A 60,948-nucleotide genomic window follows, 5' to 3' on the forward strand; every position below is an offset into this window, starting at 1 on the left:
CCATTGTAGATGCTGATGGCTGTGGGCAGGAAGGATCTCCTGTTGCATTGTGTCTTACAGCAGATCTGAAGAAGCCTCTGACTAAAGACTTTGTTGTATGACAGTCTCATAAAGAGGGTGCTCTGGGTTTTCCATAAATCCTGTTTTGTACAATGATCTGCAGAGGTTCTAGAGGAGTCCTCAGAACAGAGCCAGCCTTCTTTGTCAGTTTGTTGAGCTTTTTTAAGTTCCTGGCTTTAATGCTGCTACCTCAGCGGATGATGAAAAAAGAGATCACACTCTCCACAACAGACTTATATTTATAAGTAGCATCTTGCTGCAGACATTGAATGAGCTAAGTGTCATAGTCTGTCCCACATACATGAATACTCTCAGGAGGCAGAGAAAGGTTTAAATATTTATTAAAAACAATGATGATGATGATAATGAAGCAGATCTCGGTGCAGGCAGGGTTCCCTGGGAATACTGAGAGCCACGTCACTGATGAGGAGAGGAGAGGTGAGCAGGAGAAAAATAACAGAGAAATATGGTCAAGGAATAGAGGAGGCTTAATGGTTGAGGTGGATGAATGAGAGGGATTCAATTCAATTCAGTTTTATTTATATAGCACCAATTCACAACACATGTCTCAAGGCACTTCACAACAGTCAGGTACAGGGGTTGGACAATGAAACTGAAACACCTGGTTTTAGACCAAAATAATTTATTAGTATGATGTAGGGCCTCCTTTTGCGGCCAATACAGCGTCAATTCGTCTTGGGAATGACATATACAAGTCCTGCACAGTGGTCAGAGGGATTTTAAGCCATTCTTCTTGCAGGATAGTGGCCAGGTCACTACGTGATACTGGTGGAGGAAAACGTTTCCTGACTCGCTCCTCCAAAACACCCCAAAGTGGCTCAATAATATTTAGATCTGGTGACTGTGCAGGCCATGGGAGATGTTCAACTTCACTTTCATGTTCATCAAACCAATCTTTCACCAGTCTTGCTGTGTGTATTGGTGCATTGTCATCCTGATACACGGCACCGCCTTCAGGATACAATGTTTGAACCATTGGATGCACATGGTCCTCAAGAATGGTTCGGTAGTCCTTGGCAGTGACGCGCCCATCTAGCACAAGTATTGGGCCAAGGGAATGCCATGATATGGCAGCCCAAACCATCACTGATCCACCCCCATGCTTCACTCTGGGCATGCAACAGTCTGGGTGGTACGCTTCTTTGGGGCTTCTTCACACCGTAACTCTCCCGGATGTGGGGAAAACAGTAAAGGTGGACTCATCAGAGAACAATACATGTTTCACATTGTCCACAGCCCAAGATTTGCGCTCCTTGCACCATTGAAACCAACGTTTGGCATTGGCATGAGTAACCAAAGGTTTGGCTATAGCAGCCCGGCCGTGTATATTGACCCTGTGGAGCTCCTGACGGACAGTTCTGGTGGAAACAGGAGAGTTGAGGTGCACATTTAATTCTGCCGTGATTTGGGCAGCCGTGGTTTTATGTTTTTTGGATACAATCTGGGTTAGCACCCGAACATCCCTTTCAGACAGCTTCCTCTTGCGTCCACAGTTAATCCTGTTGGATGTGGTTCGTCCTTCTTGGTGGTATGCTGACATTACCCTGGATACCGTGGCTCTTGATACATCACAAAGACTTGCTGTCTTGGTCACAGATGCGCCAGCAAGACGTGCACCAACAATTTGTCCTCTTTTGAACTCTGGTATGTCACCATAATGTTGTGTGCATTTCAATATTTTGAGCAAAACTGTGCTCTTACCCTGCTAATTGAACCTTCACACTCTGCTCTTACTGGTGCAATGTGCAATCAATGAAGACTGGCTACCAGGCTGGTCCAATTTAGCCATGAAACCTCCCACACTAAAATGACAGGTGTTTCAGTTTCATTGTCCAACCCCTGTACATACATTCCAATTAGTCCTAACCATTGAACAGTGCAGTCAGAGTTAGTTATTTCTTGAAGTTGGATAAAACGTTTTTCTATCTAAGGAAACCCAGCAGATTGCATCCAGTCAGAGACTTGCAGCATTCACTCCTCCTGGATGAGCATGTAGAGACAGTGGACAGTCACTGGCGTTGACTTTGCAGCAATCCCTCATACTGAGCATGCATGTAGCGACAGCGGAGAGGAAAAACTCCCTTTTAACAGAAAGAAACCTCCAGCAGAACCAGGCTCAGTGTGAGCGGCCATCTGCCACGACCGACTGGATGTTTGAGAGAACTGAGCAGAGACACACAAGGAATACAGAAGCACTGATCCAGGAGTACTTTCTATGGGAAGGAAAAGTAAATGTTAATGGATATAGCTCCTTTAGTCGTTTCACCTAAAAAGAAAGAACAGATAAACTTTGAGCCAGTTTTCAAGGTTAGAGTCTGAAAGAGAGCACTTAGAGTTAGTTACAGTAAAGCTCAGTCAATTTCCATGTCTAGGAGAGAGAAAGGGTTAAGCACTAAAAGACAGGGCCATGTGGATCATCGGTAGAGGGTGAGCATTAAGTTGTTGCCAGCAGAAGCTCGGACGATTCCCCTCTCCAGAAAGGTGTCACAGGCAGACAGGTGTAGCTTCTAGGAAGAGAAAAGAGAGAACATAGAGTTAAAAACTGAAATAACAGCAAATAATGCAAAATTGGAGAGTAGTGTGAGAATGTAGCAAAGAGGGTGAAAGTGGTCATTATGTCCTCCAGCAACCCAAGCCTATAGCAGCATAACTACAGAGATAGTTTCAGATCAGATTATTTAAACAGAGCTGATTTACAACAATGTCGTCTCAAGGAACCCCACAAAGGGTCCCACTGATGGTCATTGTTATACTGAAAACCACAAGGATTGGGATACCTCCCTCTGTCAGACTGACATTGGAAAAGAGAAGGGGTCATACAGGTAGCAGAAATGGAGGGTGTGTTTGCACCTCAACCATAACTGAGCCGGTTTAGGCTAAACCTGACTCCCCTTACTCCATCCAACAGGGAGGGAAGAAGACGGAGGTAAAAAATAAGGAAGATAACTCAGGATAAACTAAGCCACTCTAACTATAAGCTTTATCAAAAAGGAAAGTTTTAAGCCTAGCCTTAAAAGTAGACAGGGTGTCTGCCTCACGGACTAAAACTGGGAGCTGGTTCCACAGGAGAGGAGCCTGATAACTAAAGGATCTGCCTCCCATTCTACTTCTAGAGACTCTAGGAACCACCAGTAAACCTGCAGTCTGAGAACAAAGTGCTCTGTTAGGAATATATGGACCAATCAGATCTCTGATGTATGATGGAGCTAGATCATTAAGGGCTTTATATGTGAGGAGGAGAATTTCAAATTCTATTCTAAATTTAACAGGGAGCCAATGAAGGGAAGCTATAATAGGAGAAATATGATCTCTCTTTTTAATTTTCATCAGAACTCTTGCTGCAGCATTTTTAATCAGCTGAAGGCTTTTAACTGCATTTTGTGAACATCCTGGGGAAGAGGTCCAAGTGGTGCTTTTAGATGGTGGAAGGAAGGCAGTGAAGTAACAAGGAGCAGAAGAGTGTCTGAGGTCAGACAGGTTGCACGTATGAGGAGGATAATAAAGAGCTTTGAGGTTGCCAGCCATGGAATGATGACCAGAGAAATATCAATTATAGTAGATGATCCAGGAGATCTAAGAGAAGGAACTTGGCCTCAGCTTGAAGGGTTCCTTTTGAATGAGGAAAAAGCAACATGACAATCTTAGTATGGGACACAACACAATGACCACTAAGAAGACTCAGAGGGTTTAGATTACCACTTCGGTTAACACTCAAGCGTCAAAGGAGTGGCTGCCTGCTCCTCATATTCCCCAGCTGATGGCTTGATAATGATCAGATGTGCAGATGCACACCTGCTGCAATCCACCCTCCAAAAGTCAAGCAGCTCCAGTGGAGAACCTAAAAACTCCACAGAAAAACAGCTTCACAGTTGCATCTCAACTCCAGTGTTAACCAGGGCCCCGTTTCAGGAAGCAGGATTAACAAGCTCTGGGTAGAAAGCACTAAACTGAGTAGACCTACTCCATTCTATCATACCCAGGGTTTTCGGTTTCAGAACAGCTCAGATGATATTTTCTCTTTTCCTGAACAATCTCTGTAAACCTGAGTAATATCTGCCAGTGAAATTTGATGTGGAATGTCATGTATAAAACAATCCACTAGTAGGCTGCAAGAATGAAGTGAAATCACTGATAAGTTGGTCAGGAAAATAACCTCTCTCTGAACGTCAGCAAAACTAAGGAGATGATGGTGTACTTTAGGAGACAGCGTGGGGGCCAGCAATCCCTCATCTATATTAATAATGCTGAGGTGGAGCAGGTCAGCAGCTTCATGTTCCTCAGGGTTCACATCACTGAGGACTTATTCTGGACAGTTATGCAAACACTAGTCAAGAAAGTCCGATGGTGACTACTTGGTGAGAAGGCTGATGAAGTTCAGAATGAACACCAGCATTCTCACAAACTTCTACAGGTGCTACAGGTACAGGAGAGCCGACTGTATCACAGTGTGGTAGGGGAACTGCACCCATCAGAGACGGAAAGCACTACAGAGGGTGGTGCCAACGGCAGAGGTCACACAGCATCGTCAATGACCACCCAGCAAAAAGACTTTTCCGTCTGCTACCGTCTAGCAGGCAGTACAGGTCCCTGCCAGCAAAAAAACTTAAAAGACAGTTATTATCCACAAGCTGTCAGACTACTGAACACTGGACAATAATACTGCACCAAACCACATTTGTGACACTTTAGTACCTTATTGCTGTTGCACAATGTGTACTTTTTTTTTATTGCACACATTAGTACTTTTGTTTTTTTAGTGAGCTGAACAGTTCTTCTTATCCCAAGCATTTCATTGTATTGTTGACTGTGTGTTAACCAGCATATGACAAAAAAAAAACAATACTTAATTAACCAATACTATGCCTGCTACCTCCTGTCATACTGGTTTTGTTTATGACTCTGGTGGAAGCAACAAGTATGGACAAGGTGGATAGTTGAATTGGGTTTATTAAACAGACAAACAAGTAGAGTTTCAAGGTGGGTCCCACACAGGCCTCCAGGAAAAGCACAGAGGAGAGAGTGGGGTTAACATTGGCAACCAGAGGAATGTTATAGTATGACAATGTTTTGAATATTGCTTGGTTTCTTATTGTTGCTGGCGAGAGGAAATGAGCTGGAGGAGGTGATGCGATCATCTAAGGAGAAGCGTGTTGCCACTGGAGAGCGTGGAAGGGCGGACAGGCAGGTGAATGAGAGAACATCCGAGAGAAATCCAGCAGCAGACAAAAGGAGGGCAACGGGAGAGCCAGCAGCCGGTACACTAAGGCACATCCCAGGGAGTTACTTCTGGAGTCCAGAGGGGGAAGTGCGAGGAGAACAGCACTGGTGGTGTAGGGGTTAAGTGAACAACCAAGTGCAGAGGCTATAGTCTTCGATGTGGCTGTCCCGGGTTCAAGTCCCAGACCTGTGCTGAATGTCTCCACCTCTCTTTGCCCTCTTTCCTGTCTACCTCCTATTGAAGAAAATGGAAAAAAGGGCCTCTAGTGCTGCAAAAAAGAAAACAGTCATGAGCAATGTGCTAGAGAGGGTAGGTCAGATTACCCAACTGGTGAGCAAAAACAATCATCAGCTTTTGTTCTTTGATTTTATTGGTGCATATTGCCACCTACTGCACCAGAGTGTGTAATCTTAAAGAGTATACTTCAGGTTACATTCTAAAAATATATATTTAAAATATGGACTAAACCTGTATCTTTTAGAAATGCAAATAACACTTTCAGTATAATGCACATCATGCATTATAGTGCTCTAATAATCATATTTGCTACATCTCAAAATAATATGTTCTACATCTTCAGGGACACCACAGACATCACATTAATTAGATACACACTTATCCATTCAATAAAGAGCTGATTTTAATCCAATATGCCCCAACTTTAACCATGATAAAATTAGATCCTCTCTTCAGCACTTTCCTTTCAAGACTTTCACCTTAATTAATTCCTGTATTCTTTAATAATGTCTTCCTTCAGTATTGGTGTCCAACCTCTCTTGCCATATATCCCTCACTACTGCTCTCATTAATGATTTGGCCTCACCTATTCCAAACGGAACATTCATTACTTCATCATTTTTAAATTTCAATGCTCTCTTTGTAATTTCATCTGGCTTTTCATTTCCCTCCACACCAACATGTGCAGGAACCCAGGAGAATTGTGCAACAGTTCCGGCTCTTTGTATTCTTAATAGTAATGTAAATATTTCCCATCAACAAATCATTCGTGCTGTTTCTTTTGAAATCAAGCTATTTAATGCTGCTGTAGAGTCTGAACAAATGACTGCCCTATCAGGTTTGACCCCCTCCAGCCATTGTAACCCTATGATTTTAGCAAATAATTCAGCTGTAAATACAGACAGTTTATTATTAAGTCTTTTACATAAGTCTACATTAAACTCTGGTATAAATACCTCTGAACCCACATGTCCATTCCCTGGATAATCAATACAGCACAGACCAAAGGTTTGGACACACCTTCTTATTCAAAGAGTTTTCTTTATTTTCATGACTATGAATATTGTAGCTTCACACTGAAGGCATCAAAACTATGAATTAACACATGTGGAATTATATACTGAACAAAAAAGTGTGAAACAACTGAAAATATGTCTTATATTCTAGGTTCTTCAAAGTAGATGGGTGGTCTGTGGTTCTCTTCCTGATATTTTGGCTAATTTGTAATGAAGTTATTTAAAATACACCCACATGTGTTCCTCTATTCAACTTAAATGTTGTGATCAGAAGCTTACAAAACCGTTTATATGCAGAGTAGTCTTGGTGTATGGAAACTTCAGAATTTAATGAACTTCAATTCTCTGAAAGAAATCTCAAACAAAATCATTTAGGTATTCCTAGTTGATCTAAAACTGGAAAAGTTTAGTTGGTTTCAAAATGAATGAAAAATCGTATGTTTTTACAGAGTTGCATGTAATGTTTCAATTGTAGGAGGATTGCTTCTTACCACAATTATAAGATGATTGTCTTATAATGCAATGTTTTTATAAAATGTATTTTTATCTTTAAAATATCTGCATTTTTGTTACCGTAAAGCATTTATGACTCGGATTTTTTACATTTTCCTGCAGCAACTTTTTTTTTTTTTTTTTTTTTTTTACAGAGATAACGAAGTTTCTTTATGTTGTTTTGAAGTTCTTCAGCGGAAACAGCATTGTTTATTTCCGGTGTTCAGAGGGCGGCTGTGAAACAAAGAACCTTGTGTGTATTCTGATTCCGGAAGCCGTTCCAGCAGCCCTTTAACCGCTTCTTGTTCACCGCGGCGCTGGGATTGAAACACGGTTGGTTCTCCTAGGACACATTTTACAGACTAAATCTTTAGTTTTCGCATAATTGCGCAACCAGATCCAGACGGGAACTGCTGCATTCCTGGAAAACTTAACATAAAATGAATTGATCTACAAATATTTAGGCTGTTGTGGCCTAAATATTAAACATATAGGTCTCCAAGCCACATATATTAAACACATATGTGGTTTTCCATGTGATGTTCGTAAGTCACGATTGACTTTAGGTTAGTTTCAGTATAACGCAGCTGAGTTACTTCCTAGGTACGGAACCCGCGAGGGGACAAGGGGGATTTTTTTTCTTTTCTTTTGCGTCCCCACGCAATAGTCTGCGTTATCTCGCAATACTTTGTGGGATAGTTTCCAAACCAGATAACTGCAAAAATGGAACAGACACTAGACCCGTTTTTGAGATTTATTGAGTTTTATTTTGAAATCGGCCTTAAATAAAATGATCTTACAGCAGACCTAAAGACAGTTACTATCCACATGCTGTCAAACTACTGAACTCTAGACAATAATACTGCACGAAACCACATCTGGGACACTTTATTTGCTTATTGCTGCTGCATGATGTGTACTTTTTTTGCACGCCATTAGTGCTTTTGTTTTTATCGTGATTTGAACGATTCTTCTTATCTTAAGCATTTAATCGCATTGAGTGCATGTTAACCTGCATATGATAATTCAAAAATACTTTATTAATCCCAAAGGGAAATGAAATGTTGTTGTAGCTCATATAATCCAGGTTTCTTCAAAGAGTCGTTGTAGATGCTGATGGCTGTGGGCAGGAAGGATCTCCTGTAGCTCCGTCTTCCAGCAGATCTGAAGAAGCCTCTGACTAAAGACACTCTGTTGTTGTAGGACAGTCTCATGAAGAGGATGCTCAGGGTTCTCCATAATGTTCTTCATTTTATGAAGAATCCTTCTTTGCACAATGATCTCCAGAGGTTCCAGAGGAGTCTCCAGAACAGAACCAGCCTTTTTTATCAGCTTGTTGAGCTTTTTTAAGTCCCTGGTTCTGATGCTGCTTCCCCAGCAGATGATGGCAGAAGAGATCACACTTTCCACAACAGACTTATAGAAGATATGCAGCATCTTGCTGCAAACACCAAAGGACCTAAGCTTCCTGAAGAAGTACAGTCTGCTCTGTCCCTTCTTGTAGATGGCTTCACAGTTGCATCTCCACTCTAGTCTGTTGTCCAGGTGAACACCGAGGTATTTATACTCCTCCACCACCTCCACTTCTTCTCCCATGATAGAAATAGTTTTTGACTTATTCCTGTTTCTCTTAAAATCTACAATCATCTCCTTTGTTTTAGTCACGTTCAAAATGAGATGATTGTTTCCACACCATGCCACAAAGCGGTCCACCACCTTCCTGTACTCAGCTTCTTGTCCATCTCTGATCCACCCCACGACTGCAGAATCATCTGAGTATTTCTGCAGATGACAGGAGTCTGTCTTGTACTGGAGGTCTGAGTGGTACAGAGTGAAAAGGAATGGTGAGAGTACAGTCCCCTGTGGTGCTCCTGTGCTGCTGACTACCTGGTTAGACTCACAACCCTTCAGTCTCACAAACTGTGGTCTGTTTGTCAGGTAGTCTTTGGTCCAGGAGATTGTTGAGGCCTCCACCTGAGTCTTCTGGAGTTTCTGACAAAGCAAATCAGGTTGGATTGTATTAAATGCACTGGATAAATCAAAGAACATGATCCTCACAGTGCTGCTGCCTTTGTCCAGATGACAGTGGGTTTGTTGAAGCAGGTGTATGATGGTATCTTCAACTCCAACTCCACAGCGATAAACAAACTGAAGGAGGTCCTGATGGTTTACTGTTTGCTTATTCAGGTGGGCCAACAGGAGTCTCTCTAGGACTTTCATGATGTGAGATGTCAGGGCAACAGGTCTATAGTCATTGAGGACTGATGGGTGAGTTTTATTTGGTACTGGAACAAGACAGGAGGTCTTCCACAACACCGGAACCTTCTTCTGGGCCAAGCTAAGGTTGAAGAGGTGCTGCAGAATCCCACAGAGCTGCTCTGCACAGGCCTTCAGGACTCTAGGGCTGACATGATCTGGACCTGCAGCCTTATTCTGATTCAGTCTCTCCAGTTGCATCTTCACTTGACTTCTTGAGACACACAGGTGGAAGGGGGAAGCAAAGGAAGCATCAGCATCTTCTGATATGGTTGAAGGCAAACATGTAGAAGCAGAAGGGTCTAGGGCTGAGGTGGAAGATAAAAAATGTGAGGTGTTACTGGACAGCTGTGGGTCCTGTGGGTCAAAGGAAGGTGGAATGTCTGTTTGGCTGTGAGCAGGAGAGGAGGATGCTGAGATTGTTTCTGAACTGAACCTATGGAAGAATGTGTTCAGTTCATTGGCTCTGTCCAGACATCCATCGCTCTGATCGTCCTTCTGCTTGAAACCTGTGATCTTCTTCATCCCTGTCCACACATCTCTGATATTGTTTTTCTGGAGCTTGCTTTCCAGCTTCTTCTTGTACATCTCCTTGCTGTCTCTTATCTTGACTTTAAGTTGCTTCTGTAAACTCCTCAATAATTCTCTGTCTCCCTCTCTGAAGGCTCTTTTTTTCTTGTTAAGCAGGTCCTTCAGGTCACTGGTGATCCAAGGTTTGTTATTGGGGAAGCATCTCACGGTTCTGGTGGGGATGATGTTATCCACACAGAAGTTTATATAGTCGGTTACACACTCAGTCATGGCATTTATGTCCTCTCCATGTGTCTGGCACAGTGCGTCCCAGTCTGTAGCCTCAAAGCAACCTTGCAGAGCTTCTTCAGCTTCCTGTGACCATTTTCTCACAGTCCTCTTTATTACAGGTTGTCTCTGAACAAGGAGCTTATATTTTGAGCAGAGAAAAACAAGATTGTGATCTGATTTGCCTAGAGGAGGTCTTGCTGTAGAGATGTATGAGTCCTTGACATTTGCATAAAACAAATCTAATGTTTTGTTTTCTCTGGTAGAGCAGCTGACAAATTGTTGAAACGTTGGAAGTGTAGCAGAGAGTGAAGCATGGTTAAAATCACCAGAAATTGCCACAAAAGCATTTAGGTTTTGTGTCTGTAGCTTAGCAAGAACTGAGTTGATGGCATCACATGCAGTGTCAGCAACAGCGGAAGGTGGAATGTAAACTGTTGCCAAAATAACACTGGTGAACTCTCTGGGTAAATAATATGAATGAAAACTTACTGCTAACAGTTCAATATCTGGACTGCAGAGATGACACTTCACAGTAACATGTCCTGGATTACACCATCTGTTGTTCACAAGTACTGCCAGTCCACCTCCTTTACATTTGCCACTCCTGTTTAAATCTCTGTCTGCACGTATGGTTAAAAAGCCCGGCAGAGAGACGCTGGAGTCTGGGATATGATTCTGCAGCCATGTCTCAGTAAAACACATAATACTGCATGCCCGATACTCTGGCTGGGTCCTTTGTAGGGCTTAGAGTTCATTCAACTTGTTTCCCAATGATCTCACATTGCCCATCATAATCGACGGAAGAGATGGTTTGAACTTCCTCCTTCTCTCTCTCCTCTTAGCTCCTGCTCTGCATCCACGGCGTCTCCTTTTCAACTCATCAGGGATTTGGGGTTGTAGTTGAAGTATTATTTGAGCTTTTGAGATTTTAATCAGCTGCTCCCGGTTGTAAGAAACAACCCCGTTGCCATGGCAATGCATCATAACAAATGTTCAAAAATAGAAAGTATTAGGAAAAATCCTACAAGCATCCGACAAAGGAGAGGACAGTTGTCCAAAAAAAAAAATCAACTGTATCCACCACAAGAGGAAGAGTTCCCAAAAAAGAAATCAGAATCAAAAGTAACAGAGCTACTCCAACCTGCTGCCACCTTGAGCGGCGCAATTCTAGAATGAGAAATAAACCATATCAATGCCATATCAGTGCTGTTTGTTTTGTGAGCAGTTTGTCATATGTGCTGCTTTTCCAAAATGCACACTTTCTCAAGGTGATGAACAATTTTTGCCAGCGAACGAAGTATTGCATGGGGACGCAAAAGAAAAAAAAATTCCCTCATGTCCCCTTGCGGCCACCGTACCTAGGGGGCATACGGCACTGTATGATAAAATACTTTAACCATACCCAGACCCTCTGTAAAGAGGGGTTACTTGCAGTATGCAACAATGCCCAATCTGAGGACAGGTTAAATTGATTTTTTTTTTAGTTCTCAGCAGGCGGTTTTAAAAAGTGCTCTAAGATGTGGAGCATTCAGCGCGTGGCACGTTGCCACCTGCGCGTGGGGAGCTCTAATAAATACTAATGGCTGTTGACCATATGTTTAATGCTCACAGTCAGTTAGCAGCCTCTGGTTATCACCTCTGTGACTCCACTTAGCATAATTGCCTTTTAAAGTTTAAATGCAACCAAATGCTCAGTGGGGCTGTTGAAGTTGTTTTGTTGCAGAGCTGCCTGGTGTTTTTTTCATTAATTTGTCCCTTACTGCAGGATGGGTCGTGCTAGCCTTGGACCCAAGCAGACAGGCTAAATGGTTTATAATAAGGAAGAGATTTTCAATAATCCACATTTCTCTGAGGATTCTGTTTTTGATCTGAGATGAATACAGCTGAGTGGTAATTCAAATAAGACCGAGTATAATCAAGAGGTTTTCATACTTAAAGTTGAATTATCTGCTTTGATTACTGTGGAGATTCACCTCTTTAATAATCAGCCGGTGGAAAAAGATCAAACTGACCCAGAAAATATTTTTTGGTAGAACATATGATGCATCTAGTCATCATCTGCAATGATTGTGGGATTTTATTGATTTATTGAACCATTGAGCCGTTGGATTGATCACACTACCAACACCTGTAGTGACACATTAGATTCTAATCCCAAACCTATTTGATCAACACAGGTTCAACGTTATACATCCGGACTCAAAGAAAGACATTAATTTCCTCTTAATATTTGGTTAAATGTGCCTGAGCATGTTGCAGAGAAACCACTCACTTTTCATATTCACCAGGAAGCTTCTGGCATCTTTCAAGCTGGATATTTGAACCCTTACCAGAAATTGTAGAGTTTTTTTTAATACGTTTCTTTCCTGGCTTCTAGGTATATTCCATAAATGTTCAGCAGAGTTGATGTCAGAGATGCTAATCTACTCCACAACTAGTTTGTTCAAGTTTCACTCATCTAAACCCAAACTGTTACCTAAACTCAAACTAATAGTGATACATCTAAAATTATTCAACCCCCCTCTGCAAATTACATTTTTTGGTAAAATTCTAAATTACTCAGCTGTTTGCAATAAACAAATTGCACAATAGCACTTTAAACAGTTCATGTAACTAATATTCCAAGAAATTCAACACTAAACTGTATTTTCTGTGCAAATCACCCATCTGAATTGAATTGGAGGTTTGGTTTGATTATGAATAATAATATTAATTGTGCCAAAGGTGGAGCTGCGATTTCAAGCCATGTTTTTTAGGCAGCGGAGAAAGATTGCTTCACCATCTTTTGTCAGAAAATCTTTGGCTTAGATTCTTTCCTGAAGGAGATCAGACAGAAAGGTTCAGGCAGCGAGTTTTAATTGGCATACAGTCACTGGATATACAAATAGCAGACCATACGTTACTTTGGAACCAAGGTTTCTTCAAACATGCAATATTTTACTTGCCCAGTGAGATCAAGATGTTCACACAGTGTCCTCTCCAATGCAGCCTGTGAACTCTGCTCTTCTCATGTTTCCTGCAATGAGCCCTCCTTCCTGGGAGCTATCATGACAATGGGTTAAAACTGTGCATTCTGCGATTCAGTTTTTACCTGTGTCCTTTGTCCTCTGTGTGTAGTTCAGTCCATTTTGTTCAACCTGGGGCTGGCCCCAACTGTGCGTAAGAGCACACTTTGCAAATCAGCTGAGGTCTCATTCACCAGTCAAAGGCTTCATTAGATGCATCAGGTGTGCCTTAGACGAAACTTCTCAAATATTGAGCCTGGTAATGGTAGCATTTCATTTCATGTTAGAAATATGGCTAAGTAAAGTTTCCAAGAAGTTCAGTGAGGAGATCATTGGATTTAGAAAACAAGCAAAGAAAGATAAAAAGATAAAGAAAGCAAAGACCCTGATTGTTCCTACAGACCCAGCTGGAAGCATAGTTTAAAAGTTAAAGAAACAGTGGCCATACCACCTAGTGACAGTCAGTGATAGCTTCCTCTTTCTGCATGGGCAATGAAAGGTTCCAGCATATCTCACAAAGTGTATCTCATACGGCTTTGCGGAAACTGTCCTGGAAAATACTAAGTGACAGACATAAACTGTATTGAAAATCTCTGCTGGCATCTAAAAAGCTGACTGGAGCGCATTAAGCCAAGAATATTATTAAACTGGAGGCTTTTGGCCATGAGGAGTGTGCTAAGATTCCCCAGGAACGCTGCCACAAGCTGATGTCTGGATATATATCAAGTTTCAGCTGTTTATAACAGCCAATGGATTCTCTACTAAATATTAAAGAGACTACAGTAGACAATAAAAGTGGCATTTGTGTTGAATATTTTTGAAAATATAATTAGTGTTGAGTTATTTTATTTTTTTGTTTGTTTAATTAGTTTATTGCAAACAGCTGCTAGTTAATAAGCTTTACCAGTATACCTTATCTGCAATTTGGGTGGATTTATTTGGGGTGGAACTTTAGTTCCTGCAGAACTCCAGCCTTTCTTTCATGATTTTTTTGGACAGAAGTGGCTTCTTTGCTGCCCTTTTGTCACAAAGCCTTTGTGCAAAAGTCATGATCTCACCAGATGCACTCAAACCTCCATGCTGCCGAAGTTGATCAAGCTCTTAAATTGTGGCAACACAATTCTAATGCACCTTCCTTAACAAGAAGCAATCCTGGGTCCAGGCGGACCTTCTTTAAAGTCCTCAAGCCTTATGCACTGCAGCTGAACATCTTATACCCCTGTTCCATTAGTACCTACTCTACTCAGGTCAGCTCTACAAGGTTTGGTTGGTTACCCGTTAAAGTTGAGTACCAATTCAATGTGGGATGGATCATCAATAGCAAAGTGGCACCACAGTCCAAAAAAGTACCGTGATGTGATTTGTAGTGACACAAACATAACAACCACCTTGACTGGGGGCAGCAAAACAAACATTCTGGATAGAGTACAGGAGAAAGATGGAAGCTATGGAGCGGCATCAAACTGAAGGGTACAAGCCAGAGGATGTGTTAGGTTAGGGTAATGTTAGCTTGCTATAGCGGTCAATACATAATAAGCCAAGTGTACAATGATCTAAAGGTTGAAGATAATAGTTATTCTAATATGTTGTGTTTAGTGACTGGTTTCACGTAACCGTTACTAATGGAAAAGCCTAAAAGGCCAGTAGAGCCGTGCCGAACCATGCTGAGTAGGGACTAGTGGAAAATGGGCATTAGTTTATGGAGCAGAAAACTTTTGTTTAATAATTTTAGCAACAGTTTCTGGCATGTGAGGTGATTTTAAGTCAGTTTATTTATATAGCAGCAATTCACAACACATGTCGTCTCAAGGCACTTCACAAAGTCAGGTACATACATTTCAATGAATCCTAATCATTGAACAGTTCAGTCTGTCACAATTTTACTGTGCTTATAATGCAGGCCCGCTCTTGTTTTAGAGGTCTTACACAGTTTGCAGTGAGTTGATCTGCAAACTGTCAGTTGGTCTTTTTGGAAATTGTCATAATGTTCTGTCTCTGCAGGCACTGAGGATGACGATCCTGAACCTGTCCTTTGCCGCATGTGGGTTTTTGGGGATCTACCACTTAGGTGCTGTAGGGGCCTTCCTTCGCCATGGAGAAAAGCTGCTGGGCTCCCTGAGGGCATGTGCAGGGGCTTCAGCCGGAGCACTGGCGGCTGCTGTGATGATCACGGCTCCAGATAAGCTGGAGGTCGGGCAAGTGCAGTCAGGAGTCCTCTGGATTCCTTGAAACATTTCTTTTAAAAAAAGAATGGAAACGTTTGTTAGATGTGTGATTAAAACCACAGTGACTGCTACACAAACTGATGTAAAATAAAACTACTCAACCCAGTGACCCATGCACACTGTACTGTATGACATGATTTCAGACAGTGATAACATGTGATACAGTACGTTTAAAGTATCTGTTTCCCTCCTTCAGCACTGCACAGAGTTCACCTACAGGTTTGCTGAAAGTGTGAGACAACAGAGGTTTGGAGCCATTACACCAGGATACAACTTCATTCCCACTCTACGGTAATCCAAAGCATGTGCAAGACTTGAAAACTGATGCTCAGAGATGCCGCTCATTCAATCTGACTGAGCTTAAGCTGTTTTGTAAAGTGTAGTAGGTGAAAAATCAAACCCCAATACACATACAGCTACAGCGAAAGTTGTGTGCACAGTGTTGAATCAGAGGTGCTGAATGCATCTGCATTCTACACTTTTCAGATTTTTACATGCAAAATAAACTGAAAACCATACATCATTTCCTATGTATATAAAATCCCAATAACTGCTTCCCAATAAATATGTGAAATGTTTGAGGCCACTGCACAAAAATTTCAAAACGTCACAATATTTATAGGTGTCAGGTTCAACCATATTTTGCTCATATTGAGGAGGAAGAACTGGCCCTCTAGCACCCATTTCTTCATCTCCCTGCACCCAATACAGTGTGAAGAGAAGCTAAAACTGGGAAAATAACATCTACAGTACCTGAAATCTCAGGTCAAAAGCCAAATATGGATAAGTTTCTTTATTAAAATCGTAAAATGCAGAAAAACGCGACAGGTTGTGAACTTCCTTAGAGGATGTCAACAGGATCTCATAAACAGACAAATACTGAGAAATGTGTGTGGATTCTCTGCAGAGAAGGGCTTGAGGAGATTCTGCCCAGTGAAGCTCACAGTTTGGCAAATGACCGACTCTATGTCTCATTAACACACTCAAGAACTGGGAGGAACCACACTGTATCCAGGTTTACCTCCAGGGACGAGCTTATAAAGGTTAGTGTCCACCTCACAGACGTTTCCAGTTTACAACACTCTCAAATGTTTATCATTTTTTAGCTTTTTGTAGATTATATTGCATTGCCTGTTTAAGTTGCACTGAAAACTTTTTCTGTCTTGTGCATTAATGTCTGCAGGCTCTGCTTGCCAGCAGCTTTGTGCCTGTTTATTCTGGGCTCAAACCAGTGGAGTTTAATGGACAGGTAGTCCTGTGTGGGATTTGTTTGGGATCTTACTCTTAAGCTGGTGCTGTTCTGAGACACTGTTGTTTGATTAGAAATGGATTGATGGAGGGTTTACTGACAGCCTGCCCATACTCCCAGTGGGACGAACCATCACTGTGTCTCCCTTTGCTGGGCTGCAGGATGTGTGCCCTGCCCACAGGGGGCGCATCAACACTCAGCTCACTCTTGCCAACATGAACATTATGGTGAGTACATGACCTTAACGATATCTACGCTTGACACAAAGAGTAAGGAAACTTCTGTATGGTCCATTATTTTTTTGCTGTCATGATGCTTTATGGGATCTTCTACCAAAGGAAACCCTGTTTATTTCCCTTTAAAAGGAGAATGCATTGTAAGTTGAGCAGGAGAGTTTGTTGGTACCACCCATGAGGAAATCTGCCAACATCAAACAGCTTATTCTGCTTAGAGTTTGGAGTTTAGAGAAACAATGCATGTGGACAATTTAATGGTTTATTCAACTTAACAAACAGGGGCCTCAGTAATGTATGGAAGAACTGTGCAAAACTACAACAACCTGACACCTCGTCCTTATTGAAAGCGGAGGTGTCAGGTTGTTGTGCACTACTGAGGTCCCTGTTTGTAGATTAAATAAGTTGGAAATGTGACACCATTTAAAGGGAAATAAATATATCCATTGGAATAAAATTTATTGAAAAGAACCATTGTTACAAAAAAACTCAGCTATGCTTCTAAGTACAATAAAGGAATCTTATCCACCGTGTGGCACTACAGTGAGTGTTATTAATCCTTATTTAATATTTGGGTAGATTCTGCTGATCCCAGTGATTGTGGAAGGTCACAGAACGAGGACTGTGGTCCATTGAAACCGTGGGTTTGTGAAACATCTTCTATATTGTCATGCAGTCACAAAGTAACAACTGGTTGATATGTGCTGTTTGGTTAATCTGCTTTTGGCCTCTGTAAACTCATATTTATCATAAATATTTTAATTACATGACATGAAATTACACACTTGTGGACTAAGACCCTTTAGATTAAATATTCATTAATTTAGTATCCTCCTTAGCCAGTGTTTTGCTCTGGTCTTTGAGCGCGTCATATTTCCCAAGTGTGTTAGTTCAACAGTTGTCTTTCAGGTACATCACTTTGCAGAAGAACTTTGCTCCATACTTTGCTCTGTGTTTTGAGTCCAGAGAAGCTTAGATCTGTGGATGAGATCCAAATAGTTTCTGACTGTCTGCAGTGGAAGTAGCTGATCCGGTAACAATCTGCCAGCTCAAACTGTATCAGAGATGACATGTAGGTGCAGATCGGTGTTACTCTTTGGACCTCTCAGAACAGGCAGATTTTAGGCCCTACAGGGATTACGGGAGTACAGAAATGTCAGACCGTCCAATACTGAAGAACATTTACAGTTAAGCCCAAAATTATTCATATTCCTGGCATATTAAGATTTAAAAGTAATTATAATTAACCAAGACGTTTCTGATGTAAAATGAGACAAACAGTACAACAATATATCTATTTTCTTTTTACATTTGAACATAAAAAGAGATGTCACAAAATATTTCTACCCTTCTCATTAATCAATGATCAATTATTGATTGGAACTGACAGCACTGAAACTCATCCTTTAACTGCTGAGCAGCTTCTTGAATGCTTCCTCTGGTATTTGCATGATTTATCTTTGGTATTAAGTGTCCGATCTTTAAGGTTGGAACATTCAAGCCAGAACCCCAACAGGGCTGCTCCACTTCCAGTCAAAGAAACATGTTGGTCAAATTAGGTTATTTAAAACCCAAATCTATTGTAACGTCGTTGCTGTTCTAAATGCGTTTTGCAGGTATAGAGGCAGACTTCTAGGGGGTTGTCTTGTATTCTCTTTATCCTTCTTTCTCTCCACTATTCTTATCTCCTCACCCTTTCACCATTTTTGCCCCACCTTTCTCCCTTTCTTGCTTATTTTTTCCCATTAGTTACTGTCTCCATGTCCACTAACTGAAATATTTCAGGTCTTTTATTGTCTTAATACGGATAATTTTGGCATACAGCTCATGAAAACCCAAAATTCCTATCTCACAAAATTAGCATATCATTAAAAGGGTCTCTAAACGAGCTATGAACCTAATCATCTGAATCAACGAGTTAACTCTAAACACCTGCAAAAGTTTCCTGAGGCCTTTAAAACTCCCAGCCTGGTTCATCACTCAAAACCCCAATCATGGGTAAGACTGCTGACCTGACTGCTGTCCAGAAGGCCACTATTGACACCCTCAAGCAAGAGGGTAAGACACAGAAAGACATTTCTGAACGAATAGGCTGTTCCCAGAGTGCTGTATCAAGGCACCTCAGTGGGAAGTCTGTGGGAAGGAAAAAGTGTGGCAGAAAACGCTGCACAACGAGAAGAGGTGACCGGACCCTGAGGAAGATTGTGGAGAAGGGCCGATTCCAGACCTTGGGGGACCTGCGGAAGCAGTGGACTGAGTCTGGAGTAGAAACATCCAGAGCCACCGTGCACAGGCGTGTGCAGGAAATGGGCTACAGGTGCCGCATTCCCCAGGTCAAGCCACTTTTGAACCTTGAGCATCCTCTTCATGAGACTGTCCTGCAACAACAGTGTCTTCAGTCAGAGACTTCTTCAGATCTGCTGTAAGACGGAGCGCTACAGGAGATCCTTCCTGCCTACAGCCATCAGCATCTACAACGGCTCTTTGAAGAAACCTTCATAATATGAGCTACAACAACATTTAATTTCCCTTTGGGATTAGTAAAGTATTTTTGAATTGAATTGAATTGAATTGAATTGAAGGCATGCAGAAGAGCATCTCTGAACGCACAACACTTTGAACCTTGAGGTAGATGGGCTACAGCAGCAGAAGACCACACCGGGTGCCTCTCCTGTTAGCTAAGAACAGGAAAATGAGGCTACAATTCAAACAGGCTCACCAAAATGGACAATAGAAGATTGGAAAAACGTTGCCTGGTCTGATGAATCTTGAGTTCTGCTGCGACATTTGGATGTTAGGGTCATAATGTGGCATCAACCACATTAAAGCATGAATCCGTCCTGCCTTGTATCAACAGTTTAGGCTGGTGGTGGTGGTGTAATGGTGTGGGGGATATTTTCTTGGCACACTTTGGGCCCCTTAGTATCAACTGAGCATCATGTCAACGCCACAGTCTACCTGAGTATTGTTGCTGACCATGTCCATTCCTTTATGACCACAGTGTACCCATCTTCTGATGATTACTTCCAGCAGGATAACGCGCCATGTCATAAAGAACGAATCATCTCAGACTGGTTTCTTGAACATAATGACTTCACTGGACTCAAATGGCCTCCACAGTCAACACATCCCAATCCAAAAGAGCACCTTTGGGATGTAGTGGAACGGGAGATTCACATCCTGGATGCAGCTGACAAATCTGCAGCATCTGTGTGATGCTATCATGTCAATATGGACCAAACTCTCTGAGGAATGTTTCCAGTACCTTGTTGAATCTATGCCATGAAGGATTAAGGCAGTTCTGAAGGCAAAATGGGTTACCCAATAAAGTGGCCGGTGAGTGTGTGTGCCTGCACTGAACCTGCACAGTACGGAAAAGTCTAAATATTGAAATAGACCTCCCTTTTCTTATGTCCTCTATTTTGTTTTCCTTGTCTCCTTCCTTTGTGTCCTCATTTCCTTCTTCCCTTTCGATCTTTCTTTCATGCCATCTTTCCGTCTTTCTTTACTTGTCCTTTATTTTATATTTTAAAACAGATAAAAAATTTTGAAAGAGTGTGGAATTTTTACATGAAACATGTCAGAACCCTAAATTAGGTTGTAAAGGACTTAAATAAAGTTTATATACAGCTCCATTAGTTTGTAATGAGACATTTTATTTAATCTAATAATAGTTTATTTGTCTTCTATATTAACAGACTGCATTGTTTTGGAGGGATCTTTTCTCTTAAAAGAACACAAGCTTTAGAAAAAAACTATTTTAACATTTTTAAATGATCAAAACAACAAAAAATAGCATCTTAGCTGTTTTTTTTTTCAGTTTTGTTGATGTCTGGTACTGCCTTGCTCAAAGTCTTCTAAACTCTAATGCTGCTTACTATCCACAGTTTTCCATGGAGAACATCAAACGACTGAAGCAGGCTTTGTTCCCTCCATCCCCTGGCACCATGCATGCATTATGTGAGGAAGGCCACACAGATGCAGTGCAGTTCCTGAAGAGAGAGGACCTGATGAGCTGACAGTCACATCCCGGGATCAAAAGCCCCATCCCCCAGGATGAGGCAAAGAATCATTTACAGGAGAGTCCTGACTTCTTTAAGGTTCTTTTTTAGTGTAAATGAGGGAAAAACCTCATCTTCTGCTGACAGTAGCAGAACACCATGAAGTGCCCTCATGTTGACATGGACTTTTAATCAATTTTCCAGGGAGCCATTTACTTTCCCTAGCTTGTAGTGAGAGAAGGGTGAATGGATATCCTCGGTGCTGCATGGTGAATGTTGGAAGCTCCTTTAGGCCTTGAGTGTGTGGCTTTGAAGTGCCTGATGTTTCTGGAGGGTTATTTTTTTATTGTCTTCCAGCAGATGGACACGTGATCACATTCCTCAACTGATAATCAACTTAGAAAAGCTTGGTTCATTTATTATAATGATGAAATGATAATCAGATATACACTACCTTATGTAAAATGACTTTAGGTCACCTTGGTGACTGTTCTAGCCATTCTAACTCAAATAAAGAACTAGAGGAGTTCTCCATTTTATTGAGCTGTTTTTCTTCTAGTCATTTTAATTCTTATTACCTGATTCACTCAGTGATAAATATATTAAGTTATTGTAAAAATTGCACCAGATTCTGATGATTTTTTTCTGATACATTTTTATCTTCAATCAGCCTCTTCAAGTGGAACAGAGATGCCTCATTGTGCCTCAGTTTCTCAAAATACAGGTTCTTTTTACATTTAACCTTTATGTGGTGTTCGGGTCTGTGGGACCTATTTTCATTATTTACTGAAGGAAAAATGATACAATTAATGTAAATTAATTGTAAATTTGTTTCCACTCATATCATGATTTTAATTAATTTTCTTATGTTTTCAATAAAAGGTTACAAATGTGATCAAACAATGGTAAAGGGCAAATATTAACCACATATTTTCTTTATACTACTTGAAATTGGGATGAAGTAAGGATCTGTTGAGTATTTTTACATAAGTGTTTGATTGTGAGGCATTAAAAACCACAAAATGTAATGGGTCCACCAGACCCAGAAACATTGGCCTGTAAAAACAATATGAACACCACACAAGGGTTAATGTATTTGAGTTCTGTGTATAAAGCTGTTTATTTATAGTATTTATTGGAGTATTGTCACAGTATTGTTGTATTGTTACAAAGTCAAAATGTTTTAAAAGATTTAAAACACAAAGTAGACTGTTTATTTGATTAGAAAAATGATTTGCAAAAACATGTCTAACTGGAGGTGAAGATGGATCCTACCTTCTGTGACATCCTTGAGCAATATTTATGAAAGCAGCACCAAGTACCTGCTTACCACCAGCTTTCAGCAGGCGGTATTTTAATGCACAGAGTGCATAACAGTGTTTATAAATGTGAAGCCATTTGCTCTGGCTGCAATTTACATTGACACATTACATTGAAAATATGGCAGAGGTTTCCCCTAACTGGATGCATAATACTTAATTTAAATGTGGTTAGAACGCAATTAAGCTGTTTTAGAAGAACATTTACCTTTACGACTGTTTACAGAATTAGAAGTTGGGCCAAGCCCACATTTAGCACCCAAAGAAAGCTCTGTGACTCTGTGAGAATAGTATCACAATTTGGTTTGTGCTCTTGATCCTAAAAAATCTGTAATGTAATACATGAAAATGAAACCGATGGGGAAAAAAGCTTTTACTTCTGACGTATTTTGCAGATGTTAACATTGCTTATAGCTGAATCTGTTGATCTGATGCAAATAAACACGTCTGCAAAGATTTTTATTACGTACAGAACATCAATATGTAACAAGGGCTCCCCGCTATCATCACCCATGAACATAATCCTTCTCTACTGCCTAAATAGCTACTGAACATTCAGTAAAGTAAATTGTTTAGTCAGTCAATAGAACCATGTTAAGAGGTTCAAAACACAAAGCCCTGAAACCCCTTACTACCTGAATTATAATATACAAAAATATTTGTTTTGCTGTAAAACATGCTACAATAAGCAGAGATTACTCATTTCAGCATAGCACACACAACAGATATACATTCAGAGATTTAGTTTGCAAATTGGTGAAAAATAAGGTGTGTTTGAATTGGATTCCTGAACGGTTTTTTCCCTATAACATAATTTCCCAGGTCACCTTGGTCACCCTGTTTGGTGACCAAGGTGGTTTAACTGTGATGTTCCAAACTGGGGCACAGAGCAACTCTTCCTTCTGCGGGAGTGTTACTGCATTCTGGGCACAAAGATCTCCAACCACTGCATCCGCAGTGTCCAGAGGTGTCATTTATAAATGTGGCACAAGCACAAAACAGGATCTGAAATTGGCGTACATCACTTTCTCAAAGGTTGTGGTCTGTAAAAATTAAACTTGATGGAAGAACATGGGGTCCCTCATGCAAACTCTGAGCCATGCATACTTTTTGGAGACGGGAAACTGGCACGCAGATGGTGAGGATTGAAGTCACGCTGTCGAAAAATGTTGGAAGTGTTTTTAATTTATGTCTGTGCACTACATGTGTATTTTTAAGGCTGTGTCTCAGCAAAATTTCATTATGGTGACATAACGACAATAAAGACTCTTGAATCATGAATCCTTTCAGACATTCCACTCCATATCAAACTTTAATTATATATCGACTTTATCATACACATTCACAACCGCAGTGTTCTTAGATATCCTGAGTTTCCTAATTTGTTTTCTGTCTGCTATACTAGGCAAAGGGGAGTAGTAATCTTAATTCACAAAAACTATATTTGCTGTTAAAGTCTCGACAGGGACCCCTCCTTGAAACGCTACCTTAACGTGGTGGAGTGGTTTGAGTGCTCAAATGATCCTAGAGGCTATGTTGTCTGGGGCCTAAATGCCCCTGGTAGGGTCTCCCATGGCAAACAGGCTCTAGGTGACGGGTCAGACAAAGAGTGGTTCAAGAAAACCCTCATGAGGACCAAAATATCGAGGCACGTGACGTCGCCCGGTACGGCGGAGCCGGGGTCCCACCCTGGAGCCAGGCCTAGGGTCGGGACTCGTCGGAGAGCGGCTGGTGGCCGGGTTGCTCCTCGCGGGACCCGGCCGGGCCAAGCCCGAACGAGAGACGCAAGGCCATCCCCCAGTGGGCCCACCACCTGCAGGGGGAACTGTGAGGGACCGGTGCAAAGAGGATTGGGTGGCGGATGAAGGTGGAGACCTCAGCGGCCCGATCCCCGGATGCTTAGGCTGGCTCTAGGGACGTGGAATGTCACCTCGCTGGGGGGGGAGGAGCCTGAGCTTGTGCGGGAGGTCGAGAGATATCGACTAGAAATAGTCAGGCTCGCCTCTACGCACAGCGTGGGCTCTGGAACCCATCTCCTTGAGAGGGGTTGGACTCTCTTCTACTCTGGAGTGGCCCGCGGGGAGAGGCGGCGGGCTGGTGTGGGTTTGCTTGTTGCCCCCCAACTCAGCCGTCTCGTGTTGGGGTTTACCCCAGTGGATGAGAAGGTCGTATCCCTGCGCCTTCGGGTTGGGGAGAGGTCTCTGACTATCATTTCAGCCTACGGGCCGAGTGGTAGTGCAGAGTACCCGGCCTTGCGTCCCTGTCGGGGGTGCTGGATAGTGCCCCTCCCGGGGACTCCATTATTCTGCTGGGGGACTTCAACGCCCACGTGGGAAATGACAGTGACACCTGGAGAGGCGTGATCGGGAGGAATGGCCTCCCCGATCTGAATCCGAGTGGTGTTTTGTTATTGGACTTCTGTGCTAGTCACGGATTGTCCATAACGAACACCATGTTCAAACATAAGGGTGTCCATCAGTGCACTTGGCACCAGGACACCCTAGGCAGGAGGTCGATGATCGACTTTGTTGTCGTATCATCAGACCTTCGGCCGCATGTTTTGGACACTCGGGTGAAGAGAGGGGCTGAGCTGTCCACTGATCACCACCTGGTGGTGAGCTGGATCCGCTGGAGGAGGAGAAAGCCGGACAGACTTGGCAGGCCCAAGCGCATAGTGAGGGTCTGCTGGGAACGCCTGGCAGAGCCCTCGGCCAGGGATTTATTCAACTCCCACCTACGGGAGAGCTTCGACCAGATCCCGGAGGATGTTGGAGACATGGAGTCCGAGTGGACCATGTTCTCCGCATCTATTGTCGATGCTGCTGCTCGGGCCTGGGAAGAGTTCGGTGAGGCCATGGAGAAGGACTACCGGTTGGCCTCAAAGCGATTCTGGCAAACCGTCCGGCGCCTCAGGAGGGGGAAGCAGTGCTTTGCCAACACTGTTTGTAGTGGGGGCGGGAGACTGCTGACCTCGACTGAGGACATTATCAGGCGGTGGAAGGAGTACTTCGAGGATCTCCTCAATCCTGCCATCACGCATTCCGTGGTGGAAACAGAGGCTGGGGACTCGGGGTTGGACTCTTTCATCACCCAGGCTGAAGTCACTGAGGTGGTTAAAAAGCTCCGCGGTGGCAAGGCTTCGGGGGTGGATGAGATCCGCTGTGAGTACCTCAAGTCTCTGGATGTTGTAGGGCTGTCATGGTTGACACGCCTCTTCAACATTGCGTGGCGGTCGGAGACAGTGCCTCTGGACTGGCAGACTGGGGTGATCGTCCCCCTTCATAAGAAGGGGGACCGGAGGGTGTGTTCCAACTACAGGGGGATCACATTCCTCAGCCTCCCTGGTAAGGCCTACGCCAGGGTATTGGAGAGGAGAGTCCGACCGATAGTCGAACCTCGGCTTCAGGAGGAGCAGTGTGGTTTTCGTCCCGGCCGTGGAACACTGGACCAGCTCTATACCCTCTACAGGGTGCTCGAGGGTTCATGGGAGTTTGCCCAACCGGTTCACATGTGTTTTGTGGACCTGGAGAAGGCATTCGACTGTGTCCCTCGTGATGCCCTGTGGGGGGTACTCCAGGAGTATGGAATCGGGGGCCCTTTATTAGGGGCCATCCGGTCCCTGTACGAGCGGAGCGGGAGTTTGGTCCGCATTGCCGGCACTAAGTCGGACCTGTTCCCGGTGCATGTTGGACTCCGGCAGGGCTGCCCTTTGTCACCGGTCTTGTTCATTACTTTTATGGACAGGATTTCTAGACGCAGCCAAGGGCTGGAGGGGTCTGGTTTGGGGACCAGTGGATTTCGTCTCTTCTTTTTGCAGATGACGTGGTCCTGCTGGCCCCCTCTAGCCAAGACCTACAGCATGCGCTGTGGCGGTTCGCGGCCGAGTGTGAAGCGGCTGGGATGAGGATCAGCTCCTCCAAGTCCGAGGCCATGGTACTCGACCGGAAAAGGGTGGCTTGTTCTCTTCAGGTTGGAGGGGAGTTCCTGCCTCAAGTGGAGGAGTTTAAGTATCTCGGGGTCTTGTTCACGAGTGAGGGAAGAATGGAGCGGGAGATCGACAGACGGATCGGTGCGGCTGCCACAGTAATGGGGGCACTGTGCCGGTCCGTTGTGGTGAAGAGAGAGCTGAGCCAAAAAGCAAAGCTCTCAATTTACCGGTCAGTCTACGTTCCTACCCTCACCTATGGCCATGAACTTTGGGTCATGACCGAAAGAACGAGATCACGGATACAAGCGGCTGAAATGAGCTTCCTCCGTAGGGTGGCCGGGCACTCCCTTAGAGATAGGGTGAGGAGCTCGGCCATCCGGGAGAGGCTCGGAGTAGAGCCGCTGCTCCTTCCACATCGAGAGGAGCCAGTTGAGGTGGCTCGGGCATCTATACCGGATGCCTCCTGGACGCCTTCCTCGGGAGGTGTTCCAGGCACGTCCCACCGGGAGGAGGCCCAGGGGACGTCCCAGGACACGCTGGAGGGACTATGTCTCTCGGCTGGCCTGGGAACGCCTTGGGCTCCCCCTGGAGGAACTGGAGGAGGTGTGCTAGCATGTGCTAGCATGGGAAGGAGGAGATCAGAAAGAGCATTTATAATAGGTATTGTTACTTCTGTTAGGATTTTCAAATTATGATTTAGTAACCAGTAATCAGTTCATTATTATTTAATTACCAAAAGTCGCAGGAAAGAGTGAAAAAAGTCACTTTTTGCGTTATGTCGCGCCTGAAGCCTTTTAAACTGACTGACACCGTTGAGATGTTTGGAACTATTGAGAGCTACATGAACCACGTGACCGCCTATCGGCAAGTTCAAAGAGTATCGTAACTCTCTCTTTCTATGGCGCTGGGCTAAACTTATCCGACCCCTAACCCTTTGACCATCTTTATAGGAGGCAACTACATGGCGGCCATTTTGTGTTGAGTACTTAAATTGATGTACTGCTGTTCCAACAGCTAGACAACAGTGATTAAATTTAAAAGGCAATTTCATAGACTTTTGCTTATAGGCTGTTGGCACATCAGAACCTGGAACAAATTTATATCAGAACCAAACCCTAACTCCATCAGAACCAAGAGGAAATCTCTATCAGAACAAGTTAGGAACTTTCCACCAGAACCAGGTCCAAACACTGCCAGAACCAGGAAGAAACCTCTATCAGAACCAGGTCCAATATCCATCAGAAAGTGGAACAAATCTCCTTTAGGATCACACCCAAACTCCATCAGAACCAGAAACAAATCTCCATCAGAACATAGTTGCAATCTTCATCAGAACCATGTACAAATCTCCACCTGAACCAGGTCTAAAGTCTATCAGAACTACATGAAAACTATCAGAACTAGGAAGAAAACTCTACCAGAACCAGGTCCAAATCTCCTTCAGAACCAGGAGGAACCTTCTATCAGAAGCAAGTCCAAACTCCATCAGAACCAAGAGGAAGTCCCCATCAAAACCTGGTAGAAATATCCATCAGAACCAGTTAGGAACACTTCACCAGAACCAGGTCCAAATGTATCAGAATCAGTGAGAAAGCACTACTCTGTGACTTATGATGGTGAGACCATCTTCATAAGTCCCAGGGGAGCAACAAAACAGCAGCCACTTGATATCAGGTGCTTAAACAGCTTCTACTGCCATTCAAATACCTGAACAAGAACGAATCATTTTAAAGGGCAATTTAAAGACTTTTGCATATGGGCTGTAGTAAGCATTATAGATGGACTGAGTTAATATTAGCCAACATGCTAGTCTTACTACATTAACATTTAGCTAGCCTTAGCATTTTAGCTAATTTCAGCTTTTACACTGCTTTTTGCATACTAGAAGGGGTAAATCAATGTCAGCCTTCATAGTAGTGATAGCCAATATGCTACTGTTAGTATTTTAGCTTCTCTCTTTCTATCCTTTCTGCTTTTGTCCCTCCCTTTTCTTGTCTCACTTTATCTCCTTTCTGCCTCTTTCTTCTCTCTTTCTATTCATTTTGCTTCTTTCCCCCTTTTTCCTTTTTCTCTTTCTATTCTATCTGTTTCTTTCTCTTCTCTCTCTTTTCTGCTTTTCTCTTCTTTCTGGCTTGTTCTCTTTCTTGTGTTCTTCAACAAAGTGTTGCTCATTTTTACTATGTCACATTTTTTCAGCATCTTCTGCTTCGTTAATTCAGCATTTATATTTTCTGCTTCTTTTTCACCTTTCTGCCTCTTTCTGTTTCATGTGTTCTTCAGCGAATTTCAAATTTCTTTAGCATGTTCTGCTTCCTTCATTCAGAATTCACATTTTCTCCTTCTTTTTAATCCTATTTTTCTTCGTTCTGCCTCCTTCTAGTTCATTTGTTCTTCAGCTAATTATCGCTTATTAATTTGTCAAATATTTTCACCATCTTCTGCTTCGTTCATTCTGCAGAATGCATTCTCACGTTCTGTTTCACAGAAACAGCAATTTTCTAGTTTATATTGAAAGTGTTGATTTGTTTCAGAACGGTTCCTTTAAGAGAAGAAAAGTGGTTCCACTGTCTAAAGTTGTGCACGTATTTTTAAACAGGATCCTAAGTTAAAACAAGATGAGGTCTGTCCATTTTGTCTGTTCCTTTTTGTGGAATGAATGACTGTTTCGGACTAATTAAAAATTAGGGTAGATGTGGCATGATAAATTTGATTTAAATCATTTGTTTTTGATTAACAGAGGTTTGGACTTCACAATGATCAAATTGGACTCAAATTCAAAACAAGATGAAACGCACACACTAACATAGTTACTGGTCAGGCTTATTATAGATAAAGTTGTATGGTGTGTTTATAAAACTGACTAAGACAAACAAAGATTATGAGAAATATGCCCTTCGTTTTTGACTCAGTTACAGTCAGCTGTAATTGAACCACATTTTGAAAATGGTATCTAGGGTTGAGATTTAATACATATGTTCAAAATTTAATGAATACAATTCTCTGACCCTTTTTGAATCCTGCACCTAAGAATAGATTTATCAAGTTATGAAAGACATTAAAATAATAGCAACAATTAAAAACTAGATACCCCATTCTTAAAAATAATAATGACTTACTACATTAGAAAAATATAGAAACATCTAAATGAATCTAAAGTTAGAATAAAAACAACCAGAGTCATTATAATCTTTGCTGATGGATACCGCTCAAATTGTTATGAAACCAGATGATTAAAAGAGAGCAGCTTTCTTATGGCCAAACAGAAATATTTGTATGAATGAAACATGTCACTTCAGTCTGGTTACTGACTTTATCTAATCCTATCTATCACAATGTCATATAGGTAGTTTTTTTTTTTTTTTCCAATGGGCAACCCCTTGAATATAAACAATAGTAATACAAATCATAGATTTTAAAACAGAAACACCCACACTCTCACAACTCACACACTCACAACCACACGTCAACTGCATGGTATATCAAGACACAAAATAAGGCAATACATACTGATACAGAGTACTACGCATGCCCCTGTAAGGACTAAGTCTAGAATAAATGAATCTGTGTTCTTACTGAAAGCAAAAGAAAGATGTTTTAAAACAAGTAAAGACAACTTAGAAATATGAAAAGGGCTACATGAAGGGTGAGGCAAATAATTCCAAGCTGATGGAGGTTTAAACTGAAATGCCCAAGGCCCAAAATCCTCTCCTAAATTCTTGGTGTAGGAAACTAAAAGATAACTGATCAGTATTTCTCAGGCTATATTGCAAACAGTATTGTTTTAAATTCGGTGGAAAATTAAAATAGATACATTTAAAAGTGATTAACAACCAGTGAAGTTTTCTTCTGGCCTTGAGAGCTAACCAGTTCAAGGACTCGTATGTAAGGCAGTGATGAGTAATATAGACACCTCAAAAATAAATCTGCAGAGACTATTATTTAAAGCATTGAGGGGATGAAGTTTAGTATTGCCATAAATAACATCTGTGTGTTCTAGAATTGGCAGCACCAGTTGTGTGACAACTCTTTTGACAAACTGGAAGGGAAAACATTCAACAGAACAATAAAGTGACAATTTTAAGGCAACAGGCTTACAGAAAATATAAAATTTAGGATTTCAGGACAACCAGTTAGCCTCAGCTTTATCCGACTCCAAAAGTTGGGTTTTTCAAAAACCTCCTCACAAATAATTACAGTGATTAAAGTTGGCTAAACTTTCACCCATTCAAAGCTTACAAACTGGAGGAAAAATGCTGTTAACTCTCTATAATTTCAAAAATAATATACCTAATATTGCCTTCTGACCAGATTAAAATTCATGTCCTGTTATATTTAAGACTTGTTTTTTCACCTAAAGTGCATTAAATTATACGTGTGATTTAACTGATGGCATTAAAATACAATTCTACAGACGTATTTATGCATAAATAGTTATATTGTGGCAGGCATTAGTACGAATTCATTTTTCACGTTTCACCACTTGAGGGCGCCAAAGGTTAACAAGAGGCCATGTATCCATGCCGTTTATGTCAGACCACCAGATAATAACGACTGCTAGACAGAATACCCTTTCCTTTTTCTAAGGGGAATGATTCCCTTTATAGCTAATCTATCTGCCCTTTCATCTCATTTTTTCCTTCATGAGCTGGTATGCAAAAAAACTGGAATGTCGTTTATTTTGTCTTCTTTGTATATAATAATAACGGAACTAACAATGTACAATTATGATTATGTGTTGTGAAATGAAGAGGACGAAAAATTGCTGATTCTGCCACCCAAGTTTTTGATTTTTGTTCTTGTTAGATTGTTGTTAGGCTTTACAGGTCACAATACTCAGGAGTTAATGATTTTTCTGGAAAGGTAAATGAAGAGTCTTATCACAATGTCTGCTGATGTGAGCAATAACCCTAAACATATATTTTTCTCCTAGGTGAAGAAGGCCTGAAAAGGTGGTTGGGAGCAGCCTGACAGATGAGTCCTCTGACACGTTATTACTTTGGACATAAGATCCCTGGGGTTCAGAAACAGTATGATTGCAAAGATTGGGGGATGAAAAAAGTGTGGTTGAACAGGGTGTAAAAGGAATGAATGAAGGCCCAAGGTATGAATGATGTGTCGATGTGGGTCATCTGAGTGAAATCTGCATGAATCAAATGATATGTTTTGGTTTCTATGAACTCATGCAATTCAGCAACCATTTAGAGAAAAAAAACTAAACTGTTGCTTTCCTGATAACAACAGGAGTGTTCATAATGTCTGTAGGGAAATATGCACTGTGAATTCAGTTGGGAAATAAACTGGTAAACATTTTTACGGGGTTTTTCACAAGGATCTAGTCATCAGAAATATATTAAGCACCAGCCCTGTTCATTTTCTGCGTTTGTGGTGATTTCCCATCATATTTTGTTTGGTGATCCACAGTCAGTGTCACTGTCACAGGTTCTGAATAGTTTCTCCTCCTGATTTACTGACTGACGTATCCCCACGTTTTTTAAATGATCTATTAAATCTTTTTTGAATGAGACTCAAGGTGTCGCCTCATCTTTGAGCGCATTTCTTGTAATTCCCCTGTTTGATCCTGTACCTACACACTCCAGTACGCTAGGTGGCGGTACGCACCCGCGTGTGAGTTTGACATCCGCAATTTAACCCCTCGAAAGCAAAGAACGTCCTGCTGAAACATATCGGTGGGGTTAGTTGTGCTTCGTACAGCTGTAGTCCAATGTGAAGCAGCATATTTTAACCTGAGCGGAAATGTCGGGGTTCAGCGCAGAACTCATCGATTACCTGGAAGGCAGAATAACATTTGAAGAGTTCGACAGACGGAGAGATGAATGTAAAACGGAGGTAAACCTCACACCATCAGTTTTACATACAGCTGCATCGTAAGGAAAAGGACATAATCGAGAAGAGACTTTATTTTAATCATTTCACTCAAAAAGTGAATATCGTATAGATTCATACACAAGCAGATACATTTCAAGCGTTAGGTTTATGCAATTTCTATGTGTACCGCTAACAGAAACTCAGAAAACGTCTCAGACAAGCAGATTATTCAATTACAGCCCGATTTTTTCCTCATCTCCTGGTGTTGGTCTAATAGGTTTTATCAAGTCCAAGGTCAACACAGCCATCTGCAAAGACATTTTAGAGCTCGTCATCCTTCCTTGTGCTAAAAGCATTATCAAGATGCTGATTTTATTTTCCAGCAGAACGAGGTACCTGCTTATACTGCCGAAGGTACCAATACCTCCTTTAATCACCATGGTAACACTGTGCTGGATGATATGCTAATATATCTAGATGAAGCTGTCAGCCAAAATCGTACATGCCCTTCTCATTTAGTAAGATAATAATTTGAACCATTGAGTCATTAGGCTTCTTCCCATTAGTCTGCTGTAATTCCTGTCACCACCAGGTCTGACTATCCCTGTCCCGTGTCTCAGCCTGATCATCCCTGTCCCGTGTCTCAGTCTGACTATCCCTGTCCCGTGTCTCAGTCTGACTATCCCTGTCCCGTGTCTCAGCCTGATCATCCCTGTCCCGTGTCTCAGTCTGACTATCCCTGTCCCGTGTCTCAGTCTGACTATCCCTGTCCCGTGTCTCAGCCTGACTATCCCTGTCCCGTGTCTCAGTCTGACTATCCCTGTCCCGTGTCTCAGCCTGATCATCCCTGTCCCGTGTCTCAGTCTGACTATCCCTGTCCCGTGTCTCAGTCTGACTATCCCTGTCCCGTGTCTCAGTCTGACTATCCCTGTCCCGTGTCTCAGTCTGACTATCCCTGTCCCGTGTCTCAGCCTGATCATCCCTGTCCCGTGTCTCAGTCTGACTATCCCTGTCCCGTGTCTCAGTCTGACTATCCCTGTCCCGTGTCTCAGTCTGATCATCCCTGTCCCGTGTCTCAGCCTGACTATCCCTGTCCCGTGTCTCAGTCTGATCATCCCTGTCCCGTGTCTCAGTCTGACTATCCCTGTCCCGTGTCTCAGTCTGATCATCCCTGTCCCGTGTCTCAGTCTGACTATCCCTGTCCCGTGTCTCAGTCTGATCATCCCTGTCCCGTGTCTCAGTCTGACTATCCCTGTCCCGTGTCTCAGTCTGATCATCCCTGTCCCGTGTCTCAGTCTGACTATCCCTGTCCCGTGTCTCAGTCTGATCATCCCTGTCCCGTGTCTCAGTCTGACTATCCCTGTCCCGTGTCTCAGTCTGACTATCCCTGTCCCGTGTCTCAGTCTGATCATCCCTGTCCCGTGTCTCAGTCTGACTATCCCTGTCCCGTGTCTCAGCCTGACTATCCCTGTCCCGTGTCTCAGTCTGACTATCCCTGTCCCGTGTCTCAGCCTGATCATCCCTGTCCCGTGTCTCAGTCTGACTATCCCTGTCCCGTGTCTCAGTCTGACTATCCCTGTCCCGTGTCTCAGTCTGATCATCCCTGTCCCGTGTCTCAGTCTGATCATCCCTGTCCCGTGTCTCAGCCTGACTATCCCTGTCCCGTGTCTCAGTCTGATCATCCCTGTCCCGTGTCTCAGTCTGACTATCCCTGTCCCGTGTCTCAGTCTGACTATCCCTGTCCCGTGTCTCAGCCTGACTATCCCTGTCCCGTGTCTCAGTCTGATCATCCCTGTCCCGTGTCTCAGTCTGACTATCCCTGTCCCGTGTCTCAGTCTGATCATCCCTGTCCCGTGTCTCAGTCTGACTATCCCTGTCCCGTGTCTCAGCCTGACTATCCCTGTCCCGTGTCTCAGTCTGACTATCCCTGTCCCGTGTCTCAGTCTGATCATCCCTGTCCCGTGTCTCAGTCTGACTATCCCTGTCCCGTGTCTCAGTCTGATCATCCCTGTCCCGTGTCTCAGTCTGACTATCCCTGTCCCGTGTCTCAGCCTGATCATCCCTGTCCCGTGTCTCAGCCTGACTATCCCTGTCCCGTGTCTCAGTCTGATCATCCCTGTCCCGTGTCTCAGTCTGACTATCCCTGTCCCGTGTCTCAGTCTGACTATCCCTGTCCCGTGTCTCAGTCTGATCATCCCTGTCCCGTGTCTCAGTCTGACTATCCCTGTCCCGTGTCTCAGCCTGACTATCCCTGTCCCGTGTCTCAGCCTGACTATCCCTGTCCCGTGTCTCAGCCTGACTATCCCTGTCCCGTGTCTCAGCCTGACTATCCCTGTCCCGTGTCTCAGTCTGACTATCCCTGTCCCGTGTCTCAGTCTGACTATCCCTGTCCCGTGTCTCAGCCTGACTATCCCTGTCCCGTGTCTCAGCCTGACTATCCCTGTCCCGTGTCTCAGCCTGACTATCCCTGTCCCGTGTCTCAGTCTGACTATCCCTGTCCCGTGTCTCAGCCTGACTATCCCTGTCCCGTGTCTCAGTCTGACTATCCCTGTCCCGTGTCTCAGCCTGACTATCCCTGTCCCGTGTCTCAGTCTGATCATCCCTGTCCCGTGTCTCAGTCTGACTATCCCTGTCCCGTGTCTCAGCCTGACTATCCCTGTCCCGTGTCTCAGTCTGACTATCCCTGTCCCGTGTCTCAGTCTGACTATCCCTGTCCCGTGTCTCAGTCTGACTATCCCTGTCCCGTGTCTCAGTCTGACTATCCCTGTCCCGTGTCTCAGCCTGACTATCCCTGTCCCGTGTCTCAGTCTGACTATCCCTGTCCCGTGTCTCAGTCTGACTATCCCTGTCCCGTGTCTCAGCCTGACTATCCCTGTCCCGTGTCTCAGCCTGACTATCCCTGTCCCGTGTCTCAGCCTGACTATCCCTGTCCCGTGTCTCAGCCTGACTATCCCTGTCCCGTGTCTCAGCCTGACTATCCCTGTCCCGTGTCTCAGTCTGATCATCCCTGTCCCGTGTCTCAGCCTGACAATCCCTGTCCCGTGTCTCAGCCTGACTATCCCTGTCCCGTGTCTCAGCCTGATCATCCCTGTCCCGTGTCTCAGTCTGACTATCCCTGTCCCGTGTCTCAGCCTGACTATCCCTGTCCCGTGTCTCAGTCTGACTATCCCTGTCCCGTGTCTCAGTCTGATCATCCCTGTCCCGTGTCTCAGCCTGACAATCCCTGTCCCGTGTCTCAGCCTGACTATCCCTGTCCCGTGTCTCAGCCTGATCATCCCTGTCCCGTGTCTCAGCCTGACTATCCCTGTCCCGTGTCTCAGTCTGACTATCCCTGTCCCGTGTCTCAGCCTGACTATCCCTGTCCCGTGTCTCAGTCTGACTATCCCTGTCCCGTGTCTCAGCCTGACTATCCCTGTCCCGTGTCTCAGTCTGACTATCCCTGTCCCGTGTCTCAGTCTGATCATCCCTGTCCCGTGTCTCAGCCTGACTATCCCTGTCCCGTGTCTCAGTCTGACTATCCCTGTCCCGTGTCTCAGCCTGACTATCCCTGTCCCGTGTCTCAGCCTGACTATCCCTGTCCCGTGTCTCAGCCTGACTATCCCTGTCCCGTGTCTCAGTCTGATCATCCCTGTCCCGTGTCTCAGCCTGACTATCCCTGTCCCGTGTCTCAGTCTGATCATCCCTGTCCCGTGTCTCAGCCTGACTATCCCTGTCCCGTGTCTCAGCCTGACTATCCCTGTCCCGTGTCTCAGTCTGACTATCCCTGTCCCGTGTCTCAGCCTGACTATCCCTGTCCCGTGTCTCAGTCTGACTATCCCTGTCCCGTGTCTCAGTCTGATCATCCCTGTCCCGTGTCTCAGCCTGACTATCCCTGTCCCGTGTCTCAGCCTGACTATCCCTGTCCCGTGTCTCAGCCTGACTATCCCTGTCCCGTGTCTCAGTCTGATCATCCCTGTCCCGTGTCTCAGCCTGACTATCCCTGTCCCGTGTCTCAGTCTGATCATCCCTGTCCCGTGTCTCAGCCTGACTATCCCTGTCCCGTGTCTCAGTCTGATCATCCCTGTCCCGTGTCTCAGCCTGACTATCCCTGTCCCGTGTCTCAGTCTGATCATCCCTGTCCCGTGTCTCAGCCTGACTATCCCTGTCCCGTGTCTCAGTCTGATCATCCCTGTCCCGTGTCTCAGCCTGACTATCCCTGTCCCGTGTCTCAGCCTGACTATCCCTGTCCCGTGTCTCAGCCTGACTATCCCTGTCCCGTGTCTCAGTCTGATCATCCCTGTCCCGTGTCTCAGTCTGACTATCCCTGTCCCGTGTCTCAGTCTGATCATCCCTGTCCCGTGTCTCAGCCTGACTATCCCTGTCCCGTGTCTCAGCCTGACTATCCCTGTCCCGTGTCTCAGTCTGATCATCCCTGTCCCGTGTCTCAGCCTGACTATCCCTGTCCCGTGTCTCAGCCTGACTATCCCTGTCCCGTGTCTCAGCCTGACTATCCCTGTCCCGTGTCTCAGCCTGACTATCCCTGTCCCGTGTCTCAGTCTGATCATCCCTGTCCCGTGTCTCAGTCTGATCATCCCTGTCCCGTGTCTCAGCCTGACTATCCCTGTCCCGTGTCTCAGTCTGACTATCCCTGTCCCGTGTCTCAGTCTGACTATCCCTGTCCCGTGTCTCAGTCTGATCATCCCTGTCCCGTGTCTCAGTCTGATCATCCCTGTCCCGTGTCTCAGTCTGACTATCCCTGTCCCGTGTCTCAGTCTGACTATCCCTGTCCCGTGTCTCAGTCTGACTATCCCTGTCCCGTGTCTCAGTCTGATCATCCCTGTCCCGTGTCTCAGTCTGATCATCCCTGTCCCGTGTCTCAGCCTGACTATCCCTGTCCCGTGTCTCAGCCTGACTATCCCTGTCCCGTGTCTCAGCCTGACTATCCCTGTCCCGTGTCTCAGTCTGATCATCCCTGTCCCGTGTCTCAGCCTGACTATCCCTGTCCCGTGTCTCAGCCTGACTATCCCTGTCCCGTGTCTCAGTCTGATCATCCCTGTCCCGTGTCTCAGCCTGACTATCCCTGTCCCGTGTCTCAGCCTGACTATCCCTGTCCCGTGTCTCAGCCTGACTATCCCTGTCCCGTGTCTCAGCCTGACTATCCCTGTCCCGTGTCTCAGCCTGACTATCCCTGTCCCGTGTCTCAGCCTGATCATCCCTGTCCCGTGTCTCAGCCTGACTATCCCTGTCCCGTGTCTCAGCCTGACTATCCCTGTCCCGTGTCTCAGCCTGACTATCCCTGTCCCGTGTCTCAGTCTGATCATCCCTGTCCCGTGTCTCAGCCTGACTATCCCTGTCCCGTGTCTCAGCCTGACTATCCCTGTCCCGTGTCTCAGCCTGACTATCCCTGTCCCGTGTCTCAGTCTGATCATCCCTGTCCCGTGTCTCAGCCTGACTATCCCTGTCCCGTGTCTCAGCCTGACTATCCCTGTCCCGTGTCTCAGTCTGATCATCCCTGTCCCGTGTCTCAGTCTGATCATCCCTGTCCCGTGTCTCAGTCTGATCATCCCTGTCCCGTGTCTCAGCCTGACTATCCCTGTCCCGTGTCTCAGCCTGACTATCCCTGTCCCGTGTCTCAGCCTGACTATCCCTGTCCCGTGTCTCAGTCTGATCATCCCTGTCCCGTGTCTCAGCCTGACTATCCCTGTCCCGTGTCTCAGCCTGACTATCCCTGTCCCGTGTCTCAGTCTGATCATCCCTGTCCCGTGTCTCAGTCTGATCATCCCTGTCCCGTGTCTCAGCCTGACTATCCCTGTCCCGTGTCTCAGTCTGACTATCCCTGTCCCGTGTCTCAGTCTGACTATCCCTGTCCCGTGTCTCAGTCTGATCATCCCTGTCCCGTGTCTCAGTCTGATCATCCCTGTCCCGTGTCTCAGTCTGACTATCCCTGTCCCGTGTCTCAGTCTGACTATCCCTGTCCCGTGTCTCAGTCTGACTATCCCTGTCCCGTGTCTCAGCCTGACTATCCCTGTCCCGTGTCTAAGTCTGATCATCCCTGTCCCGTGTCTCAGCCTGACTATCCCTGTCCCGTGTCTCAGTCTGACTATCCCTGTCCCGTGTCTCAGTCTGATCATCCCTGTCCCGTGTCTCAGTCTGATCATCCCTGTCCCGTGTCTCAGCCTGACTATCCCTGTCCCGTGTCTCAGCCTGACTATCCCTGTCCCGTGTCTCAGCCTGACTATCCCTGTCCCGTGTCTCAGTCTGATCATCCCTGTCCCGTGTCTCAGCCTGACTATCCCTGTCCCGTGTCTCAGCCTGACTATCCCTGTCCCGTGTCTCAGTCTGACTATCCCTGTCCCGTGTCTCAGCCTGACTATCCCTGTCCCGTGTCTCAGTCTGATCATCCCTGTCCCGTGTCTCAGCCTGACTATCCCTGTCCCGTGTCTCAGCCTGACTATCCCTGTCCCGTGTCTCAGTCTGATCATCCCTGTCCCGTGTCTCAGTCTGACTATCCCTGTCCCGTGTCTCAGCCTGACTATCCCTGTCCCGTGTCTCAGTCTGATCATCCCTGTCCCGTGTCTCAGTCTGACTATCCCTGTCCCGTGTCTCAGCCTGACTATCCCTGTCCCGTGTCTCAGTCTGACTATCCCTGTCCCGTGTCTCAGCCTGACTATCCCTGTCCCGTGTCTCAGCCTGACTATCCCTGTCCCGTGTCTCAGCCTGACTATCCCTGTCCCGTGTCTCAGTCTGATCATCCCTGTCCCGTGTCTCAGCCTGACCATCCCTGTCCCGTGTCTCAGCCTGACTATCCCTGTCCCGTGTCTCAGCCTGACTATCCCTGTCCCGTGTCTCAGTCTGATCATCCCTGTCCCGTGTCTCAGTCTGACTATCCCTGTCCCGTGTCTCAGTCTGATCATCCCTGTCCCGTGTCTCAGCCTGACTATCCCTGTCCCGTGTCTCAGTCTGATCATCCCTGTCCCGTGTCTCAGCCTGACTATCCCTGTCCCGTGTCTCAGTCTGACTATCCCTGTCCCGTGTCTCAGCCTGACTATCCCTGTCCCGTGTCTCAGCCTGACTATCCCTGTCCCGTGTCTCAGCCTGACTATCCCTGTCCCGTGTCTCAGTCTGACTATCCCTGTCCCGTGTCTCAGCCTGACTATCCCTGTCCCGTGTCTCAGTCTGACTATCCCTGTCCCGTGTCTCAGCCTGACTATCCCTGTCCCGTGTCTCAGTCTGATCATCCCTGTCCCGTGTCTCAGTCTGACTATCCCTGTCCCGTGTCTCAGTCTGAGCATCCCTGTCCCGTGTCTCAGCCTGACTATCCCTGTCCCGTGTCTCAGTCTGACTATCCCTGTCCCGTGTCTCAGCCTGACTATCCCTGTCCCGTGTCTCAGCCTGACTATCCCTGTCCCGTGTCTCAGCCTGACTATCCCTGTCCCGTGTCTCAGTCTGATCATCCCTGTCCCGTGTCTCAGTCTGACTATCCCTGTCCCGTGTCTCAGTCTGATCATCCCTGTCCCGTGTCTCAGTCTGACTATCCCTGTCCCGTGTCTCAGCCTGACTATCCCTGTCCCGTGTCTCAGTCTGACTATCCCTGTCCCGTGTCTCAGCCTGACTATCCCTGTCCCGTGTCTCAGCCTGACTATCCCTGTCCCGTGTCTCAGCCTGACTATCCCTGTCCCGTGTCTCAGCCTGACTATCCCTGTCCCGTGTCTCAGCCTGACTATCCCTGTCCCGTGTCTCAGTCTGATCATCCCTGTCCCGTGTCTCAGTCTGACTATCCCTGTCCCGTGTCTCAGCCTGACTATCCCTGTCCCGTGTCTCAGCCTGACTATCCCTGTCCCGTGTCTCAGCCTGACTATCCCTGTCCCGTGTCTCAGTCTGATCATCCCTGTCCCGTGTCTCAGTCTGACTATCCCTGTCCCGTGTCTCAGTCTGATCATCCCTGTCCCGTGTCTCAGTCTGACTATCCCTGTCCCGTGTCTCAGTCTGATCATCCCTGTCCCGTGTCTCAGCCTGACTATCCCTGTCCCGTGTCTCAGTCTGACTATCCCTGTCCCGTGTCTCAGCCTGACTATCCCTGTCCCGTGTCTCAGCCTGACTATCCCTGTCCCGTGTCTCAGCCTGACTATCCCTGTCCCGTGTCTCAGACTGACTATCCCTGTCCCGTGTCTCAGCCTGACTATCCCTGTCCCGTGTCTCAGACTGACTATCCCTGTCCCGTGTCTCAGCCTGACTATCCCTGTCCCGTGTCTCAGGCTGACTATCCCTGTCCCGTGTCTCAGCCTGACTATCCCTGTCCCGTGTCTCAGTCTGATCATCCCTGTCCCGTGTCTCAGTCTGACTATCCCTGTCCCGTGTCTCAGTCTGATCATCCCTGTCCCGTGTCTCAGTCTGACTATCCCTGTCCCGTGTCTCAGCCTGACTATCCCTGTCCCGTGTCTCAGCCTGACTATCCCTGTCCCGTGTCTCAGTCTGATCATCCCTGTCCCGTGTCTCAGTCTGACTATCCCTGTCCCGTGTCTCAGTCTGATCATCCCTGTCCCGTGTCTCAGTCTGACTATCCCTGTCCCGTGTCTCAGCCTGACTATCCCTGTCCCGTGTCTCAGCCTGACTATCCCTGTCCCGTGTCTCAGCCTGACTATCCCTGTCCCGTGTCTCAGCCTGACTATCCCTGTCCCGTGTCTCAGTCTGACTATCCCTGTCCCGTGTCTCAGTCCTGACTACCCTGTCCCGTGTCTCAGTCTGACTATCCCTTCCCGTGTCCTCAGTCTGACTCATCCCTGTCCCGTGTCTCATTCTGAGCATCCCTGTCCCGTGTCTCAGCCTGAATATCCCTGTCCCCGTGTCTCAGTCCTGACTATCCCTGTCCCGTGTCTCAGCCTGACTAGTCCCTGTCCCGTGTCTCAGCCTGACTATCCCTGTCCCGTGTCTCAGCCTGACTATCCTGTCCCGTGTCTCAGATCGATCATCCCTGTCCCGTGTCTCAGCCTGACTATCCCTGTCCCGTGTCTCAGTCTGACTATCCCTGTCCCGTGTCTCAGTCTGACTATCCCTGTCCCGTGTCTCAGCCTGACTATCCCTGTCCCGTGTCTCAGTCTGACTATCCCTGTCCCGTGTCTCAGTCTGACTATCCCTGTCCCGTGTCTCAGCCTGACTATCCCTGTCCCGTGTCTCAGCCTGACTATCCCTGTCCCGTGTCTCAGCCTGATCATCCCTGTCCCGTGTCTCAGTCTGACTATCCCTGTCCCGTGTCTCAGTCTGATCATCCCTGTCCCGTGTCTCAGCCTGACTATCCCTGTCCCGTGTCTCAGCCTGACTATCCCTGTCCCGTGTCTCAGTCTGATCATCCCTGTCCCGTGTCTCAGCCTGACTATCCCTGTCCCGTGTCTCAGTCTGACTATCCCTGTCCCGTGTCTCAGTCTGATCATCCCTGTCCCGTGTCTCAGTCTGATCATCCCTGTCCCGTGTCTCAGCCTGACTATCCCTGTCCCGTGTCTCAGCCTGACTATCCCTGTCCCGTGTCTCAGCCTGACTATCCCTGTCCCGTGTCTCAGTCTGACTATCCCTGTCCCGTGTCTCAGCCTGACTATCCCTGTCCCGTGTCTCAGCCTGACTATCCCTGTCCCGTGTCTCAGCCTGACTATCCCTGTCCCGTGTCTCAGTCTGACTATCCCTGTCCCGTGTCTCAGCCTGACTATCCCTGTCCCGTGTCTCAGCCTGACTATCCCTGTCCCGTGTCTCAGTCTGATCATCCCTGTCCCGTGTCTCAGCCTGACTATCCCTGTCCCGTGTCTCAGTCTGATCATCCCTGTCCCGTGTCTCAGTCTGATCATCCCTGTCCCGTGTCTCAGTCTGACTATCCCTGTCCCGTGTCTCAGCCTGACTATCCCTGTCCCGTGTCTCAGTCTGATCATCCCTGTCCCGTGTCTCAGTCTGATCATCCCTGTCCCGTGTCTCAGTCTGATCATCCCTGTCCCGTGTCTCAGCCTGACTATCCCTGTCCCGTGTCTCAGCCTGACTATCCCTGTCCCGTGTCTCAGTCTGATCATCCCTGTCCCGTGTCTCAGCCTGACTATCCCTGTCCCGTGTCTCAGCCTGACTATCCCTGTCCCGTGTCTCAGTCTGATCATCCCTGTCCCGTGTCTCAGCCTGACTATCCCTGTCCCGTGTCTCAGCCTGACTATCCCTGTCCCGTGTCTCAGTCTGATCATCCCTGTCCCGTGTCTCAGTCTGACTATCCCTGTCCCGTGTCTCAGCCTGACTATCCCTGTCCCGTGTCTCAGTCTGATCATCCCTGTCCCGTGTCTCAGTCTGATCATCCCTGTCCCGTGTCTCAGTCTGATCATCCCTGTCCCGTGTCTCAGTCTGATCATCCCTGTCCCGTGTCTCAGCCTGACTATCCCTGTCCCGTGTCTCAGCCTGACTATCCCTGTCCCGTGTCTCAGTCTGATCATCCCTGTCCCGTGTCTCAGCCTGACTATCCCTGTCCCGTGTCTCAGCCTGACTATCCCTGTCCCGTGTCTCAGTCTGATCATCCCTGTCCCGTGTCTCAGCCTGACTATCCCTGTCCCGTGTCTCAGCCTGACTATCCCTGTCCCGTGTCTCAGTCTGATTATCCCTGTCCCGTGTCTCAGTCTGACTATCCCTGTCCCGTGTCTCAGCCTGACTATCCCTGTCCCGTGTCTCAGTCTGATCATCCCTGTCCCGTGTCTCAGTCTGACTATCCCTGTCCCGTGTCTCAGCCTGACTATCCCTGTCCCGTGTCTCAGTCTGACTATCCCTGTCCCGTGTCTCAGCCTGACTATCCCTGTCCCGTGTCTCAGCCTGACTATCCCTGTCCCGTGTCTCAGCCTGACTATCCCTGTCCCGTGTCTCAGTCTGATCATCCCTGTCCCGTGTCTCAGCCTGACCATCCCTGTCCCGTGTCTCAGCCTGACTATCCCTGTCCCGTGTCTCAGCCTGACTATCCCTGTCCCGTGTCTCAGTCTGATCATCCCTGTCCCGTGTCTCAGTCTGACTATCCCTGTCCCGTGTCTCAGTCTGAACATCCCTGTCCCGTGTCTCAGCCTGACTATCCCTGTCCCGTGTCTCAGTCTGATCATCCCTGTCCCGTGTCTCAGCCTGACTATCCCTGTCCCGTGTCTCAGTCTGACTATCCCTGTCCCGTGTCTCAGCCTGACTATCCCTGTCCCGTGTCTCAGCCTGACTATCCCTGTCCCGTGTCTCAGCCTGACTATCCCTGTCCCGTGTCTCAGTCTGACTATCCCTGTCCCGTGTCTCAGCCTGACTATCCCTGTCCCGTGTCTCAGTCTGACTATCCCTGTCCCGTGTCTCAGCCTGACTATCCCTGTCCCGTGTCTCAGTCTGATCATCCCTGTCCCGTGTCTCAGTCTGACTATCCCTGTCCCGTGTCTCAGTCTGACTATCCCTGTCCCGTGTCTCAGCCTGACTATCCCTGTCCCGTGTCTCAGCCTGACTATCCCTGTCCCGTGTCTCAGTCTGACTATCCCTGTCCCGTGTCTCAGCCTGACTATCCCTGTCCCGTGTCTCAGCCTGACTATCCCTGTCCCGTGTCTCAGCCTGACTATCCCTGTCCCGTGTCTCAGTCTGATCTATCCCTGTCCCGTGTCTCAGTCTGACTATCCCTGTCCCGTGTCTCAGTCTGATCATCCCTGTCCCGTGTCTCAGTCTGACTATCCCTGTCCCGTGTCTCAGCCTGACTATCCCTGTCCCGTGTCTCAGTCTGACTATCCCTGTCCCGTGTCTCAGCCTGACTATCCCTGTCCCGTGTCTCAGCCTGACTATCCCTGTCCCGTGTCTCAGCCTGACTATCCCTGTCCCGTGTCTCAGCCTGACTATCCCTGTCCCGTGTCTCAGCCTGACTATCCCTGTCCCGTGTCTCAGTCTGATCATCCCTGTCCCGTGTCTCAGTCTGACTATCCCTGTCCCGTGTCTCAGCCTGACTATCCCTGTCCCGTGTCTCAGCCTGACTATCCCTGTCCCGTGTCTCAGCCTGACTATCCCTGTCCCGTGTCTCAGTCTGATCATCCCTGTCCCGTGTCTCAGTCTGACTATCCCTGTCCCGTGTCTCAGTCTGATCATCCCTGTCCCGTGTCTCAGTCTGACTATCCCTGTCCCGTGTCTCAGTCTGATCATCCCTGTCCCGTGTCTCAGCCTGACTATCCCTGTCCCGTGTCTCAGTCTGACTATCCCTGTCCCGTGTCTCAGCCTGACTATCCCTGTCCCGTGTCTCAGCCTGACTATCCCTGTCCCGTGTCTCAGCCTGACTATCCCTGTCCCGTGTCTCAGACTGACTATCCCTGTCCCGTGTCTCAGCCTGACTATCCCTGTCCCGTGTCTCAGACTGACTATCCCTGTCCCGTGTCTCAGCCTGACTATCCCTGTCCCGTGTCTCAGGCTGACTATCCCTGTCCCGTGTCTCAGCCTGACTATCCCTGTCCCGTGTCTCAGTCTGATCATCCCTGTCCCGTGTCTCAGTCTGACTATCCCTGTCCCGTGTCTCAGTCTGATCATCCCTGTCCCGTGTCTCAGTCTGACTATCCCTGTCCCGTGTCTCAGCCTGACTATCCCTGTCCCGTGTCTCAGCCTGACTATCCCTGTCCCGTGTCTCAGTCTGATCATCCCTGTCCCGTGTCTCAGTCTGACTATCCCTGTCCCGTGTCTCAGTCTGATCATCCCTGTCCCGTGTCTCAGTCTGACTATCCCTGTCCCGTGTCTCAGCCTGACTATCCCTGTCCCGTGTCTCAGTCTGACTATCCCTGTCCCGTGTCTCAGTCTGACTATCCCTGTCCCGTGTCTCAGTCTGACTATCCCTGTCCCGTGTCTCAGTCTGACTATCCCTGTCCCGTGTCTCAGCCTGACTATCCCTGTCCCGTGTCTCAGTCTGACTATCCCTGTCCCGTGTCTCAGTCTGATCATCCCTGTCCCGTGTCTCAGTCTGATCATCCCTGTCCCGTGTCTCAGTCTGACTATCCCTGTCCCGTGTCTCAGTCTGATCATCCCTGTCCCGTGTCTCAGTCTGATCATCCCTGTCCCGTGTCTCAGCCTGACTATCCCTGTCCCGTGTCTCAGCCTGACTATCCCTGTCCCGTGTCTCAGCCTGACTATCCCTGTCCCGTGTCTCAGTCTGATCATCCCTGTCCCGTGTCTCAGTCTGACTATCCCTGTCCCGTGTCTCAGTCTGACTATCCCTGTCCCGTGTCTCAGTCTGACTATCCCTGTCCCGTGTCTCAGCCTGACTATCCCTGTCCCGTGTCTCAGCCTGACTATCCCTGTCCCGTGTCTCAGCCTGATCATCCCTGTCCCGTGTCTCAGTCTGACTATCCCTGTCCCGTGTCTCAGTCTGATCATCCCTGTCCCGTGTCTCAGCCTGACTATCCCTGTCCCGTGTCTCAGCCTGACTATCCCTGTCCCGTGTCTCAGTCTGATCATCCCTGTCCCGTGTCTCAGCCTGACTATCCCTGTCCCGTGTCTCAGTCTGACTATCCCTGTCCCGTGTCTCAGTCTGATCATCCCTGTCCCGTGTCTCAGTCTGATCATCCCTGTCCCGTGTCTCAGCCTGACTATCCCTGTCCCGTGTCTCAGCCTGACTATCCCTGTCCCGTGTCTCAGCCTGACTATCCCTGTCCCGTGTCTCAGTCTGACTATCCCTGTCCCGTGTCTCAGCCTGACTATCCCTGTCCCGTGTCTCAGTCTGACTATCCCTGTCCCGTGTCTCAGTCTGATCATCCCTGTCCCGTGTCTCAGTCTGATCATCCCTGTCCCGTGTCTCAGCCTGACTATCCCTGTCCCGTGTCTCAGCCTGACTATCCCTGTCCCGTGTCTCAGTCTGATCATCCCTGTCCCGTGTCTCAGCCTGACTATCCCTGTCCCGTGTCTCAGTCTGATCATCCCTGTCCCGTGTCTCAGTCTGATCATCCCTGTCCCGTGTCTCAGTCTGACTATCCCTGTCCCGTGTCTTAGCCTGACTATCCCTGTCCCGTGTCTCAGTCTGATCATCCCTGTCCCGTGTCTCAGCCTGACTATCCCTGTCCCGTGTCTCAGCCTGACTATCCCTGTCCCGTGTCTCAGTCTGATCATCCCTGTCCCGTGTCTCAGCCTGACTATCCCTGTCCCGTGTCTCAGCCTGACTATCCCTGTCCCGTGTCTCAGCCTGACTATCCCTGTCCCGTGTCTCAGTCTGATCATCCCTGTCCCGTGTCTCAGCCTGACTATCCCTGTCCCGTGTCTCAGCCTGACTATCCCTGTCCCGTGTCTCAGCCTGACTATCCCTGTCCCGTGTCTCAGTCTGACCATCCCTGTCCCGTGTCTCAGCCTGACTATCCCTGTCCCGTGTCTCAGTCTGATCATCCCTGTCCCGTGTCTCAGTCTGACTATCCCTGTCCCGTGTCTCAGTCTGATCATCCCTGTCCCGTGTCTCAGCCTGACTATCCCTGTCCCGTGTCTCAGTCTGATCATCCCTGTCCCGTGTCTCAGTCTGACTATCCCTGTCCCGTGTCTCAGCCTGACTATCCCTGTCCCGTGTCTCAGTCTGACTATCCCTGTCCCGTGTCTCAGCCTGACTATCCCTGTCCCGTGTCTCAGCCTGACTATCCCTGTCCCGTGTCTCAGTCTGACTATCCCTGTCCCGTGTCTCAGCCTGACTATCCCTGTCCCGTGTCTCAGCCTGACTATCCCTGTCCCGTGTCTCAGCCTGACTATCCCTGTCCCGTGTCTCAGTCTGATCATCCCTGTCCCGTGTCTCAGTCTGACTATCCCTGTCCCGTGTCTCAGCCTGACTATCCCTGTCCCGTGTCTCAGTCTGACTATCCCTGTCCCGTGTCTCAGCCTGACTATCCCTGTCCCGTGTCTCAGTCTGACTATCCCTGTCCCGTGTCTCAGCCTGACTATCCCTGTCCCGTGTCTCAGCCTGACTATCCCTGTCCCGTGTCTCAGTCTGACTATCCCTGTCCCGTGTCTCAGCCTGACTATCCCTGTCCCGTGTCTCAGCCTGACTATCCCTGTCCCGTGTCTCAGCCTGACTATCCCTGTCCCGTGTCTCAGCCTGACTATCCCTGTCCCGTGTCTCAGCCTGACTATCCCTGTCCCTTGTCTCAGTCTGATCATCCCTGTCCCGTGTCTCAGTCTGACTATCCCTGTCCCGTGTCTCAGTCTGATCATCCCTGTCCCGTGTCTCAGTCTGACTATCCCTGTCCCGTGTCTCAGTCTGATCATCCCTGTCCCGTGTCTCAGCCTGACTATCCCTGTCCCGTGTCTCAGTCTGACTATCCCTGTCCCGTGTCTCAGCCTGACTATCCCTGTCCCGTGTCTCAGCCTGACTATCCCTGTCCCGTGTCTCAGCCTGACTATCCCTGTCCCGTGTCTCAGTCTGACTATCCCTGTCCCGTGTCTCAGCCTGACTATCCCTGTCCCGTGTCTCAGTCTGACTATCCCTGTCCCGTGTCTCAGCCTGACTATCCCTGTCCCGTGTCTCAGTCTGATCATCCCTGTCCCGTGTCTCAGTCTGACTATCCCTGTCCCGTGTCTCAGCCTGACTATCCCTGTCCCGTGTCTCAGCCTGACTATCCCTGTCCCGTGTCTCAGTCTGATCATCCCTGTCCCGTGTCTCAGTCTGACTATCCCTGTCCCGTGTCTCAGCCTGACTATCCCTGTCCCGTGTCTCAGCCTGACTATCCCTGTCCCGTGTCTCAGCCTGACTATACCTGTCCCGTGTCTCAGTCTGATCATCCCTGTCCCGTGTCTCAGTCTGACTATCCCTGTCCCGTGTCTCAGTCTGACTATCCCTGTCCCGTGTCTCAGCCTGACTATCCCTGTCCCGTGTCTCAGTCTGACTATCCCTGTCCCGTGTCTCAGTCTGACTATCCCTGTCCCGTGTCTCAGTCTGACTATCCCTGTCCCGTGTCTCAGCCTGACTATCCCTGTCCCGTGTCTCAGCCTGACTATCCCTGTCCCGTGTCTCAGCCTGACTATCCCTGTCCCGTGTCTCAGCCTGACTATCCCTGTCCCGTGTCTCAGCCTGACTATCCCTGTCCCGTGTCTCAGTCTGATCATCCCTGTCCCGTGTCTCAGTCTGACTATCCCTGTCCCGTGTCTCAGTCTGACTATCCCTGTCCCGTGTCTCAGTCTGATCATCCCTGTCCCGTGTCTCAGTCTGACTATCCCTGTCCCGTGTCTCAGCCTGACTATCCCTGTCCCGTGTCTCAGCCTGACTATCCCTGTCCCGTGTCTCAGTCTGATCATCCCTGTCCCGTGTCTCAGCCTGACTATCCCTGTCCCGTGTCTCAGCCTGACTATCCCTGTCCCGTGTCTCAGTCTGATCATCCCTGTCCCGTGTCTCAGTCTGACTATCCCTGTCCCGTGTCTCAGTCTGACTATCCCTGTCCCGTGTCTCAGCCTGACTATCCCTGTCCCGTGTCTCAGCCTGACTATCCCTGTCCCGTGTCTCAGTCTGATCATCCCTGTCCCGTGTCTCAGTCTGATCATCCCTGTCCCGTGTCTCTGCAGGAGTCAGAAGGACCTACAGAAGATGAAAGCAAACCTTCCACCTCAGCAGAAACAAAGGCAAAAGTTGGTAAGATGATGCTCCTTGTCACAGACATTACCCTTAAATCAAGCATTCACTGCTCCTGGTTCAGACCCAGTCACATGAAACATGAAACCTTCTCTGTGTGCGTCAGTCTTTTTGAAAGCTCTGCTTCTGAAGGATTTAAGTTGGGTGCCGCTAATGAAATTTATGAATTCACAAATCATCATGGGGGTGCTAACAGAATACCAAGGAGGAAAGACAGCAGCCACAAACTTCATTCATTCATTCCAAGCAATCTAAAGCCCATCATTCTAGTGACAGAAAGATTATTTGCAAGCAGATGACATTTCAGACCATGCTAATCGTGGTTCAAACTGGGTTTTCAATGGGACAGTGATCCTAAACACAGCAGCCAATCCACAACCAGCTAGCTGAGATGGAAAAGAACAAGGTGATGCAGACGTCTGGAGCTGATTCTACACAGTTTTTCCATCTTGTCTGCTTAGTTGGTCTTAAAACTGAACTTCATTGTCTCAGAAAATGAGTATATTGTTTAAAATGAATTAAAAAGAGTTTTATATACAGAAATGTGGGTGTACTTACAGGTATGTCCATGTACTATACAGTATAAACACTCACTACTCGTATAAAAGCTGCATGATATGATATGTGAAAGAATGAAATCACAGTCCTAAACTGGAATTATCTTGGTAAAAGTCCAGCATTTTTCCCGGGATTTTTCCGCTTTGGCTTTTCTTTTTTTTCTTTGAAACAAGTTGTCTGTCTTCTCAGAGGACGGAGTCAGCGCGGGAGTCCAGCAGGCCTTCGCTTCCATTCTGGGGGAAAGGGTAGAAGAAGCATCTTCAGAGGACGAGGACAGCTTGAGTTATGTTGATGATCAAGATGATAGGGATTACAATGGGGAGGAGGCAGAGGAGGCGAAGGACATGACCAAAGAGACGAAGAGGAGGCCGAGGCAAGGTGTCAAAAAAGTAGGAAAAAGAAGCCTGAAGAGCAAGCTAGAGGAGGAGGAGGCAGATGAGGAGAACATGACTGTGGGAGACGTGTTTAAACTGGAGATGGAGCTGAACCGCGAAAACAGGAAGTTGATGAAGGTGAGAAGAAGAATGAAGGTCGTATCACCTCCTTTCATTTCATGTTTACTTATTATGACTGGGTGTCTGTCCAGGGGCGTCGTCATGGCAGCAAACTGCCTCAGGCTCTCAGGGGCCTGATGGGAGAGGCCAACATCCGCTACGCTCGAGGGGAGAAACAGGATGCTATCGTGATGTGCATGGAAATCATAAGACAATGTAAGTAGCTGTTTTATCAACTCTCCATTCATACAGCTGTGCTTTCAGATGATCCAAACTAATCATCTGTTTTCCAGCTCCTCTGGCTTATGAGCCTTTTTCCACTTTGGCCATGATCTATGAGGATAATGGAGATGTGGACAAGGCGCTGCAGTTTGGGCTTATTGCTGCCCACCTCAACCCTTCAGACTGTGACGAGTGGATCCGACTGGCTGAAATGTCTCTGGAGCAGGACAACACCCGACAGGCCATCATCTGCTACACCAAAGGTGAGCCTGCCTATGTCACATCCTGGGGGAAAAAACTCTGTGTGGCGGCGGGTTTATGCAAATAGTTCTGTGTAGCTCCGACCTGAAAGTAAAAACCTGAACAGTTTATGTCCAGGGTGTGTGGGGTCTGCAGAGATGTGTAGCTGCCATTTTTCTCACCCTAGACATGTTCAGGTCCTAGATGGAGGGGACCTCAGCCCTGATGATTCTCTCTGCAGATCTGACCTGTCTTCTTTTGGGGATGAGCCAAACCGTACGGTGACATATGTGCTCAGGACAGACTGAATTATGGCAGTGTAGAAGATGATCAGGAGCTGCTGTGGAAGGTTGAACTTCTTGAGTTGCTGTAGGGAGTACAATCTCTGTTGAGCCTTATTCCAGGCAGTGTCTATGTGTGAGGACCACCTCACGTCCCAAGAAACAGCAGTTCCTAGGAACCGGATTTTAGTTTCATCGGATAACAGGACATGCCTCTAGAACTGAAGCTCTTTGTTGCATCTGGACATTGAACCCAAGGATGAACCAGAATTGTTAAAGTCCAACATTGTTTTCCTGATATGCTAATTGATTTCTTTACTTTTTTCGATGATGTCACAAGGCCTCCAGTTGTATACAGTGTATAAATATCTGGTTTCAGCTGTATAGGCCAATTCTAATCTCTGGCTGATTGATGCATTGGTAACATTATGGTCTGTAAAAAGCCTGCACAGATTCTGGTCCAAACCTTCTCACGTAGTCAGTCAATATGTGAATCTGAACCTCCAGTGAACCCTCTTTTTTCCCACAGCGATCAAGTACGATCCCACCAACGTGCGCTATCTGTGGGACCGATCCAGCCTCCACATGCGTATGGGGGAGCACAAGCAGTGCATGGATGGCTACCGCAAGATCCTGTCTCTGCTGCCTCTGGAGGATGGAGAGCACTTCATGCAGCTGTCCAAGGACATGGCGAAGTAATGGTTTTTTTTTGGTTTTTTACTGAATATACATGCATCCAGTCAGAAAAGGCAGTAATTAATCTGTTTGTGTTGCAGGAGTTACTATGAGAGCAATGACCTGCCCTCAGCGCTTAGTGTGATTGCGGAAGGTCTGGACCGACACCCCAGCTTGGTCAGCGATGACTTCATCAACATGGCAGCTGAACTCTACATCTGCAGCCGCCAGTATAAGGAGGCCCTGCAGGTTCATATCTGTGTCTGTGCACGGTGCTTTGTAAAGAAAAGAGTGTGTTCTGTCATTAAATGTGTGTGTGCCTGTTTTCCTAGGTTTTGGTCAAATTTGCCGACATTGTTCTGGTCCGAGCAAAGTCCCCAGCAGAAAGCGCAGCTCCGTCTCAAAAAGACACGGGGACCGAGGAGGAGTTGAAGGAAGCCGAAGAGGACGCACACCCTGCAGGGGACACAGCAGCAGACGACAGCGGTGAGACCAGATGTTTACATACGCTGTATAAAAACACGTAGAGCTGGCATTGAGTCAGACATTTTAGGTCAGTTTGGATTAGAAAATGATTTCTATTTGCTAAAAGCCTGAATAATAAGAATACAGTTTTACAGTCCCTAAGATCACAGGAAAGCCCGGCTGATGATGTCATAGCTTTGTTAGCCTCTGATTGGTTAAGTGGTGGTACACCTGTTGATGTGTGAAGTTTATTATAATATTTTAATAAGGATAAAACACACATTGACTTAACATTGTTCCAACATTCTGTTTGAAGAGGTGACAGGATCCAGCCAGTCTTACTGTTGAAGTTTGTTGTCACACCAGGCTGGACATTTGTACCCATCAGGCTAATTAAATCCCCTTAATGATGAGCGAAGTTTGTGGTTTTCAACATCCAGACAGTTTCATCTTTAATTACTGAGGTTCACTTCATCTGAAGCTTAAGTTACGTCTTATCCAGGGAGTTTAAACTGAATTTAAAAGGAACAGTTTGTTTTGTTGTTTCTATAAGGATGGACAATTTAACAGTTTAGTAAAGATTACCAGAACGATCACCTGCAATATGAATACACCTAGCAGCGGTTTGCTATTATGAAATGAGAACAAGTGAAATAGCTCACAACTAATTATATTAGTCCTTTCTCCAAATTCATCCCAAAATGTCATTTTAAGGACTTCTACAGTCTCAGAATGAATGGATTCAACCTGTTCAACAAGCATCCTTAGTACTTAGTATTTTCTGCTGTTATGTCCATCTTCACCAGTGATTCATAGCCAGAAATCACCTTCTGCTGGTGTTGCTGAGGAATCTTAGCACGCTCCTCATGATCAAAGGCCTCCAGTTCATTAATATTCTTGACTTTGAGTGCTGCAAACACAGGATTTCAATGGAGTTCAAGTAAGATGATGATGGAGACCTCTCTAGTATCTTCAAAGCTCCAGCTTCATCACAGACACCAGGACATTTTCTCTCAGGATCTTCTGCTACTGGATTGAATCTGTTTCTCCATGTGCTGCAGGGCACCATGGGAAGCAAAACTGCATCAGAGCATCACGGAGCCACTTTCGGGCTTCACTTTTCAGCTTCATTCTTCCACTTCCAGACAAACCACAGATCCATAAGTTTAGAATGTCGCAGTTCTGATCTCACCACAGAACAGAATCTCCTCTTTGGCTTTTCTTATACAGTTCATCGCTAACTGGGTCTGACTTTTCTTCTGCTATTGGGTTAGTAGTTCATGTACATGTTGGAGTTCAGGCACGGAGCTCTTCAGTGATCAGTGTCTCTTTCTGTGGAAACTGAAACCTCATTGGCTGCTGCCACCAAGTCTTGCTGCAGTCAGTCGAGGATTCTTGACCACCTGCTTCCTCAGGAATCTGGTGGCAGCTGCTGGTAGCTTCCACTATCTGCCACCAGGTGGCACCACCACTGTTTCTTCTGACTTCACACTGGAAACTGCTTCCAGCTGTGTCTATCTCATTGCCTATTTGTCCAAGGCATCCATCTCTTCTCTGAGCTTTCTGGATGATTCTCTTGTCTTGGCCAGATTTCTATAATGCATTGAAGTCCAGGTATTTGTTGTGTTCTGTCTCAAACACTATCGGATGCATTAAATAAGACCCCTGATTGCTTACATTATGTGTCTCTGAATAATTCAGAATGTCTGCCAATAAACCTAATTTCCAGTGGGAACTGAATAAGTTTAGGTACTGATGTAGTTTTGCCTGAGAATTAGAAGAAAAAATCTGCTCTCTTTCTATGGAAACTGAGCTGATTCAAACCCAACAGCTAACGTTCTAGTTTAATTGTTAAATGTCCCATAGGGGATTATTTGATTGTGTAGTTGAGGATTTTAAGGCCTAACTGCAATTTTAGGGTCAGAAATTAGGAAAGAATAAAGAAAAGATTTAAACAGTTCTAGGGAAACTGCCTTCATTCACATTGTCTGCTCAAGACATTTGCGGAAGGGTTCTGGTGGGTCTGACCCATGCTGTCGTGTCAGTTTCCACGATGACGGCTAACTGGTTGATCGAGAAGGGACCCACTTGTCACCTCACAGAGCAGGACCCTCAGTAAGGTGAAGTGTCCTCTTTAACATGTCCATTTAGTCACAATTTGATGTCCCTGCAGAACCTGAAGATTCACTGTTGCATCAAAGGAAAACTCTCTCCACATCCTGATGGAGCCTCCTCCACTTCGAGGTGTAAAAACATCTCCAGTAGGACATCAAGTTTATATTGTGACCTCTCTGCTTCCAATATAAAGATCCTGGAATCCCTTCTTCACTACCAGCTTTTCTAGCTCTAGAAAGAGAGAAAATGATCTTTTGCAGGAGTTTGAATGAGAAGAATGGTAACCAGTTTGGACCGTCTTTGTGTAGAACATAATCTAGTATTTCTAATTATGTGTGTAATGTTCCCCCAGGTGAAATTCTGGATGTCCAGGTACCAGACAGTGTCCCAGTTGACCTAAGGGCCAAGCTAATTGTCTGTCTCATACACCTGAATGTCTTCAAACCACTCGAGGTGAAGACAAGTCGTCAGTCTCTCTCCACCCACGGTTTAAAGATCATTCCTATTGAGCCCATTTCAGTGGAGGTTGTTCGTTTCCACAGGGCTTGGTGCTGTCTCTGATGGAGCAGAGTCCGGAGGAGATCGGAGACCTGTACCTGGACGTGGCTGAAGCTTACCTGGAGCAGGGCAGGTACTCGTCTGCTCTGCCTCTGCTGTCGGCCCTCGTTGTCTCTGAGAAGTACGACTTGGCTGTGGTTTGGCTTCGGCATGCAGGTAGGAGTTGATCATTAGTTGATGCAAGGTTCCAACTACCTCGTCTAAATGCTTTTTTGTGTCATTCCTTTCTTTCTTTCTTTCTTCCTTCATTGTATCTTCTTACCTTGCGTCCGTGCCTCCTACCCCCTTCTCTCCCTTTTGGTAATTTCTTTTACCTTTTTGTTCTTCCTTACTGGTGTTCTTCCCACATTTCTACCTCACTCATGTTAATATTTTCTTCATGTCTCTCTTGTGCACTTACTTCTATCCCTCCTTCTGTCTTTCCTTTTCTCTGTTTGTTCATCCTCCAGTCCTTGTGTCCTTCATAGTTTCCTCCTTCATTCCTTTCCTCCCTCCCTCAGTCCTTCTTTCTTTCCTTTCTAACTTTTCTGTGCCCTTTTTTTTATTCTTTTCTTTTCCTTACTTCATACCTCCCTTCAGTCGCCCTTTTCTTGTGTTCATTCTTTGTTCCCTCTTTTTTCCTACTTCCTTTTCTTCCTTGCTTTTAATGCATCCTACTTCCTATCCTTCTGTCATTTCTTCCTTCCTTGTGTCCTGCAAGGACGCTCGTTTTCCCCAGAATGCTGCATTTGTTCTTTTTTTTTTACAGGGAGAGGACAGTAAGTCTTTAAATGATGTCCTCTGTCCACCTGTGTTACAGAGTGTCTAAAGGCTCTGGGCCACATGAAGGAGGCAGCAGAGAGCTACACAAAGGTAGTGGAGATGGCACCCCTGCACCTGGAGGCCCGGCTGTCTCTCGCCACGGTGCAGCAGCAGTTGGGACGGATGGACTGTGCTCTGAAAGCACTGGAGTCCATGTACGACAGTGACACGCTGGCACAGGATTCGTCCGCTGCGCAGAAGGTCAGGCCCTGTTCTATGTCACTGGGTCAAACTGTCACTACTAGAACTCTTTGGAGAAGATGTTGCTATGATAAACTAGGAATGATGACGAAATGCAAAGAATGAGGCTGGAAACTGTAACCCAGCTCAGTTATTGTAAATAATTTCCTTTAGATAAACCTACTGACTCAGTCCTGACAAAGCAAATATGTTATTGCCATCCAGGCCAACAGTGTGTGTTGTAATTGTAGGAATTAAAGCTGCTGCTGCATCGCTCCACCCTGCTGAAGGCGCAGGGCCAGAAGCAGGACTACCTGGACGCCATGATCACCATGATTTCGATGCTGCTGAAGGTGACTCCCGTCTTCGAAGGAGATGTTTCCCCCGTTCATTGAAAGCATCTCAGATAATGTGCGTATGTGTTCCAGGTCGCCATGCAGCGGGCCAAGGTGTGTGTTCGTTCTGTAACGCTGGCAGGGCACAACCACCTGAGGCTTGTGAAGGTTTTAGACATGCTGCCAGAAATTGCCGACCATGAAAGCGCCTATCTGGACAACATGTGTATGTAGAGAGTCCAACATGGACCAGAGCTGTGCAGCTACTCCAGACTTTGCAGTGTTAGATGATGTTTTGGCAGATATTGGGCACCAGATACACTAGATGGTTAAGCAGGTTAAAAAGTTGAACCTTTTCCACCTCACTTGTGCAGAGAAGGTACTACTGGTAGGGCTGTAAGTAGAAGAAGCAGCAGATTAACCTTATTGGTGTATTACTGGACTAGATTAGCCATAACAAAACTACAAAAATGAGAGAGCAGAGCTAAAAAAGACCATCTTATCTAATCTCTGCTCTCAGGTAAAACCAACGTATTGTCCAAAGAGGACTGGTGGCAGCTGTTGCTGAGCTGCCTGCTGGGGCTGTGTGAGGTGGAGCGCTATGAAGAGGCTGATCTCCTCGTGGAGTCAGCGATGGAGTTCTACTCCTTCTACGACAGCAAGCCCATGAGGAAGGAGCTGGAGTTTATCGGCCTCTCCGCCACCTTCCTGAACCATGACTACTTCAAGGCGTACAACTACATGAGGTTCAGATGGAGGATTAAAAGCAGAGTCAGTCACACGAGGACCTTTTGTTTTCATTGATTTCGTTTTTTCTTCAACAGATTAATGCTTATAGAAAACGTTGATCTGCCTCAGTTCTGGAACATTTTTCACCAGGTATCTTTGTTTTCCTCAGTTTTCACATAAATACCTGTTTTAGGCAACATGCCTGGTACAAGTTGCCGTATATTGCCCGAATGCTCCAAGTCGTGTTTTTGTTTGTTCCATCACCAGCTGACGACATCCTCCCAGCACCAGCGCCACCATCGCTTCTGTCTACGACTGCTGTTAAAACATCCTGACAACCACGCCCTGTGTGTCGTCTGTGGACACAATGCCATGGTGTCGGGAAGCTTCAAGCATGCTCTGGGTATACAACACCATGCATGAGTTAAGAGTACTAGGAATTATTTAGGAGTTGTTTTGTTTCTTCAATAATTACGTCAGGATGTGGAATTGAGGGAAAAAGAGGTCCTGGTCCTCTATTCCTAAAAATGTATTTGAGAGAATTTTCCATGTTTTGGCTGTGCTAACTAGAATGGATAGGTAACTGAAGCATCAGGCATATATTCATGCACTTATCAATATGATGCTGTAATTATTGCAATTCAAGCGATAAAACTGGCCTAAGAACAGTACAGTGTATGACATCATATGGAGCATCCACAGGTTCTACTGGGACAGGACTTAAGTTGAGGTTAAGTGCCTGTAAGGACTCAGGGGAAAGTGAGTCCATCACTGTGACAGAGGTCGCTGCAGTTGGTAAAAGGTTTCCTAGACAATGGGGCACTGGGAGCGGATGAGGTTCATCCCGGGATGCTGAAGGCTCTGCACCAGAGAGCTTCTTCCAGTTTTAACACGATCTCAGCCTCTTAGGGAAATCTTGCTGTTTGATGTTGGAGATGTCGAAAGCTTAATTCAGGAGAAGCAGTTTGGCCATGGAACAGTGAACCAGTGGACCAGAGCTTGGTTGCCCTGTTTTTTTTTTTTAATCTTGAGAAGGCTTGTACTGTTCCTCCTACCCCTCGAGGAACAGTGCTACAGGAGTATGGGGTAAACAAAATGGACTTTCCCAAAGCAGGATCTGTGTCCACATTCTGCGGTCCTCCCGCTAAACCTGGTGGGAGTTTATTGACAGGATCTCAAGGCCCAGTCCTGAAGGTGTTGGTGCCTGAAAGGAAACCTCCTAAACTCATCTTTACCTTTTGCTGAGAATGTGGTTTTATTGGCAACTTCACACCAAGACCTTCAGGATGTGCTGAAGCAGTTCACTGCAAAGTGTGAACTGACAGGGATTAGAATCAGCTCATTCACGTCTGTGGCCATGGTTCTCAACCGGAAAAAAGTGGACTGCAGCCTGCAGATGGAGGATCAGTCACTGGGTGGAGATGGATAGAGATGGATAGATGGATTAGAGCCTCATCTGCAGTAATGAAAGTTCAATTAGATTCAATTCAGTGTATTTATCAGTCCCTCCAGTTTTTCACAATTCCACTATCACAAGCAAGAATAACCATGGCAGCAGCAGAACAAAGCCAAGTAAGAAAATAATTCATTAATATTGGCTAATCATAACCTGTAACTGCATGCTGTTAAGCTCGGGAGTTTATTCACATTTTAAAGTAACAATAATGTGAACACCAAATTAAATTGAGCCAATGGACTGACATGTTGTCTCATTTTATATTAGTAATCTAAAATGAGCGCTTTTCTAAAAACAAATGTAATAAGGAGAAAATGTCAAAAAATTCCTTGCAAATATTTTTAAAGAAGCACCACAAAATCAGTCATTTTGATTGCAACAAATCACAAAAAATTGGCAAAATCCTGGTGGGATTTATTTATATAGCACCAATTCACAACACATTGTCTCAAGGCACTTTACGAAGTCAATTTAATCAAATCATACAGATTTTAAGTCAGGTTCATACATTCCAATTAATCGTAACCATTGAACAGTTCAGTCAGATTCATTTATTTATTCAAATATAAAAAGTTTTTCTATCTAAGGAAACCCAGCAGATTTCATCCAGTCAGTGACTTGCAGCATTCACTCCTCCTGGATGAGCATGTAGAGACAGTGGACAGTCACTGGTGTTGACTTTGCAGCAATCCCTCATACTGAGCATGCATGTAGCGACAGTGGAGAGGAAAAACTCCCTTTTAACAGGAAGAAACCTCCAGCAGAACCAGAACCAGGCTCAGTGTGAACGGCCATCTGCCACGACCGACTGGAGGTTTGAGAGAACAGAGCAGAGACACAAAGAAGCACTGATCTAGGAGTACTTTCTATGGGAAAAGTAAAACATTAATGTTAATAGCTCCTTCTTCAGTGGTTTCATCTAGGAGAAAAAGACAGCTAAGAAAATGAACTCTGAGCCAGTTTTATGTTTTACTCTGGTCTGTTGTGATCAGGAAAGAGCTGAGGCTGAAACTAAAAGAACACTATACCCATAGTGAAATATGGTGTTGGTAGTATCATGCTGCGGGGTTGCCTTCAGACCGCTCGTCAAGCTGGATAAAATAATAAAGAGTTGTAAATATCAGTCAGTTTTGAGCCAAAACCTACAGTCTGATAGGATGATGAAGAGGGATTTTCTTTTCGAGCATCACAGTGAGTCAAAGCATCTTTCAAAATTGAACAAAACAATGCTTCACTAGAAGAAACTGAATGTTTTGGACTGACCCAGATGGAACAATCGGAGGGGTCATCTGAGGAAGGCCTGGAGAACTTTGACCTTCTCATTTACTCTCCACACTATGCCTCGCTCATTATATAATATTTGTAGCATACATTCGAACATCTTCACTGTTTAGACTTGAAAACAGCGGTTTAAATGTAGATTTAGAAAATGGTTTCCCAGTATTATAAAAATATTTTCCAGACTCAGGATGCGGAGCAGAAAAGCCTCCAAACCTGAAAAAGGACAGCATATAGTGATGGACTATGTTTTATATATCTCTCTCTTGTTTTTTTTTTTGTTTAGTTAAAGCTGCAGTAGGGAGTTCTGAGAAAATCTGGACTTAGCTATATTCTACTGTCAGGACATAGTGTCAGTTTTAACAAATATGTAAACATTTTTACAAAATTGACCTAGTGCACCTTTAAACAAAATAAATGTTACATTTGGAACACATTTTAAGATGATTTATTTTACATCGCAGAAACCTGACATTTTAACAGGTGTGCAAGTGTGGTTATTCCATTGTAATACATTGAAAGTGTCTCCTAAAAGGGGCTGTAGACAACCTTTTTACGCTAAAAGTTCTGTCGCTTCATATGTTGCTGTTTTTCAGGCCAGTATGTCCAGGCTTTAAAGACCCACCCTGAAAATCCACTGCACAGCTTCTATGTGGGGCTCACCTTCATCCACATGGCATCCCAGAAGTATGTAGCCAAACGTCACGCTGTGTTACTGCAGGTACATGTTCTGTTTCATTTCACTAGGATTGTTGCTTTGGTTTCCTGCACCAAACAGGGATTTATAATGCATCTTGACATTTGTAGGGATTTTCCTTCTTATGGCGGTACGTGGAGCTACGTGGAGAGTGTCAGGAGAGCATGTACAACCTGGGCCGAGCACTGCACCAGATGGGCCTTACACATTTGGCTATACATTATTACCAAAAGGCGCTTTCGCTACCTGCTTGGAAGCTGGATGTAGGTGAACTACACAGCCTATCACGTTGTCTTTGCTTACTGAACAGTTTTAAGTCAGACTTAATAATGATGGCATTTTTTTTCCTCTCGCCACCCATTCCTTACACAGGGCATTCCAGACAATCAGGTTGATTTGAGGAGGGAGATCGCTTTTAACTTGTCACTCATCTACCAGGCCAGTGGGAACATGGAGGTGGCGCGGCAGCTCATCAGAACGTATTGTACTGTGTGATGATGTGCCTCATTTTTAAAGCACTTTCAGATGGACTGATATCTGGCAAAGAACCTGCAGGAAACATCTGGACGATCCAGCATTTCTGAAGAAACACAGAAGACTGTATATTCTGCGATAGTACAGCTGCAAGGAGAACGACTGAATTATGAAATAGCTTTAGTATTCAGATAATTTTGTATTTTGAATACTCTGATTATCATCGATTTGTCGGCATCGGGGGTGTCCAAGATGTGGCCCTGGGGGCCATTTGCTGTCTTCGGGCCCCAATTCAAAAATGTTCTAATTCTGGTTTTCCATCTCAGGCAGTTTATGCAGAGAAGCATGAAAAATAAAATGTTAGGGTGTATTTTTTTACCTATGTGAGGCCTTTCCAAAAAAAGAGAAAAAAAGTCTTCTTAAAATGGAAAGTAAAACACAAAGTCTTCATTTTCTTCATGTCTTTGTATTTATTTTTAACGAGGCAATCCTGCAAGACTCTTTATGTGTGGCATCTGTAATGATTTACTGATCCGTTTTCTACAGACATCTGGCTAATTTGCTTCTTTCATTCAAATTATTTGTGTTTAGTTAATTGAGCAGGTAAAAATGAAAAGAAATTTTATTGTTTTGTTTTTTTTGATTTAAATAAAAGTCTAAATTTTGTTCTTGATTTGCTGTGCATGCTGTTGTTTTATTGCTGAGGTCTAATAAAGCAGTGAGGAATATTCTCAAGTTGCCAAAGCATGAGAGAGTGAAAGCTGTAAGTTTTGGCACAGATGTTAACTATTTAATATCTAATAAGGGCTTTAGAAACAAAAAGCTTTTGTCTATGTAAAACCTTTTATGCATCTGATGCATTTAAATAGATTTTTTTAATATAATTTATTCATGGTAAACTTGTTTTAATGCTTTAATGGTTTTTGCTGAATG

At 46.2% G+C, this 60,948-nt stretch overlaps 2 protein-coding genes and 1 long non-coding RNA gene across 5 annotated transcripts; 2 read left to right on the top strand and 1 right to left on the bottom strand.

Moving 5' to 3' along the window:
- Window positions 1-5,008: 5,008 nt before the first annotated feature.
- LOC124861871 lies at window positions 5,009-15,097 on the bottom strand. The gene is made up of 2 exons (XR_007036780.1): window positions 13,193-15,097; window positions 5,009-5,567 (listed from the first exon to the last, which is right to left on the bottom strand). It is a non-coding gene; the product is annotated as an uncharacterized LOC124861871 (long non-coding RNA).
- On the top strand, window positions 6,836-21,353 carry pnpla4 (patatin-like phospholipase domain containing 4). Of its 3 annotated transcripts, none has more exons than XM_047355821.1 (8): window positions 6,836-7,377; window positions 15,108-15,296; window positions 15,528-15,622; window positions 16,239-16,374; window positions 16,515-16,580; window positions 16,655-16,807; window positions 17,393-17,457; window positions 20,701-20,836. In XM_047355821.1, exons 2-7 carry the CDS (start codon window positions 15,117-15,119, stop codon window positions 17,447-17,449), a joined length of 687 nt encoding a protein of 228 aa, XP_047211777.1. In that variant the 5' UTR covers window positions 6,836-7,377; window positions 15,108-15,116; the 3' UTR covers window positions 17,450-17,457; window positions 20,701-20,836. The 3 variants fall into 3 exon arrangements, with proteins under 3 accessions (XP_047211777.1, XP_047211778.1, XP_047211776.1); XM_047355822.1 differs by having other exon boundaries at window positions 17,393-17,453; window positions 20,701-20,823; XM_047355820.1 differs by lacking the exon at window positions 17,393-17,457 and having other exon boundaries at window positions 7,056-7,377; window positions 20,701-21,353.
- A 10,364-nt stretch (window positions 21,354-31,717) lies between these two features.
- Window positions 31,718-60,685, top strand: gtf3c3 (general transcription factor IIIC, polypeptide 3). The gene is made up of 19 exons (XM_047355879.1): window positions 31,718-31,908; window positions 48,391-48,457; window positions 49,205-49,527; window positions 49,602-49,725; window positions 49,803-49,994; window positions 50,782-50,947; window positions 51,029-51,176; window positions 51,260-51,413; window positions 53,860-53,960; window positions 54,050-54,221; window positions 54,865-55,067; window positions 55,298-55,399; window positions 55,475-55,607; window positions 55,902-56,127; window positions 56,206-56,260; window positions 56,378-56,513; window positions 59,441-59,565; window positions 59,652-59,804; window positions 59,914-60,685. Exons 1-19 carry the CDS (start codon window positions 31,816-31,818, stop codon window positions 60,034-60,036), a joined length of 2,796 nt encoding a protein of 931 aa, XP_047211835.1. The 5' UTR covers window positions 31,718-31,815; the 3' UTR covers window positions 60,037-60,685.
- The last annotated feature ends 263 nt before the right edge of the window (window positions 60,686-60,948 follow it).

The sequence above is a fragment of the Girardinichthys multiradiatus genome, chromosome 24 (assembly GCF_021462225.1).
Source record: "Girardinichthys multiradiatus isolate DD_20200921_A chromosome 24, DD_fGirMul_XY1, whole genome shotgun sequence".
NCBI lineage: Eukaryota > Metazoa > Chordata > Actinopteri > Cyprinodontiformes > Goodeidae > Girardinichthys > Girardinichthys multiradiatus.

What these genes read in the sequence shown, in the direction of transcription:
- pnpla4 (XM_047355820.1), top strand. Translation starts at nt 15,117, where the DNA reads ATGACGATCCTGAACCTGTCCTTTGCCGCATGTGGGTTTTTGGGGATC. An exon ending in AACTTCATTCCCACTCTACG is followed by an intron (nt 15,623 to 16,238) that starts GTAATCCAAAGC and finishes GATTCTCTGCAG; the next exon opens with AGAAGGGCTTGAGGAGATTC. An exon ending in CCAGGGACGAGCTTATAAAG is followed by an intron (nt 16,375 to 16,514) that starts GTTAGTGTCCAC and finishes TAATGTCTGCAG; the next exon opens with GCTCTGCTTGCCAGCAGCTT.
- gtf3c3 (XM_047355879.1), top strand. Translation starts at nt 31,816, where the DNA reads ATGTCGGGGTTCAGCGCAGAACTCATCGATTACCTGGAAGGCAGAATA. An exon ending in AGTATAAGGAGGCCCTGCAG is followed by an intron (nt 51,177 to 51,259) that starts GTTCATATCTGT and finishes CTGTTTTCCTAG; the next exon opens with GTTTTGGTCAAATTTGCCGA. An exon ending in GTCACGCTGTGTTACTGCAG is followed by an intron (nt 59,566 to 59,651) that starts GTACATGTTCTG and finishes TGACATTTGTAG; the next exon opens with GGATTTTCCTTCTTATGGCG.